The 72,089-nt window shown below is 33.8% G+C and overlaps 2 protein-coding genes across 2 annotated transcripts; both read right to left on the bottom strand.

The window, feature by feature from the left end:
- Window positions 1-36,706: 36,706 nt before the first annotated feature.
- Window positions 36,707-40,036, bottom strand: LOC124540755 (leukocyte surface antigen CD53-like). Its single transcript, XM_047118461.1, has one exon. The coding sequence runs from the start codon at window positions 39,974-39,976 to the stop codon at window positions 39,212-39,214; it is 765 nt and encodes a 254-aa protein (XP_046974417.1). The 5' UTR covers window positions 39,977-40,036; the 3' UTR covers window positions 36,707-39,211.
- A 1,047-nt stretch (window positions 40,037-41,083) lies between these two features.
- LOC124540782 (23 kDa integral membrane protein-like) lies at window positions 41,084-43,811 on the bottom strand. Its single transcript, XM_047118497.1, has one exon. The coding sequence runs from the start codon at window positions 43,751-43,753 to the stop codon at window positions 42,968-42,970; it is 786 nt and encodes a 261-aa protein (XP_046974453.1). The 5' UTR covers window positions 43,754-43,811; the 3' UTR covers window positions 41,084-42,967.
- Between the last annotated feature and the right edge of the window lie 28,278 nt (window positions 43,812-72,089).

Genomic DNA, 72,089 nt, shown 5'->3' with positions numbered 1-72,089 from the left:
GTCACTTCCGCTTAGGTGTTAATTATCAAATTATTAAGCGTACCTTATTTCAAATTTAAGTATTTCAATAGTTGATACATACAACTAATACTAATATTAGTATGTGCTTTAATGTTTTACTAGATTAAACTAAAACTTATTACTTAAATATATGAAGACGAGATGGTCCAATGTGTAGAATGTGTGAATCTTAACCGGTGGTAGCGGATTCAATCCCCAACAAGAACCACTGAATTTTCATGTGGTTTAATTTCTTTTTCTTTTCCTTCACCGACGAGCACGAGATGAATTTTAAACACTTATTCAAATGTGAAGGCAAATATCGTTAGAAAACCTGCATGTGCCTAATTTCAAAAACATTTTGCGACATTTGTATACACCATCCTGCGTTGGAGCAGTTTAGTGGGATGTTCTCCAAACCTTCTCCTGAAAAGTCCTTTGAAAAGGGCTAGGCAGTGAGATATATTACAATTTTGAGTACTATTATAAATATGTGGAAACAATAAGGCAACCTCCATTGAATTGTTTTTGTTTATATACTAATTTCTACACATAAATTTTCATTCCAAAGCTTTGGTTTTTTTATATAATAAATAATTAATTAAATTATTAATTTACAAAAATAAATATTTATTCTAATGACATAAGTGCAATGCTGTTTAACATGCATGCGTATTTGTAATAAACAGTAAGGGCTTACGTAGAGACGTACAATTATTGTATTAGAATTGATGCACACAAAACCTTCAATCTTTAGACATTTACAAACAAATACTCTTGCATTTATTATGTTACATATGAGTTTCTTTATTATTATTGTCTATACAATTATTTTAGACAAATTGAAAACTTATCTTCGTTTTAAGATCAATTTTTCACTCATCTATCTAAAGTTCGTTCGTTACGTTTTTTAAGCGCAAAGACAGACTAACAATATATATTAATATTTAAAAATATGTCTAAGAAAGCACTCAGACACGGTTCCGTGATAATTTTATTTTATGTAAAGATAATATCCGAAACGACAGCCATTTGATGTTCACGATCCATTTAATGCATACCAGCGACATTAGGGCAAAGCCATAAGTTGAATCTTCGTTGAAGCCCTCTCGAAGAGCCTATTATTGAACATGAAAAATGAATTGTTCTTAATTTAAAAATATACTTACGTAAAAACCAAACGTTTTTCCTTTTATTTTAAAACTTAACGTACCTTACTAGTTTATTTGTTATTTTGATTTCTTTATAATTAGTTTAGCAGTCCATGGTCCATATTTGTAACCCAAAAATGGACCATCTGAAGGTAAAACACCATCGCCCATAGACATATAAATTGATGATGTTATGCCTGTAGTTACGCTGACCCTTCAAACCGAAACACTGAGTAGTATTCTATGAATTGTATTATACTTGTATATTATTTGGTACCAAAGAAAGTAGCAGTCTCTTAATTTTACGAAGGGTATATTTGAAAAATAATTAAAAAGAGGTAAAAAGAAAATATATAGAGCTGAGTTGGCAAAGTGGTTAGAACGCGTGCATCTTAACCGATTATTGCGGGTTCAAACCCAGGCAAGCACCACTATATGAATGTGCTTAATTTGTGTTTATAATTCATCTCGTGCTCGGTGGTGAAAGAAAACTTCGTGAGGACACCTGCATGTGTCTAATTTCATCGAAATTCAGCCACATGTGCATTCCATCAACCCGCATTGGAACAGCGTAAACCCTCTCCTTAATGGATAGGAGGCCTTAGCTCAGCAGTGGGAAATTTACCAGGCTGTTACTTTACTTTAAAAATAAAATAATTATGCCAGCAATTATATTATATTGTATTATTATAATAACGACAATATATACTTCGATCGGTCCTTTATTTAAATTAGAAATTCCTTTGTATCATATCTAACGCGTCTATATAAATAAGAATATTAACAATAATTAAAAATAATATTTATATTTCTGTTTTGAAAAAGTAGCGACATGTAAAGTGCGCGACAACTTTTCGGGCGACTATTTGGCGACACGGATGCGACGGCGCGTGAATCGAACGGGGAGACTAAAATGTAGCATTTGAATATGTTACTTGCCACGAAATACATAATGTTACGAATATACGTGATTGTAGGCAATTTGCGTAATAAAAGAACAGTAACTTTCTATTGAATTTTATATATAGCTTATAAAAATAAAATTTAATGATGATAAGATCTTGACTGACACGCGAACAATCTTAAGGGTTCGGTCTACTACACGGGAAATATTTTAGTGCATGCTTAAACAAACTCTCTTTATTAATTTATTCTTATTAGTAGATGGGATGGAAAATCTCATACGACTGTTTCAGGCGTAAGACATTTGTCTCTATTTTACTTCACATGAAATCAGAAAATACGTCGAACACAATGATTGGTTTTGACGTATTTCCAAATTGCAGACTCCAGACTGTTACCGAGAAGTTTTCCACAGAAAAACCCAAGTACTTTTCATCGGCCCGAGTTGGGTTTTAAACCCAAGACCTACGCATTTGTAGCCTCTATCCTAGCCACCTCATCGACGATTTAGTCAATATTAATTACGCCAAGATATTTACTATCTCAAGCAATGCCAAGAAATACTTTCTGTAAATTATTTCATATAAAGAAATGCATTTTAAAAGGAAAGCAACATCTTAGCGTTCTCTGCATATGACTATTCGAAAAATCGGAAAAACTCGGTTGAATTTATGTTTTTAATACTCTTTTGCGCAATTCGGGATGAACTAGTTGCCAATTAAGATTGCATGCATATGCATGGGAAGATGGTAAAACCGTTGTTTATGTAACTGTTAACCGCATCTATGGTCATGGCTTTCATAAAATAGTAATGCATGTGATATTGGTTTTGCCAGAGCCAGTATCAGTTCCAAGGTTGGTGGCGCATTGGCGATGCAAGACAAATTCCAACGGGCATTGGTGAACACGTATCACCAATTGGCGCATTTGTTTAATTTTAATTACAGGATCTATATTTCGGTGATAGCTTTAGGTAAATTTGGTTTTGTAAAACTATATAAAAATTATAAGACTCTACATATTTTGATTTTAAAATTTTGTTTATAATAAAGTCTCATATACATTACTTACTGAACCTACTTACATAAGTTTAAATATTTTAGTAATTGAATCGATAATAAACAGAGTTTACGACTATATACAGTATTAATCATTATTATATTACACAAGACATTTACTATCGTAGTTATGTGTACATAATATTGCCTTTTATGCTTTGTACAAACACATCTTAAGTATATATTATACCCACACCCACACTAACATCAAACATACACACACACGCACACACACACACACATTCATCCTTATCCTTCATTGTTTTTATTTCTTTATGTATAATTTGGTTGAGTTCACATATGTATAATTTAGCGTTAAGAAGTAAATAATGGAAGAGCACACTGGTTCGTTGAGGCACTGGCTTTTGCTTATCACAAGCACCAGGAAACTCATTTTTATCTGTAAATTATTGTTTAGAAATAAAGCATATTATTATTATTAAAGCATATATATTGATAGTGTAAGCCGATTTTTTCCCAGTGATGGTGGGAAGCTGCACATAGGAATTCGGTTATGGTCTCATTTGAAGAGCCCTAGTAGTGTGTCCTAGATGTGAAGAAAAATATAGAGGATTCTTGATAGCAACTTACAGACTCATTGCGATTTAACAAATATTTAATATTAGAAAGCGGAAAAGTTACTGGTTAAAGAGCAGCTATCACATGACATCACATCATCAGCCCGTTTTTGTCCACTGCTTGACATAGGCCTCTCCAAGTGCACGCCACTGTGGTCTTTCTCCGGCTACTCGCATCCAGCTCCTGCCTACCGCCTTGCGTAAATCAACATAAGAGCAGCTATAAATAATTGTATTTTTATTATACTCCAATATTATATACATATGTAAGAGGCAAGGGCATTCCTTATAAACGCTTTGTGGTTACGAGTCGAGATGGCCCTGTGACAGAACATCTTTAGCGGTGATTGCGAGTTCAAACCCAGGCAAGCACCACTGGATTTTCATGAGATTAATTTGTGTTTATAATATATCTCGTGCTCGGCGATAAAGGAAAACATCGTAAAAAACCTGAATGTGTTTAATTTTAACGAAATTCTGCAACATGTGAATCCACCAACCCGCATTGGAGCATCGTGATGGATCATGATTCAAACCTTCACCTCAAATGGAGAGGAGGCCCAGCAGTGGAAAAAGAAGTTGTTTTATTATTGTTGGGTGATAAGTTCAATTTCTTCTGTCTCTCTCTGCTGTCATCGACTTAACGTTCGATATAAGGCGCGCCCTTAACTACTGACCCTAAGAATATTCGTTTACAAAAAAATAGGGATTGTGATATATGTAGTATCAGAAGTATTAAGTAGTAATTTTAGTAATAATCAAATTATGTCTATGTACTCTCATAAGGACATTAAGGTTTAATTTAGCTTTATACCGAATTTCATTGACCTCCAAATAAAATCGCAACTGACTGACTAGCAGACAGACGGAGTCACATTTATCATATTAATTATCTAATTAATATTATATCTATCTATATTAATAAATTACAAAAGAAATCGATCCTGCAATGTTAATTCTAATCACAAATCTCCCAATAGTAGTTATTATGAGATTGTCATTAAGCGATTTTCCCCATAACGCCGGTGAGTGCATTCCCCGCGGTCAGCCCTAATGACCGCAACGATGGGTCGTGATTTATTTTATTAGCCTGTCTTTCGCGGGGAATGAGCTGAAATAGCCATTCGTAGCTTCGGTACAGTATATTACTTATAATTTATTGGTAGGGCCCATACCTCAATACCCCATATAAACTGTCAACCATTGCTAAGTACAAAAATCCCATTCATTATTCATTCAGCAATCATTCATTCAATAGTCATAAACTTATTTAGTTTAAAAGATACATGAGTGTAATAGCAAAAGCCACATTTGAAAAAGCGCAGTGCAGAACACGATTGCGCGTTATTACGTGTTGCTCACTGTCGTAAACAATATATTCGATCACACGCGCGGATGCTCGAAAAAGCACAAGATTGCATGAGAAGGCAGTGCCTATGTTTGCACTAACACGTTCCTTGGCACGGTTTTTGCGCCTCAATCCGCTTTTAAAAAATTTATTCATAGTATATTTTTCATAGTATATTAGTATAGATCCTTTGAATTCCAGTCAATTTATTTCAAAATATCACTGAAATGAAATGATAATAGTTCGCAGTGGACTGTTTAAATTGAAAATAATTTTTAAAGCAACGTTTCTTAACATTATAAGAAATAATCGCTCATAAACAAAAACAATAAATTTTCCAATGCACATGAAAAATGTAAAATGATTCCAGCGACAATATATTTTATAGCAATCATATAAGTCATATCTTTAAATCATACAGATCTTATAAAATATTCAGTTTTCAATAACGTCGAATTGTTGTCGTAAAGAAAACGTGTCGTTCGCGCCAAAATTCGCGCGCCGAGCAATGGCCGACCGTAAAAGCAAATGGCGGAATGACAAAGGATGGACGGTACTTTATTTAACAAGGTAATCTAATACGCCCTGTCAGCGACTAAGTTATTTGTTTTCGTATCAAAATACCGATTTATTTTGAAAACTCTCGACTTTTGCAAGTTTAAATTATATTAAAACAGTGTATTTTACTTAGAAAGGAGTCTTTAGTTAAGTATCTATTACAGCTTTTTGTTATACTTAAACTATAATATTGTAAGAAATAATATCATTTTACAAGACACGTGTATTTAAATATTGATAATAGGTACGACGTTACGTTTGCGTTTTAATTTGCAATAAAGGGATATTATCTCTGTCTCACTAGGTAAGAATGATCACATAAAGAGGATTTTTATGAAATTAAAATGGATTTGGGCAGGACAAGTGGCCTAGTGGAGTAAATTATTGAAGCGAACAGTTATCAAGACTCGGGTCACCATTACTGAACCTGCATTTAACACCTGAAAGTTAAAGGCATAAAACTGTAAAGAATAGGAGAAACTAAATTTGTAACTAACATTGGTATTATTTGTTGGTAATCTTATATATTAATAGCGTAAGCCTTAATTTTATGTAGGACTATATCTGCACATAGAAAATCGATTATCGATTAGAAGAGGTCCAGCTTTTCATCTCCAGCAGTTAATTTCTCTAATTCAGCCTTAGTACTGCTTTCTAACCGGCCAGTAATTATTTTCCGCTGTCTGAAATTAATTCTTTGTTATATTGTAGCACGTTCAGTAAATTGCAAACACGAATCCTGTTTAATTTTTTGCGCCGAATGTTGACGAGTGACTTGCGATGTACAATGAAATGAAATATTGAATTGAATAACGTGAAATTTCGCGGTATACCCAGTAATAATGGAGAAAAGATTAATAAGCAATTAATTACCACCGGAAATTTTACGGAAACGAAGACGCTGTGAAAAATATAATTTAAACTCATCAAATACAAAATCTTCTACTAAATTACTATGACCAATCACAGCCTTAACCAAATATGGATTATTATGTAAGTTCAAAACTAATTTCGTGTAGCTAGCCAATCAAAAGACTTGGCAAGGCTCGATAAAAGTTTTTTGGGTTCCGTTAAATTATGTTTCGTACCCATGGGCTTAAGACATGAAGATAAGGATATCCTACCTAACGTTTTGTCAAATTTACTTAACTTTATGATACTACACGGATAGTTTCAAAAATAAAGATGAAATAAAATCAATACGCACTTGGTTTTGTGTATCCTATTTCAGAGGTCCCCGAGGAGGATGGCAATCGGGATGATCGAGCTGTCGACGCACTGGCGAGGGTTACAGGGGTTTGTTCCCCTTGAGGCAAATTCAAATGCACCACAATTGAAGAATTATAGAAGTGTTAATGTGTGAAATAACGAAATGACACTATGTGACAAAAACTAGCATATTTTTTTTACCCTGGATAAATATGGCGAAGTGCATAAATATATATCAAAATTATATTGGAAACTTGGAAGTTGTTTATCCAACTGCGGATATTCTCAGAAGAATCTTCATTCCGAACCGGTATTAGCATTGCATTTAATTTGGCACTTTTAAATGGCGATACAAAATTAATTTTATGAGCTTAGTTGATTAAAAAATATTTTGATTACCTTTATATACAATTAATTATTATATTGCCTACTCCTTAGTTCCCGTTTTAGGGATTTCTTGCCACGTATTAGGCAAAATAGTAGCCTATGTCCTTCATTGCAGTTCAAATTTACTTCATAACAATTTTCATAAAAACGGTTCATTGATTTGGTATTGAAAGAGTAACAGACGTATTACTTTTACATTTATAATATTAGCATTGATGACGGGCCCTTGTGTGGCTAAATGTGTTGACGCTATGGCCCCGTCTCATATGCGAGATACAATTTTTATAAATCCAAACTCAGCTCGATTAGATATAAATACATTTATTTAATATAATAGGTTCAATCGGCATAATTCCAGGTTGTACAATCAATCACCCGTAATTTTTAAGATAACCCTGTAATAACAACGCCCAACCTCCATCTAGTAGACAACCTCCATGGTCGAGTGGTGTGTACACCGGTTTTCATGGGTACGCCACTCTGAGGTCCCGGGTTCGATTCCCGGCCGAGTCAATGTAGATTACCATTAGTGTTCTATGTTGTCTTGGGTCTGGGTGTTTGTGGTACCGTCGTTACTTCTGCTTTCCATAACACAAGTGCTTCAGCTACTTACATTGGGATCAGAGTAACGTATGTGATGTTGTCTCATATTTATTTATTTTCCCAACCCCGTTCAAAATCAACCGCCTTTTGTTTTTCTCGTGCCAGTCGATACCAGTCGCCACACCACGCCGCGAGAGGAATTGGCGGGAGTCCCACTATACGGTGTCGATAACCGAATCAATAATCATACTAATAAATTATATTTCAATTAAAAAACGTATTTGGAAATGAAAACCGCACTAAATATTATTGTTTCAATTAAAATTATATAAGTATATTTAAAAAAAATCATGACACAATGTTAAGAAACAGTGCCGCTGCGTAAAAAGCTGAAGCAAAAAATGATCTAAATATTCGTCTCATATGTGAAATTACTTTTTTGTCCCATTTGCTGACGAAACACTTGGCTCTTAGAACAGTGGTGCAAAAATCTTCATTAAAAGTATAACACCTCGCTTCATTGCCTCCACTGGTGACAGGAGGGCTGGTTCGTTTTTTGCCCAGAGGATCCCAATGGCGATTCAACGGGGATATGCTGCTAGCATTTTTGGCACCATTCTACGTCATCATGATTTGTACAGTAACTATTTTCAATTCATATTTGTTTACATTTAAGCACTTAATGTTATTAACTATTATTAATATACACATTTTATAATATAAACAAAAAAAGGGGCCAAACTATTCATCGTAAAATGGAAATTTAATAGATACTTCACTTTAAATATAAATCAATGAACTAAATCTTCAATATAATTACAATAATATAACACAGTTTTCTTCATTCTAATTTACATAACATATTATATTATCTGTGATAACAATTGAGGCTTAAAATAAAATGTAAACACAGAATTTGTATATGAATTGAAGCTTTTCAAAATGTAAGCAAGCAGTTAAATGCTTTTTCAATTTAACACGATGTACAACAAAATGGCGGCGCGTTTCGCACGCGACGTCACTCTGACATTGACAGCCAGTCCGGAAACACGGTATTACGAAGCTTTTAAAGCAACAAATTTACAAAACTACCTAAGTGGTTTTATTCAAATTTATCAGTCTATTTTATCTAGTATATAATATTAATTTATATATCTAGAGTTTAAGTATATCGTTAGAATAATTACATATAACATAACTACGGCTTTGCTCGCGTTGGAAATCAAATCAAAATTAACTTTATTCAAGTAGGCTTTTATAAGCACTCTTGAATCGTCATTTTACAATAAAGTTAAGCTGGTGGTAGCTTCGGTTCGGAAAGTAGATTCTACCGAGAAGATCCGGCAAGAAACTCAGCAGTTACTCTTTTTCAACAATATTAATACAAATATATTAACAAATTAACATAAAATATTACATTGTCGTAAAATATCTTTGTTTACAACACTTTTTTCAATTAAAAAGTCTGAGAAAGGACATAGGCAGTCCTTTCTCAGGCTTTAGACTATTTGTGTAACAAATTTCATTTAAATCGCCCCAGTAATATTAGTATGGATTTGTGTACATTATAAGCTCGTTAGAATATGAACTGGATACTCATAATTTATTTTACCGTCAAAAAGCAATACCTAAAATTGCTATGTCTCAAATTGGAGGGTGAGTAAGCCAGTAATTAAAGATAAAAGGGACATGGCTCCATATTTCTCAAGGTCAGTGACTCATTGACAATGTAAGGGATGATTATATCTATGCATAACTATGGGGTTACCTAATTAGCCGTCTGCCTACCCATATTAAATAAAAAGAAAGTCTATGATTATCGGAAAACAGTTTATCTATTACTAGCGACCGGCCCAGGTGTCGCACGGTTGCAATACTGATATTAAAAGTACAACAGAATTTGTTAATTTACGGCATCACATTAGAAACTTCTAAAATTATCAGTGTTCCTTTATTGGATCATCCATGTATTATATACAAAAACCTGACTCTCGAATCACTCTATCTGTTAAAAAAACCGCATCAAAATCCGTTGCGTTGTTTTAAAGATCTAAGCATAGCAGACGGACAGCGTAAAGCGACTTTGTTTTATACAATGTAAAGAAGTCATTTTATATTTAGCATATATTTTCCCTGGTTGAGAATGCCAGCTGAGATAGCCCAGTGGTTAGAACACGTGCATCTCAACCGATCATTGCGGGTTCAAACCCAAGCAAACACCACTATATAATATATGTGCTTAATTTGTATTTATAATTTAATCTCGTGCTCGGCGGTGAAGGAAAACATCGTGAGGAAATTTGCATGTGTCTAATTTCATCAAAATTCTGCCACATGTTCATTCCACCAAGCCGCATTGGAACAGCGTGGTAGAATATATTCTAAACCCTCTCTTTAATGGAAGAGGAGGCCTTATCTCAGCAGTGGGAAATTTACAGGCTGTTACTTTACTCTTTTTTAGTAGTTGTGCAATACATCTATATTATTTTATTTAATACAGAAATTAATTAACGTCATATATAAAATTAAACTCCATATTTAAATAATTTGTATGTATCAATATTAACTTTGTTAATAATATCGTTTTGTATTGAAACTGATAAAATATTTGTCATTATAATTTCCAATATTATATTTTTGTATACGCTTTTCAATGTATACATTACATGAGTACATGAGATTAAGTCTTATTCCACTGTATTAAGGCACAATTTGGAACAATATAAATTTCAGACAAGTTTTTGATATGATCATTGAATTAATTAATTATTATAATTAAGGGCATGTAACTTAGTATCTAAACCCAACGCTGATATTATAATATCATAACTTCTTGATCTATACCAATATTATAAAGTAGCTACGTCTTTGTGAAGCAAACATGATCTACAAGAACATCTTTGCCTAACACATCATAACCATATCCTAAAATGCTAGTTAAGCCGCGGGCGACAACTAGTATGACATATATGGCCAACGAGCTCAACCGATTTACTGCCATCACCCATGGATATCTGCAATACCATGGGACTTGCAGGTTACCGTCTTCCCAGAAATGATTACGGTCTTTTCTTAACTTTCATCTCACCGGGTCTATCGTAAATCTTCGCGTTTTTTCAACAGATTTATACATATTTCGATACATATAACAGGTCAGCGCCACTCTACCAGGCCAGTAACATTTTTCCGCTCTTTAATATTAATTATTTATTAAATTGAAATAAACGGATGAATCTCTTAAAAATAATACCATAACTAATATTCTATATGCAACTATCGCCTTTTCATCACTGGGATAATAAGCTTACGCTATTAATATATAAAACTAGCGACCCGCCGTCTTCTCACGGTTGCAATCAAATCAAATAATGTAAAGATAAAAAAGATAATATCCATCTTAAAATCTCAAAAATAGTTATTCAATTTGGCTTACAAAAGTACCTCTGAATCGTCATGTTACATTATTGGTTCTAAATTTCGATTCAACGGAGAACAACGGGCAAGAAACTCAGTTACTTTCACCATTTTTATTACGGAGTTATGTCAAATTTATTTATATGTATATACCTCTTTTACTATGCATAAACTTTATCCAAATATATAATCATGGCAAGTACAAAAAAAAAACAATTGACTCAAATTATTCTGTGAGTCATATATGTGACTAAATCACACATATATTATATGTTTGTCATAGCAATGAAACCGCGATGAATCATGGGAAACTATTTTAACACAAACGGTAGCACGTAGCGCACCTTGAGACTCTTGAGTATATAAAAAACAATTTATCCGAGACCTGTGACTTCCGCTCTCATTGTTTACAACTTTGCATACATATAGACAATTTTTCATACCCAATTGATCACATAGCCTATATCTATATTAATATTATAAATGTGAAAGAAACTTTGTCTGTCTATCGTTCTTTAACTGCCAAATCAACAAATCGAATTTCTAAAAATTTGGTATGAAGGAAACTTGAATTACAGGGAAGGACATAAGCTACTTTTTTGCCCAGCACATGACTACCAACCTCTAAAATTCCGCGGGCAACAATTAGTAGTATATATTAGGCATGTACTTTATATCACCGTAACAATGTAAATACCGTTAGATTTTAATCTTGTGACATACAACGTGTTTTCTGATTGTAAATGGTAATTTAACTTTAAATGTTTTCAATTTTATGGTTTATAATCTTTCGGTTAGAGTTTGTATAATTTAACTAAATTCTTATGTTATAGGGTAAAACAAGCAGGAGGCTCACCTGATGGATAGTGATTACCTCCGCCCATGGACAAATGTAGCACCGGGGAGCTCTCAGGCGTCCAGACTTTTAGGAAGGACTACGCTCTTCTTGGAAGTTCCCAAGAAGTATCGGTTCGTAAAAACCGGCGGCGAAAGCTGGTCCCACAAAGTGGTTGTGCGAGGCAGAAAATATTTTTTTTGCAAATAGAATTGACAATTATACCTTTTGACGGTTTGCAATCTCGCAAAATAGAATATAATCAAAACATATTAAATTAACAAAGTATTTGTACATAAACAACACGTACGTTTATAAATGTATGTATAATTCTGACCAGATATATAATGCAATAAAACTTATAACCAATACAAATACCGATCGCAGCAAAGAAAACAAAAAAAAAAAGATTAAAATAATGTTTCAGTCAAGAAATACGGAAACCACTTTCAGCACACTTCACAGCCTTTCCAGTGTACTTAATTACACCTGATATTTATCTGATCATTTCCGAGTACCTTTAACTTACTTACATCACTACATATTATAAAACAAAGTCCCCCGACGACGTCTGTCTGAAAATCAAAAATTTACTGAACGGATTTTCATGCGGCTTTAACTAATAGACAGAGGGATACATAAGGAAGGTTTAGGTATATAGTTTATTAAGGTTTTGTGTAAATAAGTTGAAACAAAAGAACAAATGTATATACAAAATACATTTGTTCTTTTGTTGAACAAATGTATATATACATATAAGTAGTAAAAATATAAGAAACAACTTATCTATTCGGCTTGTATGCGGTATAATGTCTCCAGCGCAACCATCTTCTCTTGGGCTTTTTTATGGTATATGTTGGCGGACGAGCACATGGGCCATCCGGTGGTAAGTGGTCACCATGACCTATAGACAATGACGATGTAAGAAATATTAACTATTCCTTACATCGTCAATGTGCCACCAACCTTGGTAACTAGTGTTATGTCCCTTGTACCTGTTATTACACTGGCTCACTCACCCTTCAAACCGGAACACAACAATGCTGAGTACTGTTATTTGGCGGTAGAATAACTGATGAGTGGGTGTTACCTACCTAGACGGGCTTGCACAAAGCCCTACCACCAAGTAAATGCCTTGTTGTATTGGTTAGAAGATAATGGCCATCGAATAATATTCAAAACTTTAATATCAAAAGTGTCAACAAATTGACACAGTTAATTACTTAATAACCTTTTAATCTTAGAAATTCTCTCTTTAATTTAATTCACTCGTAACAAAGACAATTATATCATACGCGCGGACGTCACAATTACCTTACATTAGCGACTATGCTGATAATTGAATCTTCTCACTAACAGATACACTGAGGTTGTGTTAATGAGCGGAGCGGAGAGCGTCTTGCTTATGGAGTAATTTGTTATTTACTAGCTGTTACCCGCGTCTTTGTTCGCGTAGAAAATAGGCGTATATTTAAAAATTAACTTAAACTTAACATTTATGTAGACCTCTTTGTTTACACCACTTTTTTCAATTCAAAAGTAGTCTACTAGTAGTACTTTCTCAGGCTTTAGACTATCTGTGAACCAAATTTCATTTAAAATGGTCGAGTAATTTTGCGTGATAGCGATACAGACCGACAAACAGATTAACTTTCGCATTATTAGTATTGGTTTGGATATAATATATACGGATTCAATTCTGAACAGAGAAAATCTTACTTTATAGGAAATACTACAGAGTGCCCAAAAAAAGCTGCACTCTCTGCTCCCTGAATCTGATCTGATAATCGGACCTCACAGAATATAGTTGAAAAGAGTTTTGGTGACAATCGATTCACTCAAGGTTCGTTTGTCATCCAGAGAATCCAATCATCAGATTGAGGTCATGAGGACCTGTTTGAAAAGAGTTTTGGTGACACTCGATTCACTCAAGGTGAATTTATTTGTCACCCAGAGAATAAAGTCATAAAAATCATCCAATGGTCAATTCAATCTGTATGTATTTTATTGGGTCATGGTAATTCCTATAGAATTAACACATGTAATTATTTATCTTATACGGCGATGATTTAGTTGTTTCCGCACCCAAAATAAATTTATTTTTTAATTATTTTTAATATTCTTAATTCAACGTAAGAATCGTTAGAAGATAATCTCTTATAACTCTGTACCTATAGGTATAATTTTCTGTCCAAGTTTTTTACTTGCAAGCATAAATAATAAGCATAATAAAAGTGTAACAATCGCGAACGCCTGTAATGTAATCTCAACCCAAAACTTGATGATAATCTAAAATGTGTCTTATTTTAATAACAGTAAGGACTAAGCAATAACTGCACCTGTCAGGCCAAGGTTCAATACCCGGGTTACGAAATAGATGAAGCTTGATTAGGCATTTACAAAAGGTCACATACATTCGAAGTATTATAACCCTTTTTTTCATTGAGTTAAGAGCTATAATACTGTAAGGTTTTTTTGGGTCTTGGAAAGGGTTTGGGCAAATAGAATTATTTGATTACAGGTTATTTTTTGTATGTTATTTTTGCTCGGACTTCCCTGTAGTTAAATTAATTTGGAAAGTACTGTAGTAGTATTGAAGCCAGGAAAGTTTTGTTTATCTTTCCGTTCCGGGCGATCTCTAAAACTACAAATCAAATATTGGATACTATTTTATCCATAATGTCAGTTTCAGTCTGAAGTTTAAGATAAAAATGTTCGTTGAAGATACAAAGTGGATTAAGTTTGTTATTGTTTATGAAAGATTTTATTGAATACATATCTGCGGAATTTCTTTGCGGTTCCTCACAAGAGAATTAACTAGCGAAATCGATAGTTACATTTAGTTTAATATTTTTAAATATCGATTAAAAAACTGAGTGCTTGTCGCTTTAATATACATAGCTATAATAAAAATATAACAATGTATACTATGGAAATATATATATTTTTTTAATATTTTTTTACATAATTTTTGTTGCTTTTTTCCGTGTCATTCTATTTCAACTTATTTACAGCAAAACCTTGTTAAATTATATACCTACCCCTTACCTTATAAATTCTTCTGTTTATCAGTGTAAACCGCATGGAAATACAGCATACCGACACACAGAGAGTCGAGATGGCCCAGTGGTTAGAACGCGTGCATTTTAACCGATGATTGCGGATTCAAACCCAGGCAAGCACATCAATATTCATGTGCTTTAATTTGTGTTTATAAATTCAAAATATAAATATTCAAAATATTATAAAATCGTGAGTAAACCTCTATGTGTCTAATTTCATAAAAAATCTGCCACATGTATATTCCATAAAGCCGTATTGGAACAGCGTGGTGGAATATGTTCCAAAGGTTCCTCATAAAGGGACAGGAGGAGGAGAGGCTTTAGTGCAGCAGTGGGAAATTTACAGACTGCTTTTGTTGTTATTAACACGTGACAACCAAACATAAAAAAACGCAAGCGTCAAATACGTTTCCTTACAAATCAATAAGTGTCCAACTGTCCACCTATTGATTTGTATAAGCCTTAAAGAATTAAAGATTGAAGAATCAGAATGCTGTATATATTGTGATGAATCCAGAAAGCGATTTTGAAATGCCGATTGAATAGACTTTGTAGAGATTGAAACTTGGGGTCAGTATCACCTTACTCCTCGTGTCTATACGAGGTACATTGTTTGTTAGCAATTCTGTCAAAATTTATGTATAATATATACGTAAATATGATATAAAATTATTGTCGTTAATGTCGCATATTATATTTCGACATTATAATCGAAAAATATGTCGACTTTGGAGGCTATATCACAAGTTATTACCTGGTGAGCGACTGGTAACCAGAGGCCCCAAGTCCATCACAATCGCTTGCGTCACAGACGTAGATAATGAAATGACAAACCCGTAACACAACAAAACCACATCGTGGGCGTGACTCTGTCCTTTGTGTACATATTGAAATTAAAAATGTATGTCAAACCTTTACTGTAAGTAAAAGGTCGTAAGTGTAATTTAACTTTTCATACCAAGCTATTAAAAGTTCCATAATAATGTTTGTTGGTTGGTATGGTGTTTACTTGCAGGTAGTGCTTTGTGCAGTTTGTGTAGGCACAATCCACTCATAAGATATTCTACCAAACAAAAGTATAGTTGTGGTCCAGTTTGGATGGTGATAGGGCGAGTGTCACTACAAGTACAAGGAACAAAACTCTCTCTCAGTACCCAAGGCTGGTGGTGCGATGCCGATGTAAGGAATGGTTTAATATTTCTTGCAGGGCCATTGTGTTTTTTTATTATTATAGATATAGTGTAGGGTTTTCTTGGCTGACAACGTCTCCAAATATAACAATAACTATAACTACGTTATATAATCGTAAATCGACTATTAAGTAGTTTAATATTTTTAATTTCATTTTACTTAGGAGGACTCTAAAAATATGTTGAATACGCAATTATTTTTAGCGCATATTTATTTCTTTTAAAATAGTGTTTTGTTTGAAGTCGGGTTTTCTTTTTGTTTTTTTTAATTATTCATAGGAAGTTCTTAATCGGACGTTCAGATTCCTGACAAATGAGAGGTTGACTGAAATTAACAGCTCTTCCCTGTATTCACAATTTTCTGGTGCTTAATTATGTTAAATTAAACAGAAAACCTAATTTAATTGCCGAATCGTCAGCAAAATAAAGTAGTTTACATCAATAAATTCAATCAAATCCTGCATTATTACATATTTTCAAATCATTAAACATTAATAACTTGGTGATAGGGCTTTGTGCAAACCCGTCTGGGTAGGTACCACCCACTCATCAGTTATTCTACCGCCACCGGTTTGAAGGGTGAGTGAGCCAGTGTAACTACAGGCACAAGGGACATAACATCTTAGTTCCCAAGGTTAGTGGCACATTGACGATATAAGGAATAGTTAATATTTCTTACAGCGTCATTGTCTATGGGTGATGGTGACCACTTACCATCAGGTGGCCTATATGCTCGTCCGCCAACCTATACCATAAAAAAATGAATAACTACCTACTTAGTTTCTTATCGGTTCTTCTCTGTTTAATCTATATTACAAACCGGTGGTAGCTTCACTTAATATAACTTGTAAAATGATTATTCAAACATGCTTGTAGAAGTCTACTTGAATGAAGTATATTTTGATTATGATTGTAATTGCCCTAAGGTGGCCTATTTACACGCCTAATAAAACATGGCGCGTTTTAGATAAATAGGTATTTATCGACTGAGGATGATTCATAGGAAATCTAGAAAGGAAAGTAGGGTTTTATCGATAGTCGAACGTGTTTTTCTGTCGGGAAAGTTGATCTCTTTATAAGGTATCTTGTTGTTGAGAAAACATTATGAGTAACTTGTGACGAATGTTATTTCTTTGTTCCTTTAAGCAATTATTATAGTTAGAAACATTCTCGCTCCCTTATGTTTTAGAACTTAGTAGAAGTTCGTTAGGAGCTAAGATGGCCCAGTGGTTAGAACGTGGCATCTTAACTGATGATTGCGGGTTCAAACCTAGGCAAGCACCAATATATATATGTGCTTAATTTGTGTTTATAATTCATCCTGTGCTCGGTGGTGAAGCAAAACATCGTGAGTAAACCTGCATGTGTCTAATTCATCGAACTTCTGCCACGTATGCAAGCATTACACCAACCCGCATTGGAACATGGTGGTGGAATATGCTCCAAACCCTCTCCTTAATGGAAGAGGAGGCCTTATCCCAGCAGTGGGAAATTTACAGGCTGTTACTTTACTTTTTTTTTCTTTTTACTTTAGAAGTTCGTTAGGAGAAGTATTTTGAAGGTTAAATGTTTGATGTGCCTTATTCCTTGGTATTTTTTGTCTATACAAAAAATCATCTCGTACTCATCTTATCTTTAACCGACTTCAATAAAGGAGGTTACAGTTCGATTGTTTGTATTGTATGTAGGTATGTTTGTCCGCGATTATCTCGCGTTTGGCTAAAGCTATTTGGATGCGGTTTTCAGAAAAGTATTCATAAAAGTCTGTCACATGGGTATAACTAGCTACAAGCCTTCACCAAGCAAAGGGAGGTATTACCCTAGCAGTGGAACATTTACAAGCAGTAATATTACTTTTTTACTTTACTTTTACGACTACACTATACAACTGAATTTGATAAAATTTTGTGTTAAACATGTAATTTTTGCATGAACCTCAAGAAACGCTTCTATTTATTTTATCCCATACAAGAATTAATTGATTTATTCGCTGTTAATCTTCTATACATATATCTACAAATAAAATAAAATTGTAGTGTCTGTTTGTAATATTAAAATAACCACTTTTTAATAAATGCATATTATGTATGTATACACGGTTCATATACCAAAACAGTATGGATGCCAGTAGCTGGAGAAAGACCACAGTGGCGTGCACTTTGAGAGGCCTATGTCCAGCAGTGGACGGGTACGGGCTGACGATGATGACGATGATACCAAAACAGTGTTTTTTTTTTTAATTTTTATATGTCTGTCTGTCTGTTTGTTACTATCTGGAACAGCTGCACCGGTTTTAACGGGACTTTCACTGGCAGATAGCGGATGTTATAAGGAGTTATTTACTGTGAGTGCCTCCTACTATCGATTTAATACCACGAAAGCTGTAAAGTAAGAGTAAAGTAAAGTAGCCTGTACATTTCCCACTGCTGAGATAAGGCCTCCTCTTCCATTAAGGAGAGGGTTTGGAACATATTCCACGGTTGGTGAAATGCACATGTGGCAGAATTTCGATGAAATTAGACAAATGAAGGTTTCCTCGCGATATTTTTCTTCACTGCCGAGCACTAGATGAATTATAAACACAAATTAAGTACACATATATAGAGTGGTGCTTGTCTGGGCTTATGGAACTGGAACCCGCAATCATCGATTAAGATGCACGCGTTATAACCACTGGGCCATCTCAGCTCTTACGAAACCATGAAAGCTGCCTAATAGAAAAATAATAAGTTATAGTAATATCAGCTAACTGAACAGTAACTTCTTTGTTAAATTCGAAATCGAACAGAGTCGCGAGCACAGCTATATACAACGTAATAAGCTAATATATAGTCTTACAATTTAACATTATTTATGTCTAACTCAGCCATAAGCTCTTAAAGTCACTTGGACAAGGTTAGTAATTATGATCGCATCTGACCAATTTCAGCCTCGGAGGACATTGTCGCACTAATAATCAAATCGTAGATCCGATACAGCTGGAGATAAATCCATTGCTCTACTGGGTTAATGTACTTTCCGAGGCCTCATGCCAAAAATATTACCAAGCACCAAATTTTTAATGACTATATACTCTTTTAATAGTCACTAATCAAGCATAAAAGTATGTTTTTTTTTTTATCCAAAAGATATCCATAATTCTATTATAAATGTGAAAGTAACTTTGTCTGTCTGTTTGTCACTATTTTATGACCAAACCGCTGAACCGAATTTGCTGTAATTTGGTATAAAGCTAAGTTGAACACCAACAACGGACCACATGCCAATCAACGCCCTAAAACGCAAGCGAAGCCGCGGCGACTACTAGTAAAGATATACATATATATATAGACTGTTAACGTTGAAGAAACGACACCAGTCGATGGCGTTTAATCTGTATTTAATCTGTATTATATTTAATTAGTAAGTAAGTATAATGCCTCCACATTGAATAAAGGAATTTGAGTTTGAGTTTCAGTTTGATTACTGCCTTAGTTGTATTTTATGTCGTCGTAATGTTTATCCAGTTCAGTCCTACCTTAAGAAATAAACGAGTATATATAAATATCTGAGAGCAGATTCTAGTGAATACTTTTACGCCACGAGGAAATGTAAGTTACATTCTAAATTCCTTCCACATTTGGCTCCGAACCACATAGTGGTGACGCAACCTTCACCAGCCAACATTTATTTTTGTCGGTCAAGGAGGACTGCCGATTGCACGGATAAAGCTCCGGTTAGATAGACAGCGGTTTTATGAGCGCAAGCGATAGCGGGAAGACTACATCATTTATATATAATAAATGTTTCGTTCTGAATTTTTTTTTTTTTTGGAATCTGTCCAGGGTTCATAGTGACTCTATTACTAAGACTCCGCACGTCTATCTGTATATTTGTCTGTCACCGGGCTCTATCTCATGAACCGTGATAGAAAGTTTTTTGCCGTATTTGTAATTAATAGTACAGAACCCTTCGTGCATGATCGCGAAACGCGTATCGGTGATATTTTTTATGACAAAATTATTTTAGAGATACAGATTTATGATCTCATTGTAAATAAGTTTAAATATTTCGTTATTCCACATGTGTAGTTCGTCGTTTTCTTTATCAACGAGCAAGAGATGAATCATAAAGTACGTGAAAACTCTGCAATGCGTTTTCGTATTAAAACTCGCAATCTTCGATAAAGTAACCTTTGTAGTAAAGTTATTGGATGTAGATTGATGGTGATGACGTTGACCTCTGCGCTATATCGCCCTTAAAATATAAATATGCTTTTATCCTAAAAAGGATAAAGGCACACACACTAATATACTAGTATGAAGTTTGACGAGTGACGTCATCGAGCTGTCACGCTACGAAAAAAAAATTTTCGTTTATATAATAGTACAGTAACATCCTGTAAATTTCCCACTGCTGGGCCAAGAGCCTCCTCTCCCTTTGAGGAGGTTAGGAGCATATTCCACCAAACTGTTCCAATGGGGGTTGGTGGATTCACATGTGGCAATATTTTGTTGGAACTAGACACATGTAGGTTTCCTCACGATGTTTTCCTTCATCGCCGAGCTCGTGATGAATTGTAAATTTGCGTGGGCTTAAACCCGCAATCATCGGCTAAGATACGCGTTCATACCACTGGGCCATCTTGTTTATATTGCGACACTATTTACATATATAAATAATTTAAGGCTTTCCTTTACGATATAATAAGTAACTTTCGATTAATACGCTACTTGTTGGACGTTCAATTTATCTAATTTTAATAACGATTTATGGATGTTTATTTAAAAATGATTAAGATAACTCTCGAGTTGAAAACAATTTTTTTACTAATTAATTTTTAGGTAAAAAATCGATATTTATATATTTTATTCGATATTTTATTTAAGGATGTTTTTATATTCCATTACTCGATTACTGAATCTATGTTTTTAATAGAAGATTTTTTGAGAAGAGAAAATAGAAAATTGCGTACTTCTATAGATTGTATAGCCAATGTCGATTATGACTGGCTCTTACTAGCCAACTTAGGTGTAGATACTGGGATAAAAAATATGAATACTATTCTCTTGAGGAATTTTCACCGGACCCGGAGTCAGAAAAATAGTATTTTCACTCCTGTGCCTAATTTCATGCTCGACGGTGAAAGAAAATATAGTGATGATTGCCTGCATGTGTATCAATCCGATTTTGAGTGGCGTCGTAAATTCAAACCTTATCCTCAAAGGGCGAGGAGATCTTAGCCTAGCAGTGGGAAATCAACAGGCTGTTACTTACTTAATTTGACTCCCATGCCTCGCAATGATTGTGAACCATTACTTTATTTGAACTTTTTCTGCCTTGTCTGATTGGTCTTCCCTTCAAAATCTGATAATGACACAGAGAGTCAACTTACGTTTACATTTTTTTGAGAATCTTGTTTGAAAATTATTGGTAATTAATTTTCTTGATTACCAAATATTAAACTAAGAATCCTTTTTCAAAATTTCCTTAGTTACATTTGGATTAAGATCATGTGTTCAAACATGTTAATATATATGGACGGTCTTACACCCATGCAATGTATGCATGTATAAATCTTGTAGGAAACATGTTTACAAACTCTAGTTGATTTTCATCACACTTAACGTGGGAATTTGTTGCGCTCCATTAACACTTTAGTAATTACTATTAGATAGAAAATAGAAAAGCCTATCTCATCAAAATATTATACAAGTTTTATCAATATCGATACAATCTTTTTAAAATGATTTACACAATACAAACTAGATCATCATCATCATCATCAACAGCCTGTACCCGTCCACTGCTGGACATAGGCCTCTCATAGTGCACGCCACTGTGGTCTTTCTCCGGCTACTCGCATCCAACTCCTGCCTGCCGCCTTGCGTAAATCACTCCACCGTGCCTGAGGACGTCCTACACTACGTTTGCCGAGACGTGGTCTCCACTCTAGAACAAACTAGATATTTTGTCATATTATAGAATTATTATTATGTTACGGCTTGTGAATTGATTACACCAAAAAGAACCAAACCGGTCCAATTTTCAATTGTGCTAATTTACAATCATGAATATATATTCCTGGTCCTATTCCGAACCAACCCTATCCAAACCACAACTGGATCATTAGAACAGAAAAACGCAAATGCTTGCGTTAAGATTGAATTGCGATAAAACGTAGTAGTGTTGGCCCCAAAAAGAAACTCAGTAGTGACTCATATTTTAAATACATGCTCAACTATGCGATCTCACATCGTAAGTTGGTCAAGTTGTACATAATGACAAAATATTATCGTCACGTAATCACCGTGTATCATGGTACTTTGAGTATTAGTACCTACAGCTAGCGACATATTATGTAAGGTTTTGTAAACATTTCACACGAAAACAGCACTTTGACCTTGAAAATTTCTGAACACAGTGAATACTGATAATACAAATTTTAAAAAAAGTTGCTCTACCATGCTATATTTACGCGTAATAGAATTTTTTAATTATCAGATTAGTTTTAAAAAGGCTTTAATACCAGTGTAGAACAGGCACGAGAAACATAACATCTTAATTCCCAAGGTTAATGGCGCATTGGTAATGTAAGGAATGGTTAGAACGTCTAATAGCGTCAATATCTATGGGTGGTGACCACTTACCACCAGGTGGCTTATTAGAACGTCTACGTCCCTACATCCTTAAAAACATCTGATTACTTATTTTCTGAGAAATTACTAACTATAATGTTTATTATTAAATTAAATGTTATGTTAAACGTAACACTATAAAAATCTATCTATCTATCTCTTTATATTGAGTTACGACAAGTTCTAATAAACTAGACTAACGGAAGGCTGGCAGAGTTAGCTGAATAAACGCGATGGAATAAAATTAAAAAAAAATAACTACAACAGTTTTCCGAGAAAAAAGCAAAAGAGGTGAGAACAAAATGCCTTTTTTTGTTAAAGTTTTCAAAGAATTGAAGTTACACGGAAAGCATGAATGTTTAAAGGTGTTTTATGATGATAGTTTCGGAAGGTCAATTATTCTTCAGGAGTTTGTGTTAAGGAGAATGGGGTTTAATTATATTATATAAATAGGTAAACAGACTGATAAATGATTATCAGATAGCATCATAGCATCATATATCAGATAGTAATAGCATCCATCACATATACGCCGTATACCATAGGTAATAAAATGTTATATCCCTTGCAATTTCAGTTATACTGGCTCACTCACCCTGAAACGCAACGGAACGCAATAATAAAATAAATAACTATATTTTATTTTTTGAGTTAGAATGAACCACTTAGATGGCCTTGCACATAGCCCAGCCAGGTCCATCGTAAATCCTTGCCTTACATGTAGGAAACGTATAAGGCAAGGATTTACATATCAGGTATGTGGGACTCGATGATGTCCAAGAAGCCTAGCCTCAACAGTAACCTCTCCATCTCGTCGGCAGGAAACAAAACTAACTCGCCTTTTCTATGGGGGACTCCAGGAGTTCTGAGAACCCCTCTAGTACCTGCGGCATATTACCTTCAAACTCCTTTTAAAATGGAACACAGCCATTAAAATTATTTCTCTTTGTTTCATGAATTATTATTGAAGTTACAATGGAGCTTATTTCCGAGACTTTGTTATTATAAAAATTGAAACATTCTTATTTAGAAACTTTATCATTCAATTATATACAAAAACAAATATAAATAAGAAATGAAGTTTGCAACACGGGCCAGCGTACCGACCAATGAACAGCCTATAATAATTGTGTAAAATCATACACTGAGAATAATCGTGGGAACTTTTGTTAAACAATCACTTACAAAGATGATTGTCTGGAAAATTATCGAAAAAACATCTCTTAACCTCATTTACGTATATTTAAGTACATAATGTTGAGGTTAATCTTTCATTACTAATGTGTTAAAATATGCCAAGTAATTAGAAATCATCCGCTTTGTCGACGGTTATTCTTTATCTTACTTGTAATAGTTTTTTCAAATATAGTAGTATATTTGATTAAAGCATTTTTAATATAAATATGAGACAACATCACATACATTACTCTGATCCCAATGTAAGTAGCTAAAGCACTTGTGTTATGGAAAATCAGAAGTAACGACGGTACCACAAACACCCAGACCCAAGACAACATAGAGAACTAATGGTAATCTACATCGACTCGGCCGGGAATCGAACCCGGGACCTCGGAGTGGCGTACCCGTGAAAACCGGTGTACACACCACTCGACCACGGAGGTCGTCAGTTTGTAATATTTTGCCGCCGGTTTTTCTGACCCTAAAGTCCGTTAGAACACTTTTACATTAAAAATAACATTTTCAAGGCCAACATTTCCTAAGTCATACGTATGTAATATGTATGTGTATATATCACTGCTCTACTTTTGATGATACGCCTTGGAACTTGTTCCATGCTCCTTCGATATTTGTTACATAAATACACGTGTATGTATATATGTACGACACATAAAGTTTCAACATTATTTTTTTTATGTAGGACGGTCAACTGGGCTTCAAAAGGTAATTGGTTATCACCGCACCAAAACAAGCGCTGAAAGAAATATTTACCATTCTTTACATTAACAACACGTTGCTAAACTTGGGAACTAAGATATCATATCTGTTGTGCCTGTAGTTACACTGGCTCACTCGCCCTACAAAACGAAACATAACAACGCTGAATGTACCATAGGCTCTAGCTCATGGGCCCATGTGACTCCATAATTCAATAACCACAACCTCTTCTAGATAGCAGCAGCATATGATATATATGGGCAAATGCCCATCAGCATTGGAACTGTATTTTGGCTTATACTCGATATGTTTCTTATCTGTTTTCGGAGTATTAATAATATTTATACTTCCCTATCAATTGAAGTGCAGTCGGAAAAGATCATGCCAAGAGGTTTATATACCAGACCATTGAGGCTCCGGTAATTAATTGAGAAAGAAAAAACTGATCCCAAATATAATGCCATTTGATTGAATCTCCTGGATCTAAACCCGTTTTCTTTATTTTTATATTTCCGTATTCCATCAACGGGACCATATGTATATGTTTCTTAATATTACATAGATAAATCTAATTGTCAGAACTTATTGATATAATACATAATTCAGCTAAAAATTTAAATTATAGCATAGATATTGTTATAGTATTATGAATAGAATATACAAAGGAGTTCCTATTTCTTTGTATTGCCTTTTTTTCATGGGATAGGTTGGCTGACGATCGTATGGGCCACCTGATGGCAAATGGTCACCATCACCCATAGACAATGACGCGGGAAGAAATATTAACTATTCCTAACATCGTCAATGCACCACCAACCTTGGGAACTAAGATGTCCCTTGTACCTGTAGTTACACTGGCTCACTCACCCTTCACACCGGAACACAACAATACTGCGTACTGTTGTTTAGCGGTAGTATATCTGATGAGTGGGTGGTACCTACCCAGGCGGGCTTGCACAAAGACCTACCACCAAATATAGTATAGAAGAATGAAAAAGCGAAATTCTCTATATTGAAATAGAAACTATCAACAAACAGACTACATTCCTGTTTATTCGATATTCATATATACAAACAACAGACCTTGCTACCACTTACAAAAGCGATTTACTCGATGACACCAGATGTGCGGCCCTCGCACACGATTAACGCCCTTAATTGAAAGCTATTAGACCTATAATGGTTTGTAATTATTCGTCGTTTATATATCGAAACGTCGAAAGGAAAAATAGTAGGAAATTATTTCATTTATAAACCATTTCTTTTTGCCATTAGTTTGATGAATTAATATAAGTGACAGTGCACAATGCAATGTTATTCCTGTGCTTTACCTATACTACTATTTGACACAACTCTTCGTATCGCTATGACATAGATGTCATCGTTGATGACATATTATATTTTTGGCAGAAGATTTATCGGACAGGCAAACGGTAATCTACAAGTAATAACCTGATGATAAGTATTTACTACCATTGTTATTGATACTATGAAAATTAACCACTAGGAGTCCCCGCGTCTTCTCTCGCGTTTTCAGGTATTGGTTGTCATATTTCAGGCAAGAAAAGTAGCCTATGTCCTTTCTTGGAGCTCAAGTTTGCTTCATACTGAATTTCGTCAAATCAACACCAAGTAAGCTCCTTAAAAAGTAATTGTAGTAATTACTCCTTTAACTATCAGTTACATACACAAACATGTATAAAATAAAAAATCACTTATGGACCATTTACTATACATATTTTATCATTTATATATAAGAATTAATAACATTAAATACTTAAATATATACAAATATGAACTAAACCTAGTTACTGTATACATCTTGACCGCGGGGAATGGTGGCAAGAATGCTAGCAGCATTTCCCTGTAGAAGCGCAATTCGGATCCTCTGGGCAAAAAACGAACCAGCCCTCCTGTCACCAGTGGAGGCAACGAGGCGGGGTGTTATACTTTTGATGAAGCTTTTTGCACCACTACTCCAAGGGCCAAGAGTTTCGACAGCAAATGGAACAAAAAAAGTAATTAGATATAATACACGAATATTTAGTTCTCTTTGCTATATCTTCATTTATTTCTGACGTCACATGAAAAAAAGTGGTGACCATAACTGACCTCTTTGTTGTCTGTCAAGGCTCTCTTACTCAAACGACCTTAGCAATCCGTCTAAAACTAATATCGCATAAAAAGAATCATAAGTTCATACTAAAAAATCGTATTCTTAACTGAACGCAATAAAAAGTTCGGCCTTTACAGTTAAATTTCTATACAAGTACGTTTCTTGACTCAACAAACAACGGACTCAACACTGCTGTATCTAGCCTGTGAGTTCTTAGCGATAATTCTGTATATCCTGTAATGTTTTGTATGTACGGTATATAAATGATTTTATGAGAAAATGTTGTTCTCATAAAATTGGCACAAGGAACAAACACAATCTTGTTACTCCTGTTACTCGACTGCATAGAGTCAGTAACTCTTTTGCAAGGCAATGTATGCTTCTACAACAGCATCCCATAAAGCGTCCAAAATGCTTCTGTTGCCAAATTAATGAAGTCGGTAGTGTTTAATTTGAGCCTCAATAAGCAAGTGTAATCAAAATCTAATCAAAATCAAAATAAACTTCATTCAAGTACGCTTTTACAAGCACTTTTGAATCGTCATTTTACAATTAAGTGAAGCTACCACCGTTCGGAAAGTGCTCTGTTCAGTAATGAATTTGAGTTTGACCTTGTCATAATACGTGATGGTACCACAAAGTACCCACCCAGATGGGCATTTCCCACTACAGTATTAATAATTAACCCATTTTTTCTTAAATAGTTAATTTTATGATAAAATAAATTTATTAATCATATTTAGATTAATCGCGAAGAAAATAATATTATCGGCTCAAGCCAATATTCCCATAATTATATTAAAGCATCCGCCATTTTGAGCCGTAAACTGCTTACTGTAAAAAAAAACGTGAATAAAAAATGTTAGAGGATCAACACTTAAACAAAAGGCTTATAAAAAGCCAATAACAAAATGTTATTTTATTTTATTTTATATATATTTATATAAAATTCCTTTGGATATTGACTTGTACCATCTAATATGGGTACCACGTGGACCTGTATAACAATATTGTAAGTGTCTTTTCTCTTCAAAAGAAATTAAACAATAATTAGAGTATAATAATTTACTGACATAAGAATTAATAACATTAAATGCTTAAATATATACAAATATGAACTAAAACTAGATACTGTATAAATCTTGACTGCGTGGAATGGTGGCAAGAATGCTAGCCGCATTTCCCCGTTAAATCGCAATTCCGATCCTCTGGGCCAATAAACGAACCAGCCCTCCTGTCACCAGTGGAGGCAATGAGGCGAGGTGTTATACTTTTGATGAAGCTCCACTACTCCAAGGGCCAAGAGTTTCGACAGCAAACGGAACAAAAAAAAGTAATTTGATATAATACACGGATATTTTGTTCTTTTTTTGCATGCAGGTTTCACGATTTTTTCCTTCACCGCCGAGCACGAGATGAATTATAAACACAAAATAAGCACATGTATATAGTGGTGCTTGCCTGGGTTTGAACTCTCAATCATTGGTTAAGATGCACGCGTTCTAACCACTGGGCCATCTCAGCTCCATATTACTTATTATAGACATATATGTACTTTAAAAAACTATTTTTTGATTTTTATTTGTTCAGGTATTTAATACATGCTGTTTAAGTTAACCTATCATAGTGTATTGGGTTCCATATATTTTAATACGTGTTCAGCAAAACCAGTTATAACCATCGCTAAAAAAATATTTTCATGAAACTTTTAATTAAAAAATAACTCAAAAGAAGCGCGAATTGTATCACGCAACCAATTCGTTATCAAGGACCAGTAACTAAGAGCCCCTTTGAAATTATTTACAGTTCACAAGACCTTAATAAATATAATTAGCAACGTAATTAAGTTCTTCCTTTACACCTCAATTAGCACGCGGCGCTACGTCTGTGTAACGATGCTGTAAGTACAAAGGTTGGGTCATATATTTTTTTAATTGACTCGTCTCGAACTGGTGAAGCTTCAAATCAGCTCCTGAGTCTTATAAACTTATTTAAATTATCTGTCAAGGAATTCGAAAGAAGTAATTGGATGAGCGCGTGAAGCCGCGTTGTTCTTGCGTCTGAACCTTCTATGGTCCGGTTGGATACTGTTTTATTTAATGATAAGTTAGGATATGAGAGCTAACTCATTTGCGCACAGATTTCTGCACTATATTCTCTTACCAATTGTGTAATCTGTTGGCAAAAGTGGGCCAGGTAGATTATCATTTGGAAATTGTGTTCAAAATTTAAGCCGCATATCATTCGTGTATCTGTAAAAGTCAACCTTAAAATTCTTTATTTAATATAGAAGCGATACAGATCTGCTATCGTTACGGAAATAAGCTCATTGAATTTTTCTTCGTCATCCTAATTTTACTTTGGGTTGGCGCAGCATGTCTTCTCCTTCCATACTTCTCTGTCGGACGTCCCTTCACAAGACGTCTTTCACACAATCCATCCATCGTTTCTTTGATCGTCCCCTACCTCTGTATCCATTCAATGGTTTTTTTCTTCATAACAATAAATATAATTTCGACATTTGAAACAGCCTGGACATAATCATAACATTCCCAAGCCGTGCAATCAACTAAGAAGTCATTAGTGATGTAATATCCTTTAGCACACAAACGCTCTTTAATGATTACTTTAAATTTTACTATTGTTGCTTTAAAAGTTTTCTGGAATATTTTTGTAAAAACGTACCTATACTATACTACCTATACCTATACTATATATACTATATATACATATATATAACTCTTATGAGTTAATAACGCTATGTAATCAGGTACTTGAAATAAGAAGTTTATGCTTGTTCCTAGTATGAATCTATACTTAATATTATTAATGTGAAAGTTACTCTATCTGTCTGTCACTCTTTCATTATCAAACCAATAAACCAAATTTGTTGAAATTTGGTATGAAGCAAACTTCATTTTTTTGCCTAAAACATGACAACCAACCCCAACAAATGGAGCGAAGCCGCGGGCTACAACTAGTAATATTTATGTCACAATTCACCGAAAAAACCGTCTATATTTTTGCGTACATATACATAAAATTAGTAAAAACAATGTGAGAAACGACAGTCATTATTTTAATATCTTCAACGTCTTATTCGTACATAAGTTGTCATAAAAAGCAAATAAAATTGTATACAGCACTAACAAAATACAAACAATGAATATATAATACTTATATTTTAACATTTCAATATACCATTTTCAAAATAAAACACACATTTCAACGGCTTCAAAATAATTACTATTGAAACTATTACCCGATCCGCAGATAATTAAAGAACCTCTGTAATTTAATTACACATAGTTCCTAAAGTTGGACCGATGTAATTGGAATTTTCCAAACTAGATTATAATACCATTTGAATATAACAAACCGATTAAATATTTAGAAGTATTTGATTTAATCTTGGCAACATTTTAATTAATATTTTATGTGTAATGCTGATACTAAATCTATAATATTACAGAATTTGTTTATTTATGACATCACATCTCTTGGTGGTAGGGCTTTGTGCAAGTCCGTGGGTAGGTACCATCCACTCATCAGTTATTCTACCGCCAAATAACAGTACTCAGTATTATTGTGTTCCTGTTTAAAGGGTGAGTGAGCCAGTGTAACTACAGGCACAAGAGATATAACATCTTAGTTCCCAAGGTTCGTAGCACATTGACGATGTAAGGAATAGTTAATATTTATTACAGCTTCATTGTCTATGTGTGATGGTGACCACTTACCATCAGGTAGGCCATATGCTCGTCCGCAAACCTATACCATAAAAAATATTAGAAACTTCTAAAGTTATCAGTGTTTATCTACTATAATGTACATATATGTATTATATACAAAAGCCTTCCTCTTAAATCACTCTATCTATTTAAAAAATCGCAGAAAAATCTGTTGCGTAATTTTAAAGATCTAAGCAAACATAGGGACATACAGCGGTGAGCGACTTTGTTTTATACTATGTAATAATGATTACTATTTTATGATATTGCCAGGCTGACTGGCAAGTGGTCACCACCACCTCTAGACAATGATGCGATAGAAAGATTAAACAATCCTCACATCGGCAATGCGCCACCAACTTTGGGAACTAATAGCTTATGTCCCTTGGGTCTATAGAGACACTGGTTCACTCGTTTCTAGAGTACTGCAGTTTAGCGGTAGAATATCTGATGAGTGGTACATATTCTGACGGTCTACCAAAAGGTACATATATGTTAAAGATACCGCATTGACAATGTAAGGAATTCTTAATATTTAATTCTGATATACCTGAAGCTTCAGATGGCCCAGTGGTAAGAACTCGTGCTTCTGAACCGATGACTTCGGATTCAAACCCAGGCAAGCACCACTGTATATATATGTGTTTAATTGTGTTTATAATTCATCTCGTGCTCGGCGGTGAAGGAAAATATCTTGAGGAAACCTGCATGTGTCTAATTTCCATGACATTCTGCCACATGTGCATTCCACCAAACCGCATTGGAACAGCGTGGTGGAATATGTTCCAAACCCTCTCCTTGTGTGTGGAGTGGGAGAGGAGGCCTTAGCCCAGCACTGGGAAATTTACAGGCTGTTAATTTACTTAATTACTTTATATGTACTTGAAGCCGCATTATAAGTTTTCAGACACAGTACCAATACTTCTTTACCCTTAACATATTGTTATTTAAAATTAGACATAACTCGCAAGTCGTAACGAAGGTTCGCCTGTCGTAAGACACGTGCTAAGTACAATACGTAATATTTTGTTTATTTATCAGCGTTTACAAACGACATAAGTCCAACGATGTAGGTCACAACATGGAACTAAGCGCAGTGGAAGAGCTTTACACAAACGTATTTAAAGTTATTATTTTTTTTCTGATTCTTTTAATGTACTTTATTTAAAAAATAAAATATTTTAGACTAGAAGTCGCCCGCGGCTTCGCTCGCTTTTGAGGTTATTGGTTGTCGTGTGAGAGGCAAAAAAAGTAGCCTATATCCTTTCTTAGAGTTCTAGTTTGCTTCATACCTGGTTGAGCGATTTGGTCGTGAAAGAGCGACAGATAGACAGACAGACAGACAGAGTTACTTTCTCATTTGTAGAAACAAAATAAATAGTTTATTAATCGATTACTTCTAATTTATGGTAGTATATTCACCTCGTAATTAATAACATACAATAATTCATTCAATATTTCAACAATAACCACACATTGTTTACAAATATTCAATTTTATAATACACTTAACATAATTATAACGTTTTTATAGTTATATGACCTCTTACATGAGATTGTTTTAAAGAGTGTGCCTTAAATAGGTCAGGCAACTAATTATTTAATATTCATATTATTGTATTAATTAAATGAAAATTAATAATAGTTTCTCAATAGTTAATCATTAATTGCATTCCACAATTAGTACTTAAGAGGTAAGCTTGTAATAATGAGATCAATATGTACCCTGTCAGGCACAAATAGGTATGTAGTAGCAACATAGTACGAAAGAGAAAAGTGTGTTACGTTACGTATATGACATTTCAAATGTACTTTTATACTGTACATATATACTACTCGAATAAAGAATATTTTGATTTTGTAATTATTTGAATAAAAGTGTCTCTATAATATTCCATATAAAAAAAAGAGGTGACGGTTTTTGTTGGTACATATTACTAACATAAATAACTAGTAACATACATAAAACTTTTAACAATGGTGCAGTGCGATTTGGGACAAAATAAGTAACACGCTTAGTAGAGTCATCTGGATTCAACCCATTTCTCAAAACAATGTTTTAGGAAGAGGCAGATTCTTTGTTTTGCTTCTTGATTATTCTTATATATAGGATCCGACATTGACAGCTAACGTCTACTCCCCCATCGACTACGTTCTCAGTCCAGATGTGATCTCATAGAAAACAGGACGAAGACCACTTGGACCCGAGGTGGCTCTAATATAAGAGCTAAGTCTAATACTTGCCTCCACGCCTGGTGACGCCTGTGAAGGCCAGTACAACAGCAAAATGGTAGAAGGGCATATAAGAAATCCTAGTGGTAATAAGTGTCAATTACAACTACAGCAGAGGTTTATTGCATCGTAAGATCCTATTGACATAACAATCGTAAATCATATGTTTTTACCATTTAATATATACCAGTTATATTTATTCTGAGGAATTGCGATACAACAAGAAAATAATATTGGAAGCCACCATTTTTTTTATGGAATAGGTTGGCGGACGAGCATATGGGACACCTGATGGTAAATGGTCACTATCTGCCATAGAAAATGACGCTGTAAGAAATAGTTAATATTTCTCGTCAATGTGCCACCAACCTTAGGAATTAAGGTGTTTGGTCCCTTGTGCCTGTAGTTACACTGGCTCACTCACCCTTCAAACCGGAACGCATCAATCGAAGTACTGTTATTTGGCGGTAAAATAACTGATGAGCGGGTGGTACCTACCCAGGCGGGCTTGCAAAAAGCCCTGCCACCAAGTATACTAGTATATATAGTATAAGTATCATTACACGCGTACGATTTCTATCCCCGAATCTAATAATTCTTAAGACCTATTAAATATTACCTTCCTATAGCTATGTTTAATTTAATTAAACAGTGAATTACCATCATTACAGACACAATAAATAAATAGTAATAGCTACCTATTATGTAAGTATTACGACCGGTAACGCATTGACCAGATATGACTCATACTTCTTTGTATACTAATAACACTTACAATGAACTTAATTGTCTTATCATATATTTTTATATACATACCGAACATATTTCATACCATTTATATGTCCCCAAGGTATCGCTCGCGTTTTAAATATTAGTTTGAGTTCAAGCTAGCTATGTAACAAATTTCATAGAATTCGGTTCAGTGGTGCGGCCGGTAAAGAGAAACAAACATACAGAGTTACTTTCCGATTGGTGTATATGGGTATTACTATATTAGTATATATAATAAACTTAATAAGAGTATTCTAAGCAGTTTCTAGGGAACTGTTTTTGCTATAATTTAGTAGTGTAAAATGTTGATAGAAGTCGATCAAAATATCTTTAACTATGTTAGTCTTGTGTGTAAATAAATGTTTAAAAATAAACCTTCAACCCTTATATATCTTTCGTAAATATCTAGCATGTAAAATCAAATATTCACGGTTATATCCAGTGTAAGTAGATCCTTGTAACCATTTAAGATTCCGTAGTGACCTCCTACGTAAACCGTTTCTCCTGGTTTTTTCACTATTTTACTACTTTTTATATGTTTATTTAGTCCCGTTTGTGTAGTAAAGTAGCTCTGGTTCTCTTTTTATGCGCCATTTTGTGGAAAAATAAAGATTTTCGGTTGCCTTTTCTAGTTAAAGTTTTTGGTTCCGTGATATATTCGTCTTATCTTTGCGTTTTGTTGCCGTTTTGTTTATCGACATGTAGTTTAAATAACTTTCTAAGTAATACTGATTATGGAAAATTCTTGAAAAATGTGAAAACGATTATGAATTTTTTTTCTTTAAACATTTAATTTTATATAAAAATACATTCAAGTTTCAAATAATGTATATATTCTACCTCGAGTCATCAGTACTCTGTATTGTTGTGTTCCGTTTTGAAGAGTGAGCTACTATAACTACAGGCACAAGGGACATAACATCTGACTTACCAAAGTTGGTGGCACGTTGCTGATTTGAGGAATGATTAATATTTCTTACCGCACCAGAGTTAATGGTCAGTGGTGACCACTTACAGTCTGTTCTGTTTATCAGTGCGCTCACCTAAACGAAATTTCGAAAAGAACTTCTCTGCAACTTCAAAGGGGTTTGAAGATTATTTTATATCCTTTAATACTATAAGGTTATTTTAAACAAAAATGTTTATATAATTTTTAAAATTAATTTATTTTTCCAAATGAATAATTAACAAGTAATATTTTCAACCGACTTCCAAAAGGAGGAGGTTATCAATTCGTCTGTATTTTTTTTTTTTTTATGTTTGTTACCTCATAACTTTTCACTGGGTGGACCGATTTTGATAATTTTTTTTTGTTTGAAAGGTAGTGCTTCCCGTGGGGTCCCATTTTTTTTATTTTTTTTCCGATGATGGTATCCATGTGAAAACGACATAAGTCTTAAATTTGCATTATGTATATGCGCGACAAATAGGTGAATAACTGAAAATCACGTTAACCAATTCTGATAATTCTTTTTTTATTATAAAATATATACTTCAAGGGTAATTTGGTGAAAGTTTGGTAAGGTTCTGAGCACAGGATCCATGACAAAGTAACGGAACGGAAGGGAACGGAACAATTCTGAGGAGCACGTTAGCGATACTCAGTCGAATCTTTTATTTATAGGTTATTTGGATATTTGAGTCATCTTCCGTAATGTGGTTATGTTTATGTAATTATCATAGTCGAATATTATAATCAACTAGCTACCCACCCCGGCTTCGCACGGGTGCAATACTGATACTAAATATACTACAGAATTTGTTTATTTACGACATCACATCGCAAACTTCTAAAATTATCAGTGTTTCTTTACTATATTGTTCATGTATTATATACACAAACCTTCCCCTTGAATCACACTATCTTTTAAAAAATACCGCATCAAAATCCGTTGCGTAGATTTAAAGATAAAGGGATAGAAAAAGCGACTTTGTTTTATACTGTGTAGTGATGGAACTCCTATACGGCTCGCAGTTAGGGTGCGATATGGGGCAGAATTTCTTACTATCTTTAATCAAATTTTGTGTATGTGATGTGATGTCATATGATGTCCGAAATATAGTTGGTCTTTTTCAAAGTTTTTTTGCTGAGTTCGATTACAGCTCTTTCGAGGGATCCTTGTAGTTTACGCCGCGTGACGTATTAAATCCGCATTTTCGAAAGTCTATTTTTGCTTTATTCGCAAGTTTCCTTTGAAATTGTCCTCGAAGTAGTTTCTGACTCATATAAACGGAAAGCTTAATCTATCCATATTAAAAAAAATAGTTAGTCAACATCAGCTTCACTTAAAATCAAAAAAAAAAAAAATATTTTAACAAAAAGAAAAACCGACTTCAAACAAAACACTATTTTAAAACAAATGAATATGCACAAAAAAGTAATAAAAATAATTGCGTATTCAACATATTTTTTAGAGTCTTCCTAAGTTAAATGAAATGAAAAATATTAGACTACTTAAAAGTCGATTAACGATTATATCATGTAGTTATAATTATTGTTATATTTGGAGTCGGTGTCAGCCAATAAAACCCTACAGTATATCTATCAAAAAACAATACGAGAATACTTTAACAAATATGTTTTTTACAAATTACCTTTTACACAATAATATACTGGATCAATCAAGGGGCTCGTATCGCTTCTTTCTTTTGATTGTTGGGGCAAGGGCACCGTGGCTGACACCGGCTCCAAATATACCAATAATTATAACTACATGATATAATCGTTAATTGACTTTTAAGTAGTCTAATATTTTTCATTTCATTTAACTTAGGAAGACTCTAAAAAATATGTTGAATACGCAATTATTTTTATTACTTTTTCGTGCATATTCATTTGTTTTAAAATAGTGTTTTGTTTGAAGTCGGTTTTTCTTTTTATTAAAATATTTATTTATTATACATAAAAAAACAATTTTAGTATTATTTATTCTGTACTTATGACATTGTTTTATTAACGTTATATTGTACTTTAATATTATAATAATTAATTTTATATGATTTTTATGAGCGCTTAAGTGGTTCATGGATGTTTTAAATTGATGAGGTAGCGCTTAAATCGAGTTTCAAAACTCATAAACGAATATATTCAGAAAATAAAAAATACCATAGAGATTCAAACATATATTTCAGTTATAATATTTATATGAATGTCTTAAGACTAGTTCCGACTTAATTTAAATATATTACTGTATAAAAATATCTTATAACTTAATATAATTCAGTGGTTCGATATCTTAACTGTTACATTTATTTATTTCATGCAATGAACTTATTCATTTATTTCCATTTCATATATTTTGATTTAAAATGTATGCGAACATTTGTACACATTTCTTTGGCATGTGAATAAACAGTTACATATAAAAAAAATATTGTATTTACTATGTGACGTATAAAGGACGGAAGCAGATTATATATACATAATGATATAAATTTAGACGGACTGATTGGCAATGTAATTACTTATATATTTTAATAGCAATTTCTTTAAATATAAAAATTGTGTCGCAATACGAGTTTTCAATAAGATGGCACCATTAATATTAGATTCAAACGATTTCGCAAATAATATATAATAAGCACACCTGTGTTGGTCACGACCTACTTTTTTTCCATAGTTACGAAACATGTGTCGTAAGCCATCTATAGCTTCGATGGACCTTAAAAAGACCTTACACAATACTATGTCGAAACGTAAACAAACAAGCCCATACATACTAAGTAAAGAGGTTCGTACGTACATACTAATTATATTAAAAATATTCCAAATACATGTAACACTTTCGAAAATAAATGTTACATTTAAAAATTGGAATAAATAATTCATTAAAAAAATAAAATTTAAAATAATGATGTACATACTTTTTTATTGTGATTCGAATTTCGAATTATGAAATTTAAAAACCAAAAAAAAAAATTATATTGTAAGTAGTATAAGTTCCATTGGAAATTAAACAAAGTCAAATCATAAGCTTAGCTAACATCTCTCAAGTACCAAATTAGAGGCAACTCGCTAAGCGAGACGAGGTCAAATTTTTCTCATACCCCACTACAAGACGAAAATCCAAGCACGCAGCATACAATGATATTTGCACCTAATCGCTCTTGCGACATAATATTAAAATATACAACCGTTATATACTCCAAAATAAAATTAACATCAACAACAACTACTCTTAAACTGAACTACAAATAAATAAACTACGTTATATATATATTTGAAATTTATATGTATATAATAAATTATCTTACGTAATATAATATATGTATATTGTTTGTATGATAGATATGTATGTACGTTTTTTGTTTCTCATAATAGTATTTGCTTCACATGTTGTGCAATAAAATATAAATAAATAAATATTCTAATAAGGTCGCTATAAGGCTTAACACTAAAACCATACATTAGAAGGTCACTGATGTACTCTGCTAACTTGCATAACTAAGCATTTGTTACAAGCTGTCGTGGGGCATCGAGGTCATATACCGAGTTATGAGTCAAAACAAGTGATTCATGACTTAAGGAGGAAATTAATGATTAAATAAGGCGTCGAATGAACTTTGAACTAGGTGTGGCCCTTATCGAGATTATAAACATAATTAAGAGCGAAAAGATTCAAGATCTAATTAGATTCAATGAGATAAGATCAGCGGTGAAAGCAAGAGTTTGAGGCTATGTTACTGATTCGATTCTTGTTCGTGAGATTGGGTTATATAATGTAATTATAGCTTGTATTACAAACATAGCTGCGATCAAAGTTAAAATATACAAGTAAAACTTACAAAATACTGATATTTCGTATTTAATAATCTTAATTTATTACGATGATAATATAAAATTTCTTACATCGAAAAAATTTACAAACTATATCGTAGTTAAATTACAATAATATATTATAAAATAGAGTCACTTATATGACAGAAATGGTAACGTAAGAGCAGAAGTCAGTTCGGAAACTAGCGACGAATAAAAATTCTCACACTTCCTTACTAAGGAAACGAATTTTATTCTAAAAAAAAATAATAAAATCTTGGAAGAAAAACTTTCAAAAGAAAATCGCCCAGATTTCGACTCGACTCGTCGAATTCGGCTCGGAATGCAGGGAATTATGGACGTTATACTAAAGACATTAAAGAACAGACTTGCGTTTACGGTAGGCCATACACAATCGGTGGTAAAATTTGGCTAAGGGTAACACTCGTATCAGATATTGTGACCATGGCCTCTAACTCGAGAAACAATTATGCTAGAAACTAGTTATATCAGGAATTCATGCAATTAACATGAGCAATATTTTCCTCAACATTTATAATCACGGCGCTTATATCCGCCATCTTGAATTTTCAAATGACGTCATCCTTAATTATGGAAATTAAAAAATATCCACTTAATATACAACACGCTTCTTTGCTTGACAAAGTTCCATGAATCGTATTTAGCGTATATGTGTAAATATATGTTATATACTTGTAACATATTCAAAACTACAATAGATTCGCACCTGAACCATTCAAGCGTGTCATCGGCCCGGTCACAATACCCGATACAATCAATAAGCTATGTTTTGTAAAACCAAATACACAATCATTACAATTATAACATTACCTCGACTAACATTCCGTTTCACCCTCCTTTCGTTCTGTGATGTAGTGTTCGACTTCTCTGAGGGTGTTGAAGAGCTTCCAGGCGAGGATGACTCCCGTGATCTCGACCAGAGATATCAGCAGAGACGCACCGGCGACTGATGAACTGATGATCTTAGTGTACACGGCCGCCACTTTAGCACAACCTAATCTCTCATTGGCCTCCTTGTCGGTGAAGTCGCACGTGGCTCTGTAGTAGCTGTCCTGGCAGCAGGTCAATGGCAGGTCATTCCTCCAGCTCCTGTAATCTCTGGCGTCGTTCGCGCCGCAGCACCTCAGCTTCCTTTCGATCCTTCCGAACGCCTTGAACACATCGGGGTTGGACTGCGAGTTGTAATATCCATCGTACACCGTATCCTTTATAAATCTGTCCGTGTCTTCCCCATCGACGTATACGAAGATCAATGTGGCTGCGATCACTTGTCCGAGGATGATGAGAATGAGGAATAGTCCATAGATACCGAGCAGGCCCCTACTCTCCCGGTTGGCACCACACCATCCACAGAAGGCCACCATCATGACGAAAAGTCCCAAAAGTATGAAGAACCATGGTGCCACCTGCGGCCAATACACTCTATAGTCCAAGAGATAATGGTTGCTGTTCCTCAAGGCCACGAATTCTGACAGTTGCACAAAGAACCAGATGCCAGTCGCGGCTGTCACGAGCCCGAACACGGCGTATATCACATTCAACACATACAGAACACCCTTGATCATTTCTTCTTTCGCCATCTTTACAAACGTCCGACCCGAATGATAGCTGGCAGTGGTATGAGAAATGTTGCAACACAGCGACTGGTTTTATAAACTCATGCGCAGCGTAGTCAATAGTTAAGATACGTTGATTTACACTCGACGATGCGATAGCGCCGCTCGAGAGAGAGGTGTGACTAAGATATTTAACAAACCGCTTCCGTTTGCTAATTTTAATTACCACTTAATTTAGTTAAAGATGTAACATTAAATACTGTTATACCTAATTTATGTAATTGTATTTATTTATTATTATATAATGAAACGTGTCAAATGAAACATAAACGATAATAACAGAATGAAAACCGTAAAACCTCTCTTTACACCGCAAATATATCGTGTCGTGTGTAAGTCGTGTCGTGTCGTATCCGTCCCGTGCGATAAAATCAACGTTCTACGTGATTTAACTAACATCTAAGCCGGTTCTCGATGACATAGTTTGTTTTCAATACTTTAGCTGATGCGATCGCGATGTCTATTACGCAAAACAACACGTACTTTGCATACTTTCCGTGGCCTTCGAGACAGACGCTTTCCTTTTATTTAAAATAAAACGTTAATTTTGCGAATGTATACTACACATACGTGTATTGAATGTGTGATGTTATTTCGAAGTAACGATAGTGAAACAAAAGCCTCCACTCGTAGAGACCGTTTAATTCCAACGTGTAGTAAAACAAGAGAATCCATTTGAGATTAATTCCGCTAATCTTGATGATCATATGACAGATTATAATCCGTCAACAGTCAAGTCCTTCAAAGCCTGTATTGAAAAAGTCTTACTTGTCTGGATTCTAACCTGTAACTTTCAGTATTCTCACGCGATCTGACCATATCGGTTTAATTGTTTATAGGAAAAAAAAAAAAACATCACATTCAAATTTACGGCGGGAAAAGGCTATCTAATGAAGATACTTATTCAATAAATAATAGTCATAATGAAGCCTTGAAAAGGGCTAGATGTCTAGATTTATTGTTACTTATTCATCCATTAGTGTTTTTATAGAATAAACTTTAAAAGTCCGAAATTACTTATTATATAATATTAGTGTTACAAAAAAAGCATGTTAAAATAATAGATCTCAATACTTTGGCATGTACATATATTAAACACAATACTATAAGTTCTAAAATAAAAATTAATCGTAGAATGTATTTAAAATCACATTAATTAAAACAGTTATCGACATAATTAACTATCACAAAAGTAATTAAAAATCAATTTCATCTGTAGCTACAGTTGATAAATATATGATACATTAAATTACAAATCTTAAAACTTAGATGTATTAAAAAAAATAACAATAAAAAAATGGCGCCATTTTTTTAAACATAAAAAAAATACATAATATTGCTTAAAGCATAACACCTTTGCAAAATGCAATTTTGAACTTCAAACTGTATTAATTATTAATAATATACCTAAGTTTTTACAATACGTAATTATTCCCAATCAACCACAATACAAGATACATAGATAACTGTCTATTATACACAATTAACTTACACAAAAATAGATAGATAGAATAACTTCAAATATATAACTGTACAAATAATTTGACTCTTGTAGACATTCATTATATTTGCAGACTTACTTAAAGTCTTTATCCACACGTATTATTAATAAAACTACCATAGTTACAAGGTACTGTATCTGTCTCGCTCTGACTTAAAGATATTATGAGTTGGAAAGGGACAACTAAACCCATAACGACCTACTTTCTAATAAATCGATTATATTATAAGCTATTGTATTTCTAAGATTACTTATTGTCTATTGAATTAAAAACTATTAAATAAATAATTAAAAAACTAATTTTCTTAATTAAACATGCATGTTTTATGATTATTTACATGTGAATTAATATTTAAAAATGTATCTTACTTTTTAAATCGAACTAAATTAACAGTCTTTAAGACAATAAAATATTTTGTAATACTATTATTAAAAAATCATACCCCACATATTGAGTTTGTTTAAGCTTAGAGGTTGCTAGAAACAAACTGTTAAAACGACACGTCAACCAATGACTCATGTAATTAATTAATTATTCTAAAACGCACACTGTTAAATAAAAACATAATTATTATTGTTCCCAATGAGTGTATAATAGTGTATAATGTATGTATGTATAGTTAACGATGAAACTCATTGCCACAACGTATAAAGTTATAAAAACATTTTTTTTGGCTTTTTCTTGTGCCAAAAAGACACAGATTATTTCGTCAATGTCACGTGCGAACTAACAACATTTAATTTAAGCAATATTTCGCATTGACAATGTCAAAAAGGTTTATGATAGCTAGAGGTACAAAATGGTCTATTAAATCGTTGGTATTCAATAATTAAATATGCGTTATTAATATATTAATAATAAATTAGGTAATACCAGTCATTATTGAGATTACATAAATATATACAAATCAACCTTTTGAAATGTTAAAATGTCAATCATAACAAACGCGAGTGGCAATAATATGTGTGCATCGTTCGCTAGCTTTAATATTGTAAGCGTGTCGTTTTAATAGTATGTATCTATCTTTATGATATTTTTTCACGTAAGCGCGTGATATTAGCTCCGTCATATTGTATGTTGAATGTTTGTTCGTTGAATTAACGCCTTCATATATTGAAGTTACTTGTTTTCTCAGACGAGAAAAGAAAAACTTCAACACAGAAATTTCATCCATTCTTGTTATATGTACGTAATGCAATAATCGTTTGTCTGAACAAGTTTCACAAATATTGTAAGAGCTGCTTTGAACATTTTTAGTTATGTATGTCATGGGGAAAACAGCGTTTTGTTACGAAACGAGGCGTTCAATATGTTTCTTTTGAGACAAAAAAATATTTTAAATGATATAAACATTACTTTAAACATTTTCAAATCTTGGAATATTTAAAATAATACATTACAATGTTTGATTTACAACGTAATCAAATCACATAGAAACACTTACGTCATTAGTCTACAGTAAAACCTTTTTGCTCTCGGACTCATGCTGGACTGGTGGGCGATTTCTCTTCTCCAGCGCTCTTGATAACATAACAGCAGCCACCACACTCATTATACTAATAAACGCGGTGAATATAGACGCAGCAGACAAAACCTTGATGGCAATCCTCGCGTACTGAGCGGCGACAGTGGAACAGCCGTGCCTCTCATTGGCCAGTTTATTCGTGAATTCGCAATCAATGGTGTAAGGCTCCAACCAGCCGTGGTAATACACGTCACAGCACGACATAGGGAACTCAGATTTCCAGTTCTTGTAGTCTCTCGGGCTATCAGCGCCGCAGCAGTGCAGCTTCCTCTCGATAACGCCAAACGACTCGGCTACTCCCGTGTCGATCTTCGCCTGGAAATACACATCCCATACCGTATCCTTGACGAAGTCGTCCGTTGATTTGTTGTCAGCAAAAACCAAGGAGAGAACGGCAGCGGCAACCAAACACAGAATCACTATCGCCGACATCGTAATATACACAGTCAACAGGCCCCGACTCTTCTTGCGGGCGCCGGCGAAACCGCACGCCGAAACTCCGATCACGAACAGCGCCACGAAGAAAAACAGCCATGGTATGGCCTGAGGCCAGTACACGGTGTAGTCGAGCAAGTAATGGTTACTGTTCCTCAATCTAGTGAACTCATTGACTTGACAGAAGAACCATATCGACGCAGAGGCGATCGCGAGTCCGATTATTAAACTAATTGCGTTTAGAATGTGAAGGGCAACTTTAGAACCGGTGCTCGCCATGATAGCAGCGCGTGCGTCTCGTTCGAGGTTTCACAATTGAATGGCGTGTGGGGACGATAGATCTTGTTTATAAAACTTCGTGAACGCTTCCTAGTGATTCATAAGGATCAATGGAAATTATTTAATGCGTTCTGTTATTTGTATTGACGCACTGCTCTGATGATTTTTCATCGTTTATACGGTCGATTTTCGCGTAAACTTTTGTTGATCTTGGGACGTTTTGGACGCGAAACAGGAATGGGAGTCATCTTAATACTACGATGATAATGTTAATTATAAATTTGTCAATTGAATGATGCAAGCGTAGTAGCAAACGACGGAACAATTACTCAATATAATCTTCCGTATGCGGTTTTCTTGCGTGGGTTTCAATTTTAGCAGAATATTTACGTGTTTATGTATAATATAAGAGTCGATATGGCCCAGTGGTTAGAACGCGTGCATCTTATCCGATGATTGCGTGTTCAAACCCAGACAAGCACCACTGAATATTCATGTGCTTAATTTGTGTTTATAAGTCATCTCATGCTTGTCTCATTTCATAGAAATTCTGCCACATGTGTATTCCACCAACCCGCATTGGAACAGCGTGGTGGAATACGTTCCGAACATTCTCCTCAAAGGGAGAGGAGGCCTAGGCCCAGCAGTGGGAAATTTACAGACTGTTGTTGTTGTATAACATAATCAAAATAATATGTAATAACTTTAAGCCTTTGCTTTAATACCCATTTATTTAATTTGTTATGTATTGTTTATGCGTTTATGATATTGTTTATTAACTTAAGCAAAAAATTGAAATCCAACACGAGTCGTGTAAATATAACTGTGGATATAAAACATTTATTAAATGAAATAAATATTTTGTAATATGAAGTTGTACTTTCATGGAATTCAATATATTTTTTCACAAATAATAAAATATTTGTAAGTTACCTCATATTGGTGATTACTAAGAAAATAAATACGCATAGAATAAGGTAAATAGGACGTAGAACTTTAATAATGTTGAATCATATTATATCGTATATATATTATGTAGGGTTTGGTGAAAATGTAGAAGATCAATATTTGGTGATTTAATCTATTTTTTTATGATTAGTCTGACTGCCAAATGCCACCTAATGGTGGGTGGTTCACATTCGCTATTTTATAATATATCCTACATTTTATATTTTTTACATGTAATTACAGTGCTGTAAATGCCTGTAGTGGCGTATCACACTGCACTGGTCCGTGTACTTTTATTACATAAGTGTTTCTGTGAATATGCCGATGGTGTTTCAAATAAATAAATAAATAAATAAATTACACAGAAGTGAAGACTAAGGATCATTACATGTAGGAAAAAACTAACACTTGGAAAATTTGAAAATCGAAGATGTCTGTAAGAGTAACACAAGAGATTTCCTGGTTAATTTAATGGCTGATGAGTCGTTTTGCACGTGAACTTGCTCATACTATAAATTGTATATATAACATACATACATATTATTGCTTTCGTTGCATCATACGGTCAGGAAAATCCCTATTATATGAAATGATCAATTTCATAATTTATTACGTGTATCATGTAAGTCGTACATAATGCAAAATAATTAAGTAGCTATCCGGTTTTTAACTTAATTTAAATATTCAATACTGAAAATAGTATTCATATGAGTTTCTATAACATCGATGAGAACCTCAAATCAAATCTAAATAAACTTAATTCGTGTCGTTAGTCGAAAACAACTTCCAACATTAAATACATTTTAATGTTAATATGCAATATTCAAATACCATTTTAATTTTCTGGGCATTTACTTTAAAAAGGCATCTAATAAACGATAACTGAGCATGGAGCACGAAATCTTGTAAACGAAAAAAATGGATTAATATTATTTTAAATGAAAATAATGAAAAACTTCATTCAAAGGGATATGTTTTTCAATACATGTATTTGAAAAAATCATGAATATAGGCATACATTTTTTAGTGTACCAAAAAATATTGTGTTCACGTATAGGTCAAAATTCGACTTAAAACATGGTTATAAACTGTTGGAAACCGTGACTCTACCCTTGGCTCTGCTTTCATCTCATATACAATCCCCTCAAGAGTTGAAGTAAAACAAAAGTATTCCAGGTCAACCCTTGAAACTTCACCAAAATCAATTCTGAAGCTTAGCCTTAAAGCTTAACAGACAAGCAAAGATACTTTCGAATTTCTAACGTTACAATTTATTTGGAGAAACGAAAATATAGAGTACTAACATTGTTTCAAACAACTTTTTTCTGCTATTATTTTCGTCCTCTTCAAAAAAATCGTTTGACAAATAGAGCAAAAAAGAGGTAAACTATTTTATCTTTATCTTTTTAAAACGCATATATATGTTAAAAAATTGCACTAAATATTAATTGATTTTTATACAAGATATATAAATTCATCATATTTAATTAATTAAACAGAATTATATTATTTAAGTGTTTCTTGCTGGTTCGTTATAGAATCTACGTTCTATACAGTAGCTGTATGTCATTTGCATCAAAATCATAATTTATAAGTACTTGAATACAAAAACCCCAGAGATTATTAACAAAAAATCGAATGACTCAAAAATGTAATAAAATAATTCGAAACCGGAAGATTTCCTCAAAACATTTCTTGAGCAGGTTCATACCCTTTATCTCGTCAAGGTCAGAGAATTTTAAATCAACCATACGATCATGTTTACTACAAAACATAGTACGACCGATGTTTCATTCATAACTAAATCGAAAATAACGCATTCGATAAACAATCTTATAACCTTGTAATAAGGTATAAATTTATATGAACACACATATTAAAATATCAAACAACATTACAATATTATTATATTAAATTAAACCTTAATTCGACGTGTTAAGGTATAGATTTATTTAAACCCGTCAATGACCGGTTGGCCTTTGGTGTGGATATTTGTTTGGTATATGAGTCACGAATATTCGCGGTATGTTACGAGTTTTACTGAGAACACAGATACAATCAAGATCATTAGACGGTTCGTCATTTCGTGACGTCATTGATATATCAATAAATCTCCTTTTAAGTACAATTTTATTGACTTTTAAAAGTATATAACAGAACTAGCTGTGGCTGCGACTATGTACTCGTTTGAATTAAAAAAAATATATTGTAGCATACCTTACTCCCTATTATATCAGATATCGGCCCGTGAAAGTCCCGTCAAAATCGGTCTAGCCGTTCCAGAGATTTGCCGGAACAGACAGACAGACCGATAAATATTGTAAAAAATGTTATTTAGTATATGTACCATGTATACATATGCATTGAGTAAAAAAAAGGGTTATTTTAATACTACAAACAGACAGACCATTTTTATTATATGTACTGGTGAATATCCTTAGACTTAGTTAAGATTTCTCCTTATAAAGAGAAGCTTAGGAGTAAATTCCACCACGCTGATCTGATTCTGGTTGGTGGATAAATATGTAACATGTTATTCGACAATAGGAGTTTTCAAACCTTTGGGTCACTATGCCTTAATCCCAATTCTTTTTTTTTTAATATATATGTTAGTTATTACGTCACTGGTTATTATTACTTTGGCCTTGTTTCAGAGCAATAAACCATATTATGTAGGGTATTTTTTTAGGGGAGGAAGTTGGGGTGAATTTGATATGACCGTATCATGCTATTTAAATATCTCTGTTTAAAAGTCATTAAAGAAATACTATTTATTTTTATTACTTAATAGTTTTAAAATACATATAGTTTTGTAATACGTGTTTTATATGTTTTGATACAAATTTATCTATATTAATTAAATTATTTCCTTCTTCAGGATGTTAATAAATTAAAATCAAAATATACTTCATAGGTTACCTCTTACCAGTACTTTCGAATAGTAATTTATCAGAATGTCATTAAATAAACATCAATTTGGAATGTAGAGTAAGAAACTGAACTAGAAACTCTATCTATATCTATATATATATACCTAATTTTTTGGTCAATTTAATTATAAATATTCGTTTAATAATTGACTGAAATCAGCTGTACCACTTTTGAAATTTTTGTCTATATGTCTGTCTGTATGTCCCGCTATAACTGAAGACGGCTAAACCGATCTTTATAAAAAGCGGTATACGATAAGTACAAGTAAGTGATTATGATAGTCTATTTAAATATACAAAAAAGTATGTGTTTGTGTATCTGCCATTTATAGACTCAGAAACTATTTGACCGATCATTATGAAAATTGTTATGCATATGTGTTTTTTCACGGAGAAGGCTTGTATGCTATCCCTATTGTTGTAACTCACCAGCAGCGTCGCGATCTATTGATTTCTATATCGTACAATCAAGTGTCCTGAAAATTAGTATATACATGTATTTTTTATGGAGAAAATGATCCTGCTATCCCCATTGATGTAACTCGCCACCAGATGTGGCTTATACAGACTAGTGCATCGTTAAACCGACTCTCATGAAAGTGAGTACATACATGTATATTTTTATGGAGAAAGTGATAATTCCACCAGTATCATTAAAAATCACCATCAGATGGCTCTTACATGTATCACAAAGCAAAACAAGTAAGTTAATTTCCGTCATTTGTCAATAAACATAAAATAATAACAACAATTATAATCATCATTTTAAATCAAGGTAATTATAAATAGATAACTTATACGAGAGGAAGTGATTAGCTATGTTGATTATAAGAAAGTAAAATAATTAGTACTAGTTATTTACATATATGTTTTCAATATCGATAATTTATATTCATTGTGTGGACTATATAGAAGTATGTGCATTGTTTTGTATTGTCAAATACCTATTAGCGACTTCAGGGTTTTCTTTTTAACTTAAAGGTTGACTGGCAGATAATGCCTTCAGGCATTGAGTCCGCCTTTTATCTATTTACTTGATGGTGGTCAATAAAATATTGAAATAAATATATAGAGTCATTTATAATAGACATAATTTAGACACGAATTGAGAAAGATGCACAAGAGGAGGCCTTATCGCTAAATTAGCCATATCTTCCAGGCAACCTTAAGGTAGGTAAGAGAAACAGATATAGAAAGAGGTAGAGGTGTACAAAACAGATATAATCGTAATAAATAAATACAGAGATGTATTTAAAAATAAAATAAATCTTTTATTATTTCGAATTGTTCGTAAGACAAAGAGAGTGGGCGAGCAGTCTGTGTTTGCGCACAAACGCCTACACACACATCTGCGCAGTTATCTCGTTATATGATTAACTGCTGTAACGGTAAACACAGTTAGGCAGCCATTATCGCAGAGACCCACCGTCAGCTCATTTGAAGTCTGTGACTATCTAAACTACGTAACAAATTTTAATACGATTTCCACTAATTAACTGATTCATAATGACGGTTTAATACTAACCATTTAATAACCAACCGGTTTGCGCCGAGATGGCCCAGTGGTTATAACAACAACAACAACAGCCTGAAAATTCCCACTCCTGGGCTAAAGCCCTCCTCTCCCTTTGAGGAGAAGGTAACCGAAATCATCGGTTAAGATGCACGCGTTCTAATGTGGTTATAACGCGTTCATCTTAACCGATGATTGCGGGTTCAAACCCAGGCAAGCATCACTGTACATTCATGTGCTTAACTTGGGCTTATTATTCATCTCGTGAAGGTAAACATCGTGAGGAAATCAGCATGTGCCAAATTTCACTGAAATGTTGCCACATGTTTATTCCACCAACCAAAACCTCCCCAAAGGGAGAACTTAGCCCAGCAGTGGGAAATTTACAGGCTGATTTTTTGTGCTGAATTAACCAATATACTTTACATTTGTTGTTAGATGTTATTAATTATAATTTTAGCAAATAATGTATCACCTAAGTAAGGTAAGTAAGTAACTTGTTACGGATTTATTCTACAAAGTCTACGTGTAGATAATAATTGTAACTGTTTTCCTGTGTGTGTTAGTTGGATGATCGCTCGCAGTCGATGAGTCCAAGGTTGTCTTCATTGCACTTATTGTTACGACGTCGATTTTCATTTAAACTTAATTCTTCTATCGTTTACAGCGTTCGTGTCATTCTATATGCGACTGACGGACATGTGTATATATTTATTTGTTCAAATCAAATCAAATCAAAATGAAATCAAATTTATTCAAGTAAACTTCACAATGAAGCGTTTTTGAATGGTAAATAATTAAATACTACCACCGTTTCGGAAAGCAGCTTCTAGCGAGAAAAAACGACAAGAAACTCGCATTGTTGCTTTTTTCATATAAACAGATTTTCAATGCTATTATTTACAGTAATTAGTTTCCTATGATTGAAACCGAGTCTTCCTGAATAGTACTCTTTTAATTAATAATATATGATTTATTTATTAATTTTGTTACTATAAAAACGGATAATTAAATGCCAATATATCCCTTAGTTTATTGTTTAATAAGCTTGTATACGAAATATTAAATAAGGGTACTTGATGGTGAGTTGAGGAAATTTTAGCCAAATGGTGACATGCACTACATCGTCTAAGTACCACTGATATTGTAAAGTAAGATGTGATGTTACAGACTGACTCGCCCCTAGAAACTTACCACTATAACATTAAGTATTGCTTCTAGGCAGAATCTGATGTAACAACTCATCAGATACCTATCTAGAGGAACTTTCACAAAACCATATGAAAGTAAGATCCATAAACGTTTAAATGCTTACAAATCAAAGACTAGAAACAAGAGACATAAAAAAGTTGAAATCAATTATTTTTAATAAATTTTATTATTAAGTACACACACATGCAAGTAAATAATATTGTATTCAATAGCATTGTTTATTTACGGAACCTGCCTTAATGGGAACAATAATTGTGTCACGTGACATGAATGCAAGTCGCTCGATCGTTACGGAATAACTCGGAAACCTTGGGAGTGTGTGTGAAGAGACAGCATTCCTTTTCCCATGCGATTTATACACGTTTTATGACTGTGCGTTATATATAATAAATAAATAGATATCTATGCTTCAAATAATACATGCTTTCAGTTTAACGCGGAGAAATAAGAAGAATAAGAAATTGTGCGTGCCCGTCTTAGTAGGTATTACCAACTAATTAGATATTCTCTCGCCAAACAGCAATACTTGGTCTTGTATCCCGATTTCAGTGAGCCAGTGTAACTACAGGCAGAAGGGACTTAACACCTTCGCTCAGAGGATTTGTCGCACATTGGTCATGTAATAAGTAGTTATTATTTCTTACAGCGCCACTGTCTATTACACAGGACTGTGGTGACCACTTACCACCATGTAAACCGCAATGTTTTTATTCTTTAATAAATAAATAATGCTTACGTATGCAATGACGTAAGTTACAGGAGTAACTTTATTAATATTATAAATGCGAATATCAGTTTGTTTCTTTGTTACGCTTTAACATTTAACTAATCAATGAATCATTATGAATCCTTCCCAACCGGGTGAACCCGCGGTATTAAATTCGTGTGTTGTTATACTTACAACTTTATTATCATTACGTAATATAAAACGAAGTCGCATGCCGCTGTCCGTATGTGTGCCTAGATATTGAAAATTGTGCAAACGATTTTAATGCGGTTTTTTTAATAGATAGAGCGATTGGAGAGGATGGTTTTTGTATATAATACATTTTTCAAACCGGAACACAACAATACTGAGTATTGTTTGTTATTTGGCGGTAGAATAACTGATGAGTGGGTGGTACCTACCCAGACGGGCTTGCACAAAGCCCTACCACCAAGTAAAATGGATGGATTGACATGGATAATATAGTAAAGAAACGCTAATAATATTAGAAGTTCCTAATGTAATGTCGTAAGTAAATAAATTCTGTATACTTTGGTATCTGTTATTGCACACGTGCGAAGTCGATGCGTTTCACTAGTATCTAGTAATTAGATATTTATTAATCCAATTAGAACTAAGGCGAGCTATACAATCGAAGCGTACACTTATACATACGTATAACATTTCGATTAGTTAAAAGACAATGCTTGCGTGTTCCGCACCGAGGTAACCCTTCAGAGCCACCCCTTTTAATATATTTAATCATTACATCAGTGCAATGAAACACGCAATGGAAAAACCTATGTACAAAGTAGAATTTTAATCAATATCTAATATGTATGATTAAAATTATACGACCTAATTTTGTTATTTCTATTTTCCCTGGCTGTGATACGGGTTCATGTAGTATATTTATTTATAAAGGCATCTCAATAATTTTCAACAATTTTGAATGGTCAAATGAAAGAGTTTATTTTTTTTAATATTTTTTTTAACCATTAATTAAACGTTAATTGGTAATAATATAAAGAGCTGAGATGGCCCAGTGGTTAGAACGCGTGCATCATAATCAATAATTTCGGTTTCAAACCCAGGCAAGCACTATATATATGTCCTTAATTTGTGTTTATAATTCATCTCGTACCCGACGTTGAAGGAAAACATCACGAGGATACATGCATGTGTCTAATTTCATCAACCCGCAATGGAACAGCGTGGTGGAATATGTTCCAAATCCTCTCCTTAATGGGAGAGGAGGCCCAGTTAGCCCAGCAGTGGGTAATTTACAGGCTGTTACTTTACTTTTTTTTACTGTGAAGTAAAGCAAAAGATCTTTATGTATGCAAGACTATGCGAATTTTTTACAGTTTCTTCACGTTAAAAGACGCTTTCCGAATCGGTGGTAGATTCGATATATTGACGACTCGAAATTTTAATTCATTGTAAAGTTTACTTGAATAAAATACATTTCATCTGATTTTCTTATAAAAAAAACTCCACTTATTTCTTTAGGGTCTGAAGTGTTTCTTTCCGAACCGTGTTAGATTTTTTTTTCTTGTCAATCAATATTTTTTTATATTTTTTCAATGTAAAAAGATTTTTCAACTTAACGTTTTAAATATTGCGAGAAATTTATAATAAAGAGGATGTACTTATAGTTACTTCACAGTATGTTTACAAAAATATTATAAAGAATTGGCAACAACAGGTAAAATAATAACACCTCTTATCCAACTCCGCAAAGTCAATGATATCTTCCTGGGTATATTCATATATGAAAGGGTCCAAAGATATTTTGTACTAGGCCTCCTAATTAATTTAGAACATCCATGATAAAATAGTGTGGACTTAAAATAATTGATTCCCAGATAAGATTAATTATACTTTACTGATATATTCTGTAATTAAAATAGTGGCAAATGCTAACTACTGAGTTTCTTACCGGTTTGTCGGTATAATCTACTTACCGAATCAGTCCTAACTTTACATTTAGTTCAATACTGAAACATAGCGTTTCGGAAAATGCTTGTTAAATTAAGAATATTTTGATTTTGAAACGAACTTATGACAATGATATAGTAAATGCAAATATAGTTACAGAAACACTTAATAATTATTTTGATTTGAACTGGCACTTGTTACTAATGACAATTGCGCAATCACGGCTGCTTAAAAATAAAAAATAAATCTAATTAATTGAACTGCACTAGTCATCTAGTCCCAAAAAGGGTTCCACTTAACTCAATTAAATCGAGCTTACTATAATCTACTGTACGGGGGTGGGACGGTAGCGAGGGGGGGAGAAGGGATGCGTCCTAATCTGGCGGATTTATGATGATTTATACGGAGCACTGTCCTCGGGTGCGCGGGTTTGTTGTTTATGGTGATATGATAATGTCGACGGATTTGAATTAAAATGCGCTGCGGACGACGCGACTTTATCACGCTACACCTTACAGCATGTTATAATACGACACAACTTAGATGTAACATCGGCAAACTCAATAAAACCGATGTAAGTAGCTCTCCATCGCGCCATTTGATGCTTTTCGTCGCTTCAGATTCTCGCGTCAGTTCAACAAAACACCAAGTGCGTGTAAATCGACGTGTCAAATTGACGAATATATGTATTAGGTCATATGATATTACAAGTTATTATGTTTGTGTAAAGATAATATTCACATAATGAATAAATATTGATAATTTGTGATAGCATATGCAATCCGGATGTGATAGGTTTTACGAATTTTGCCGATGCTACATCTAAGTTGTGACGTACTACACGCTATTTTTATTTAATCGATGGTAATAAATTTGGATACCTGACCTAATACAAAAAGTTGGAATGAGATTTCTTTCCGAGTATATTACTTGTGCTATACTGTCTATGGGCGGTGGTGACCACTAAACATCAGATTGCTAATTGCTCGTCCGCCTATCTATATGATAAAAGAAAAAAAGAAAGAGACGTAAACTATCTAAATTAACAAAGTTGGAAAATAATTAAAAAACAAGAGATAAAATAGTTATTAAAAAATCCATATTAATCTAAAGAATAATAAAAAGGACTTACAATTGTATGAAAGAGACGGAGATAATGAGAAAGGGAGAGAAAGAATAGGAGCAAGGGGCGAAGGCTTAACGCTTTTTCATTACGTGGCGATTGCTACAAGCTCACTGTAGTATAGATCGCGTTACAGAAGATCTTTGCAATATTAATAAAACAATAATTATTCATAAAATATTAAAAAAAAAATGTGAAAGAAATCTTGTCTGTTTGTTGCTCTTTCACGACTAAACCGCTGAACCGAATTTGATAAAATTTGGTATGAAGCAAACTTGAACTACAACCAAGGACCAAAGGACTTTTGACATCATCAAACATCCTAAGACGAGAGAAGCCTTGAGCGACTACTAGTAATTTATATAAGAGAGATTAATAATATCGTCTATGAAACAATTACATTGGTATTACAATTCCTATTAAATTGTGGATATACATTCATATGTTCCAAGCCGTGAGAATATCAAAGCAATATGATATAACGATACTATAACAACTAATCAGCGCAGCTTTGTCTGTTGAAATGAGAACACAACAGCTAACATATTATTGAAATCCGAACGTAAATAATATTACAAATAACATATTTAATCAAAATATTCTATATATATTATAGATCTTTATGTAACTTTCCAATTATAATTTTAATAATTATGTATTACTTAATTATTATATTATTGTTTATCATATTAATTCATATATTTAATGTTTTCTTCAAACTTACTGAAATTTGTATATAATTGTTAATTGTCTTTTTGTGTTGTTTTTAAGTAATATTATTCATTCCGTACATTACCAACTATTACTATTTAATAACTACGATTTTATGCCTGTAAATAAGTAATAATAATAAGGATAAAGTATTTCTGTTTGGCGGTGCTGTGTATACCTACCCAGATTGGCTTGCATATAGTCTGAATAAGAAACAAACTTTAAATAATCTATTTCAAAACGTATGTACAGATATAATTATAGGGCATTGTTATACAATACTGTTGTAATAACTTCCGCATAGCAGCAAAATATATAAACGATTACGATATAGAAATAAAGACACGTTTTCATTATATAAAGATGTTATGATATATTATATAGTTGAGATACATGACAGCTAATGGTATCTGACGTCACTCATTCTCCGGATTGCATCTTTGTTTTTATACAGAAATTTGTAAAAAAAATTTGCAACATAATATCTCCCGCACAGTTAGCTAGTCTCTTTTTGAGATTGAGCACCGTGTCCGAAGTCAGCCAGGGGAACCTACATCAACAATATTTCGATCAAACCAAAATTTGAACCTAGAATCTCGGACATTCCAACTCGTCACTAGACTAATAAAGCTATAACTTAGTCGCGCACATAATGATAAAATTTAAAAAGGTTCGAAATTCAAAAGAGAATGTATTTTTAAATAGATATTAAATATAAGGTTTTTGGTTTTTAATTAATTATAATTAAACGAATCTGAGTAAGAAATATATTCTCAATAACCAATGAAAATAAAGTATTAAAAAAAATTTCAATGTGTTTTACACGAGTTGCAAAATCATCGAATAAAAATTACATTATAGATCAATTCGATGATCGAAATTGATCTTCATGAAATTATCTTTAATTTATGCCAACTATTTTTTCCCTTGAACAACCCTAGACATGTCACATGGTGAAAATGGAGACACATGAGCGCTTAGTGCAACAAAGTCCTAAAGGCACCCGTTTGCTGCGATAACGCATTTCAATTTAGAACCATGTCAAATGCATTTAATGTAAACAGGTGCGCTCATCAAGTCAATCAACGAAACGTCACAAGTCGAGTTTCCGGTGAAACAGTGCGAATAGAACATCGAGTCCGCTAAGGAAGCGCCAGCTATTGTGATCGCCTTACTCAGTCAGGGCATGTTTACGTCGCTTAAATCTGTCTGCCATATTTCCTCTGTATACAAACTGGCCTTAACAATTTTTTTAGATATTGGTTGGCTGACGAGCACATGGGCCACCTGATGGTAAGTGGTCACCACCGCCCTAACAATGGCGCTGTAAGAAAGATTAACCATTCCTTTCATCGTCAAAGCGCCACCGACATTGGGAACTAAGACGCTATGTCCCAATGTCTAGTACACTGGCTCACCTTCAAACCGGAATACAACAATACCAAGCACTGTTAAGAGTCGAGATGGCCCAGTGGTTAGAATGCGTGCATCTTAACCGATGATTGCGGGTTCCAACCCAGGCAAGCACCGCTGTTTCATGTGCTTAATTTGTCTTTATAATTCATCTCGTGCTCAGCGGTGAAGGAAAACATGTGAGGAAACCTGCATGTGACAAATTTCATAGAAATTCTGCTACATGTGTATTCCACCAACCGGCATTGGAACAGCGTGGTAGAATATGTTTCAAACCTTCTCCTCAACGGGAGAGGAGGCCTTTAGTCCAGCCGTGGGAATTTACAGTCTGTAAATTTGTTGTATTGTTTGTTGTAAGTACACTTGTTTGGCGGTAGAATATCTGATGAGTGGATCTGCCACAGATTATTTAATTTAATTTATTTTAAACAAAGGATAAACCTAGATGACTGTGTAATAACTTAAATATGAATGTTATATTACAAGGAAGTTCTAAATCGGTAAGCAATCTCGTGCTACCGACTGCGAAGGCGAGTACTGCCTCCGATGATTCACCGCTCGTTGCATTTGTATTTGTATCACGATTTAGTTTTCGCTCAACGCGGACCTACTCGATCTAGATGTGACATATGTCTATATAATAAAAACAAAAACATATGTTTTTAGCACGCACAAAAAATTACATATTACATACTTTGTCCAAAAATAATAGTTTAAAGTTTATTTTAAGTTTATTTTTAATTATTTATTTTTATACCCGTGTAATGGAGGTGGATTTTAAACAGCCAGTCCGCCATCTTGGAGAGGCCGCCATGTTGGATTTGTAATGACGTTTCTTAGCTAGTCATGAATTGTCATCAGATAATCCCGAAGAGCGGGAAGTGGGTCAAACTAAGATTCCAAGATTTCCTTACATACATAGTTATAAGTTAAGCTAATAAATAAAAAAAGAAAAACCGACTTCAAACAAAACAGTATTTTAAAACAAATTAAAATGCACTAAAAATTAATAAAAATAATTGCATATTTAACATATTTTTGAGAGTCCTCCTAGGTAAAATGGAATGAAAAATATTAGACTACTTAAAAGTCGATTTACGATTATATAACGTAGTTATAGTTATTGTTATATTTGGAGCCGGTGTCAGCCACAGGCACACGCTTCAACAATTTGTCGGCCATGATAGAAAAGAATATTTTATGAATTATGCAAACATTACAATGAATGTTTTTGAGGTATGACATATGGGACACCAAATAATATAATAACTTTATATTTACTAATATATAATGCTAAAGTAAATTTGTGTCTGTCTGTGTTACGTTTTCATGAAAATTTTTGTTAATTATTATAATCGCAAAGGATGGCGCAGGTGACAAATACAATATGTTATTTAATAAGCCTTATTATTATTTCATTTAATAAAAAGCAATATAAGAGATATCTTTGGAATTTTATCATAGAAACGTCGCCAGAGGATGTATTGACGCGCATTCAGAAACTTGCTGTTATAAATTTACCTTTGGTTCTCATGTTTTAACAATGATTCTACAAAAATGATACATATATACTATGAATATAGATAATATTACACACAAGCTCTTGTTTTGAACTATTCTTTAAAAACTTATTTCGAACACAGAAATATCAGAAACCGACTAACAGTGATACGCTATTTACAACTTTAATTGTTATAACTATTATGATCAATGTCGCAAAACGCTTACCGAAACTACTAACCTTTTTTGATATATTGAGGCTTATTCATATTTAAGAACTCTTCAAGTGCTTGTAAGAACCAGAAATCATGTGTAATAAGGTACAAGCGACCCGCCCCGGCTTCGCACGGGTGCAATACTGATACTAAATATTCTAAAGAACTTGCTTATTTACGAAATAAAATCAGCAACTTCTAAAGTTATCAGTGTTTCTTTACTTTATTGTCCATGTATTATATACAAAAACCTCCCTCTCGAAACACTCTATCTATTAAAGGAAACCGCATTAAAATCTGTTTCGTAATTTTAAAGATCTAAGCATACATAGAGACAGACAGCGGTAAGCAAGTAGCTTAGTGTTTTATACTTACTATGTAATCATTATTTAATATTTAAAGCATGTGGAATCTGTTCCTGATTATATTTGTCACTGTATGACGTAAATATTTGTACGCGGGTGTCATTTTTACCTTTACACTCGAATTATGTAATTACATATTGCTGTTAAGGGGAAAGTAAAATTTTTGGTAAAATTGAGACTTGTATTAAACCCCTTACCACAAATAATAACATTATCAAACACGTGACGAATTGAGGGGTGAGTCCGGTGCGGTTTCAACCCTAGCAATGTATTTTTATCATTTGGTGACGTATTAATTGCGTAGTATTTGTAACCCTGAGGATAATGAATCACAGGGCTGCAATTTGGGTCAATATTGATTTTTATCATCGTGCCCTTAATATGAGCAAATAGGTCATTTGATGGTAAGTGGTCACCACCATCCATAAACAACAGAACTGAAAGAAATATTAACCATTGCTAACATCACTTTGTACCTTGGGTACTAAGATGCTATATCTCTTGTGCCTATAGCTACATTGGCTCACTCACCCTTCAAACAGGAACATAACAACAATGTTGTTTGGCGGTAGGATATACAAAAATCAAAATCAAAATAAACTTTATTCAAGTAGGCTTTTACAAGCACTTTTGAATCGTCATTTTACAATTAAGTGAAGCTACCGCCGTTTCGGAAAGTAGATTCCACCGAGAAGAACCAGCAAGAAATTCAGTAGTTACTCTTTCTCGACATTTAAAAAAATACAGTCATGTTTGTTAAATACAATTCTATATGTATGTAATATATCCTGCCTGGAAGTCAACATATATTAACTCCATGAATAATATGCCTTTTGTTAGGAGTATGGAGGACGCATACACAAATTAAATATTAAACCTTTTTATGTATTAAATACTTGTCAACTATGTTCTCTCGTCTGACGTCTATATATATTGTGCACTGTCATTACTTACACATAAAATAAATTGTTACAATTAAATAATCGCCTTTACTTTTATTTCATCAGGTTATGGGCCCAGTCAAGCCCGCCGTTTTGTGTTATTTTCAAGTTTTACTTCAGTACTAACAAAATTAATGTAAAAGTAAAATCTGACGAGTATAACTTCACTTTTAGTTACCGGCTCGCGACTGATTACTTTTTTCAGCTATTTTCAGATAAACATTATATAATAATGTTATAAATATGGCTGGAACTAACGCTATGATGTCAATTGAGAAGTTGAAGGGTCGCGACAATTGGGCAGATTGGAGTTTTGCAGTCAAGGCATACTTACAACTTGAAGATTTGTATAGCTGTATTTTGAAAGCACCAGATGCTTCCGACCTTAACGCAGTTAAACAAGACACCAAAGCAAAATCCAAGTTAATATTGTTGGTTGACCCAATTTTATATGTGCACATACAGGATGCACAGAATGCAAAACAGGTGTGGGACTATTTGACAAAGGCATTTGAAGACCAAGGACTGACACGGAAGGTTGGCTTATTAAAAGAATTAATTAATACTAATTTAGAAAGCAGTTTGTCAGTGGAAGACTATGTAAATAAGATAATGACAGCCGCGCACAAATTAAGAAATATAAATTTTCACGTGGACGATGAGTGGTTGGGCACATTAATGCTGGCAGGGCTACCAGAAATGTATAAGCCCATGATTATGGGCTTGGAAAGTTCCGGTATGAAGATTAGTGCTGACTTAGTAAAAAATAAATTACTACAGGAAGTGAAAATGTCAGACACTACCGCACTTTATACAAACACAAGAAAACATATGCCCAAAAGTGACAAAAAAGGTCCTAGATGTTTTAATTGTAATAAGTACGGACATCTCAGCAAAAATTGTTGGTATAAAAAGAAAAACAACAATAAGAAAACAGATAAAGACACAGGCTATGTTCAGCTTTTTCAGCATCCACAGCAAATGATTCCAATTCTTGGCATGTTGACTCAGGAGCATCCATGCATATGACGATGCACCGGGACTGGCTCACTGATATCACCGCTTCACCTGTACCGAGCATAAGGATTGCTAACAACAAAGAATTAAAAGTTGAATGCTGCGGGAATGTATGCATTCAGGTAACGGCACGTGATGATGGCACCAATTCAATACAGGTGAGGAATGTTTTACTTGTACCAGAATTGAAAACAAATTTGTTATCAGTTAGCAAAATAATTCAAAATGGATGCAAAGTAATATTTAATGAATCTGGCTGTCAAATTTACAATCCTAGTAACAAATTAGTAGCAGAGGCTAGATTAATTAATGCAACATATCTGTTAAATACTTACCAAGAAATGCAAGTCATGACGGCCAAGGCTGATGATGATACTTATTTGTGGCACCAGAGGATGGGACATTTAAATTTTACAAGCCTTAATACCTTACTGTACAGAAGGAGTTAAGTTATCGACAGGAATGGAAAATTCCATCTGTATTACCTGTCTCGAAGGCAAACAAACGAGAAAACCGTTTCCTGCTGAAGGTTCCCGAGCAACCAGTTTGCTAGAACTTATCCACAGTGATGTGTGTGGACCGATGCAGCAGATATCAATAGGAGGAGCGAGGTATTTTGTAACCTTTATTGATGAGTTTTCTCGCCGCGTATACATTTATCCGATGAAAAACAAGAGTGAAGTATTTGAAAAATTTGTTGAATATAAGAATAGAGTGGAGAATGAATTAAATAAAAAAATAAAAATTCTTAGATCTGATAACGGAACTGAATATACAAACAATAATCTTGAGACTTACCTGAAAAATAATGGAATTTTGCACCAGACATCTAATCCGTACACACCTGAACAAAATGGGTTAAGCGAACGAATGAACCGTACCCTTATTGAGCGTGCTAAATGTATGTTATTAAACTCTGGTTTACAGAAAGATTTTTGGGCTGAAGCCGTTACTACAGCAGCTTACGTAGTGAACCGTTCTCCCACTCGCAGCTTATCAGATGCAACGCCATATGAGGTATGGACTGGAAAAAACCGAATTTGAGCCATATGAGAATATTCGGATGTCCTGCGATGGTGCATATTCCAAAAGAAAACAGAAGTAAGTTGGATGTAAAGTCGCGAAAATTAATATTTGTTGGCTACAGCGACGGTACAAAAGGCTACAAATTCATAGATCCTGAAACAAAAAAAGGAATTGTTAGTAGAGATGTAGTGTTTCTCGAAGCTGCAATTAAAAGAAATAAAGTAGATGAAGTACCTAAAAAAGAAAAAGAAATTATTAAAAATAACATGGATATAGAGGAAAATAAAGCTGAAAATACACATGAACTTAGTAGAATGAGTAATGAACAAGAAAAGGGGAAAACTGTATACTTACCTCTGTGTGATGAACCTGAATAACCTATGGAAAGAAACATTAACGATGAGACACAAGAAAGAGACGAAATACAGAATGTATCTCAAAGTATTTGTATTTCAGATGAATCTGATCAATTTGAGGATATTAATGATGAAACATACATACCTGATAATACGATAAACTCTTCACCGTTATTCAATATGACTTTGAGACCGCTGCAACATAGAATAAGGTCAGAAAATAATGACGCTTATCAGAACCCGTCTTCACTAATGTGTCAAAATGTTAAATCAAAAATGAATTTACTGAATAGTGATCCACAGAGTCTTGAAGAAGCTTTAAACAGTAATAAGGCTGATTAATCTTTCAAAAAATGCAGTCTATCATGCGCGCAGCAAGCACATAGACGTACGATACCACTTTGTGCGAGAGAAGATTGCCAATAAAGAAATCCTGGTTAAATACAGATGCACTGGAGAGATGGTCGCCGACATATTGACGAAAGGGCTCCCTCGACCGAAGCATGAAAACTTTACCGCATCTATGGGACTACACTTAAAGCGTCTGCGTCCAGGAGAGGATGTTAGGAGTATGGAGGACGCATACACAAATTAAATATTAAACCTTTTTATGTATTAAATACTTGTCAACTATGTTCTCTCGTCTGACGTCTATATATATTATGCACTGTCATTACTTACACATAAAATAAATTGTTACAATTAAATAATCGCCTTTACTTTTATTTCATCACCTTTTTTACCAATGTGTTTTTTACAAACGATTTGAATTTACGAAACAGCAAAGTTAAATATGTCTGCAGAATTTTGTTATGGAAACGGAAACCTTGCGCCAAGAAGGATTTATTGACTTTATGGAGTCGGTAATACGATTTGGTGGTGCCAGATATGGTGGTAACTTGCTTGCACAATGCCCTATCACTAAATAAAACTAATAAATATATAAATGAACTCGCGTGAATTATGCCGCATAAATATTGACTGAATCAAAACGTTTTCTATTGCTAAAGAGATAGGTTCGTGGTTTCGCTGGGTATTTTATATTAATTGGGACATTATTATAGTATTATATCATTAGACTTTTAAACTAATAGTGCATAAACCTTTATTAAATGTAAAGTCGTCGTTGCCTCCACTTGTGACAGGGGCGTGGATTTATTTTTTGCAAAAATTCCACGCATTCATTTTGTGTACCGTAAATATTTGAACCTTTAGGTAAATAATTCTTATGTAAATAAAAAAGGAGAGCAGTATAATATGTTGGAATACATTTTTAGTTCAAATGTAACAATTCACTCGTGGCATATAAAACATACTAACATTTTAATTGTCAAACATTAATAATTATAAAAACACTAGTGATCCAGCCCGGCTTCGGTCGGGTGCAATACTGACACTTAATATACTACAGAATGTCAAATTACACAAACAAAATTCATAACTTTGTGTCATTAGACAAAACAATCCGCTATAGATACATTACTTTGATGTATCTTGTAGGATTTGAAACTTCTAAAATTATCAGTGTTTCTGTTCTATATTGTCTATGTATTATATACAAAAAACTTCCTCTCGAATCACTCTATCTATTAAATAAAACCGCATCAAAATCCGTTTCGTAATTTTTAATATCTAATCATACATAGGAACGAGCACTGGTAAGTGACTTTGTTTTATACTGTGTAATGATAATGATATAAACTTTATATAATAAAGTTACTTACTTGCAGATATTTTCTATGAATATTCAACTGCTCTATCTGAGGCATCTCATATTACACATCATTAAAAATCAAAGAACAATGAAAATGCTCAAAACACGTTATACAGCGGTGTATAAGAGTCAACAGGAAAATTAATGTCATTTAAGCACGCGGCTCTGCCATCGAAGCCACGTAGTAACGACACGTGCGCGTGACTCACAAGCCTTAGCGCACCTCGCGCATAAAACGACACCAAAACAATAATATTATGCACTTTTGATAACATTAAATTTCGATGTCAGGTGTTCTGTTAGAACTTTTGTTATATAATACGCGATTTCGCTAATCGGAATACTTTTACGATGACTCATATTAATATATTATGACTGTGAGAAAAAATGACTCATTACGCTATGATTCTGCGAATGTATTTGATTTTGTATTTACGACATATATTTTGCTAATCAATCGATGATGTCACGGTCCTTTTGTTACCTAATAAGTACCTATTTACACGGAATTAAACATTACGCGCGACCAGCCCCGTCTTCACACGGGTGCAATTATAAATTTTTAAACAACTTTATAAACAACGTTCACAGCTAATTCTGTCAGTTCAGACCCATACTGATATATATTAAATGTACAATGAATTTAAGCTACTTAACTGGATAAAGATTAATAATGTATTGCTTAAAATCGCTTCGAAAATAAGCCCTATTGGTCGTTAGAAGTAAAGAATAAAAATGCTTATTGTGTGTTATCCCAAAGACATTAACATATACTAAAGCGGATATTCTTTTAAGATGTACAATACTGTCATATATTTACAGCAAGCGTTTGCACTGTAAGCGCAATAATGTATTGATTTACAATATCACATTTGAAACCTCTAAAATTATCAGTGTTTTTACGTTAATATATTGTACAACCTTCCTTTTGAATTACTTTATCTATTACTAATAACTGCATCAAAATCCGTTATGTACTCCTAAAGATTTATCCATAAATAGGGACGAATAGACAGTAAGTAGCGACTTTGCAATATACTATGTATGTAATTCAGGTATCTTTCAAAAGATTGTCATTTTTGTAATATTAAAAAAAACGTCAAAGAACCTTCCTGTATAAAAAATATATAATATAGTATTGTAGGTGAAAATAAGACGAGATGAAAATTAAATAACTATGATAGTAAAAGTAATAATCCCATTATTTCTTGTCAGGCCTTAGGATTAAATACAATCACTGAATTTTAAAACGAGATACATATATATTCTAATAGCTAGTCAACATATATTTAGCAAGGTTTCATTTAACTTGCAAACTTTGTTGGTGTGCTTAGAACCGTTCTTGCTTGAAATAAAACAACTTCATCTTATTGTACGCAGCTTAAAGTTTAACTTCAGTTTAGTTCCGATGACTGTGCATTTTTATCATGACCTGATAAAAATTAAATAAATAAAGTTCCTTCGTCTGCAGCCAATCCTAGGTGTAGACCTAGGATTGGCTGCAGACGAAGGAATTCCTCAAAGTAATCGTGCAGCACAGGCACAAAATATTCTACAAAAAAATAGCGTTACATTATTGAAGATTTGACGACCTCCGTGATCAAGTAGTGTGTACACCAGTTTTCGTGGGCACGCCACTCCGAGGCCCTGGGTCTGATTCCTGACGGAGTCGATGTAGAAAAAGTTCATTATTTTTTATGTCGTCTTGGTTATTTGTGGTACCGTCGTTAGTTCTGATTTTCCATATCACAAGTGCTTCAAGTACTTACATTGAGATCAGAGTACTGTATGTGTTGTCCAATATTTATATATTTTTACTCTTGCGTCTCCTAAGCGATGATTACTCTCAAGACATCTATATTACCATCTATTTACTAATGTTGTTACCTAAGTATCTGCAGGGCACTGACCTCAAAAGTTTGTGGGAAAAACTTTGAATAACGTTCGTTTTTTCGTTTGTAACTTGTGTAACTATAGCGAAACGATTCACTTAAAATAACATTTAATAGCGTATAACGAAACACACGAATTAAATAATCATATAGTCGATTGCAAATTCCATTAAATAATCCATAATTATATCATAAACGTAAAAGTACCTCTGTCTGTATGCTAGTTGCATTTTCACAACCAAATGACCAGAGTTTGATGAAAATTTTACTCCAAGAAAGGACATAGGCTTTTTCGCCTGGCACATGACAACCAACCAACTAAAACGCGAGCGAAGCCGCGGGCAACTACTAGTTTTATACAACAACAACAACAACAACAGTCTGTAAATTCCAACTGCTGGGCTAAAGGCCTCCTCTCCCTTTGAGGAGAAGGTTTGGAACATATTTCACCACGCTGTTCCAATACGGATTGGTGGAATACACATGTGGCAGAATTTCTATGAAATTTATTACATGCAGATTTCCTCACGATGTTTTCCTTCACCGCTGAGCACGAGATGAATTATAAAGACAAATTAAGCACATGAATCAGCGGTGCTTGCCTGGGTTTGAACCCGCAATCATCGGTTAAGATGCACGCGTTCGAACCACTGGGCCATCTCGACTCGACTAGTTTTATAATAATTCCAATTCACGTGACCTCCTCCTCACATTGTACGGATTGGATCGTGACGCGTCAGGCGCACAGCAAATCGCTTAATAGACAGCTCTCCTCGACACATATACCTGAGGTTCAAGCTCACGATTATCATTAATTACCTTAATACTTCTTACGAGCTTTAATTCGACTTGTATGGCTATGAATTTCATAATAATTTTATATGTTAATTTATTAAATACTAGTAGCCGCCCGCGGCTTCGTATTTTAGGCTGATGGTTGTCAAGTGTTAGACAAAAAAGTAGCGATTGTCCTTTCTTGGAGTTTAAGTTTACTTCATACCAAATTTCATCAAATTCAATTCAGCGAGTCGAGAAAGAGCGACAGACAGATATAGTTACTTACACGTATATAATATTTATATAGATAGTATAGATGACAATAGTATTATTAAATATGATAATAGTAGATAAAGTAAATATAAATCGTTGATTTTATTTCCATCGTTGTTTTTTATGGCATTAGCAAAGGTCCTCCAACGGTAAGTTGTCGACGAAAACAATTTTTATCCATTCTACACATCGCTAATGTGCCGTCGACCTTGAGAACTAAGATGTTAGGTATTTTTTGCCTTTCACACGCCTTTCAAATAATATAACAATACTGATTACTGCTGCTTGATGGTAGAATATTTAATGAGTTTGTGGTAAACTAGACTGGCTTCAGGTCTGAGGGGTTTCTTTCCAAGCCAGTCGTTGATTTTAGACAAAAAAGAAATATAGAACTCCTATTTTGAATAATCACTTTAATTCTAAATAATGATTGAATAACTACAATTAATAGACATTAATTTACTTGGTGGTAGGACTTTGTGCAAGCCCGCCTGGGTAGGTACCACCCACTCATTAGATATTCTACCGCTAAACAACAGTACGCAGTATTGTTCCGTTTTAAAGTTTTGAAGGGTGAGTGAGCCAGTGTAGCTACAGGCACAAGGGACATAGCATCCCAAGTTTCTTAGTTCCCAAGGTTGGTAGCGCATTAACGATGTAAGGAATAGTTAATATTTCTTACAGCGTCATTATCTATGGGTGATGGTGAACACTTACCATCAGGTGGCCCTTATGATAGTCCGCAAACCTTTTCCAGAAAAAAAATATATGATATTTAGTTTTATAAACTATCTTATAATTGAAGATGAAGTTCCTCTTATAATATTTTCCTCCCGCACACGTCATCGCTCAGGTACTTCACACCAATACCCAACAATTGGTCAATCGGTACAGTTCATTGTGGTCTTGCGGTCAAACAGTTTACCTAAGTACATGAAGGTATAAAACACACATGCCATCATCATGCCTTAAACTTCCTTGACAGCTTCTATGGTCTCGTGGCGAGAAAGAAAGATTGATCAAAACAATGTGGGTTCAATGTATATGGCGAACAAAACTGACTGGCTTTTTACATCTAAACATCCATAAGTTGGAGGTATATATGTTCATTTACGTGCCTCGGAAAATATGTAAAGTCTACCTCGGGACTTATACCCGAGCTCTTTTCGATCGTGTCGAATTTTGACAACAAATTTGATAATTGGATGCATCTTTGTTGGTACACACATATATTTTGGTTATTTACAACATCACATTAGAAACCAATAAAATTATATGTGTTTCTCCACTATATTATACATGTATTATATATGAAAACCTTTCTCTGAAATCACTTACAACAACAACAACAGCCTGTAAATTCCCACAGCTAGGCTAAAGGCCTCCTCTCCCTCCTCAATGCGGGTTGGTGGAATACACATGTGGCAGAATTTCTATGAAATTTGTCACATGCAGGTTTCCTTACGATATTTTGCATCACCGCTTTATAAAGACAAATTAAGCACATGAATCAGCGGTGCTTGCCTGGGTTTGAACCCGCAATCATCGGTTAAGATGCACGCGTCCTAACTACTGGGCCATCTCGACTCTCGAAATCACTTTATCTATCAAAAAACCAAATCAAAACACTTTGCGTAGTTTCAAAGATTTAAGCGTACACAGGCACAGACAGACAGCGGGAAGCGATTTTGTTTTACATTATGTAAAAACCTTACCCTTCGCAGATTCTACCCTCTTAGTTTTAGTTTTGAACGTATCGCTCTTGTTGTTCGTAATATAACCGATACTAATATATTTGAACAATAAGGATTAGTAATTAATTATGTAATTATACAATAATTAATCCGCTCAGTTAATCCGTTGTAATTTTCCGATGGTCCATTGGAAGACGTGAATTTCAAACGAAGATTGCGGTTTGAAATGAATTTTCATGAGTTGATCTTATGTTTATAATATGTCATCATCATTCAAGTTAAATAAACTCAAAAAGACTATTATTTTACGAAATGGGAAGTTTTTATGTAAATAAAAAGTACTGTAAATCATTATTTTGTTCAAAATTCGTTATTATTGATTGAATTTGTTATTATTGAGACATATATTAGGTATAAGATATTACAGGTAGCGGGTAGCGGGTAGCGTTTTTTGTAAATAAAATAAAAATAAACTTTATTATACTAGGACTTTAGAATTCTATTAAATGTAGAAGAACCGGCAAGAAACTCAGTATTTAATTTCCAATATAATTTATAATATTTTATCACATTAATAATATAACGCTAATTTTAATTGAATTATTGTTCCTTTCCAACCTTGAGAGGCTTAAATACAATTTTCCAAGAATTTTTTCTCATAATTTATGAATCAACAGTTTTTACGACGTTTTCCTACATAGACGTCGGAAATTAAACGATTATATTTATATAATGTTTTCTAAGCATAAACTGTAGTGTGCTGTTGTCTGTACGAGGTTTTTATTCGCATTGTCTGTTGATTTATCCTAAATGTCTTTGCCAGTGACACCGTCTGTATAACTGTGTATTAAAAATGGCTAATTTCACTCAATACATATTATTAGTAAAGTAACAGCCTGTAAATTTCCCACTGCTGGGCTAAGGCCTACTCTCCCATTGAGGAGAAGGTTTGGAACATATCCACCGCTGTTCTAATGCCGGTTGGTGGAATGCACTTGTGGAAGGAATTTCTATGAAATTAGACTCGTGCAGATTTCCTCACGATGTTTTCCTTCACCACCGAGCACGAGATGAATTATAAACACAAATTAAGCACATATTATATATAGTGGTGCTTGCCTGGGTTTGAACCCGAAATCATCAGTTAAGATGCACGCGTTCTAACCACTGGGCCATCTCCGCACATATTATTGATAACAGAATATAATTCATTGGTGCTAGGAGTGGTAAGAATACAGAGATTACAATATTTATGAAATTTATTTTTTATACTTTTTGACTTTTTACGACCTGTTGAGTTCGTTGAACTTTTTTGGGTTGCAAAAGTATAAGTAATTATTTTCAGCAGTTGTAGTTGTTTGTGTAGTATATAAAATTTCATACACTTTAGTTAATTGTCTAACAACCCAAGCTCGAGATTATTACGATATTGGATTTATTTTCATGTTTTTTCATATTGCAACGAAAGTGATGAATTATCACGAATCTTTCCTTCACTGCGCCACACGAGATCAAATGTCTATCTGTATCCAGCAATACAGGCACAAGAAACGTAACATCTTAGTTTCTCAGCCCAGTTTATTATTTGGGAGACTATTTGACCGTCAGATTGCCTTAAAAATTGCTTGCGTTGCAAACGCTTGCTAAATCTTCGAGATGGACAGAAATAATATACAAGTATTGTACACCTTAGGTCTACAAAAAGTCTGCGATGATCTATGTTTATCTCTTGGGAATAACTCACAATAACCACTTTTCTCCTTTAGTTTTTAAGATAAATAATGGCTAATTTACGAAGCGATTTTAAACAATACATCGTCAATCCTTATCCAATAAGTACCATAAATATATTGTGTATTTGACATAGATCAATATTACCCTTTACACCATGGAAATTAAATGAATGGTTTGAAGATATTACAGATTTAAAATGCAAGATATAGCGATTTGTATAGTCTAATAACAAAACGCTGTGAACGTTGTATATAAAGACATTCTGTAATGTATGTAACATAAGCATTTTACCTGCGCAAAGCCAAAATAGTATATATCCTAGAATATCTAGTAGTCACCCGTGGCTTCGCTTGCGTTATAGGGTTTTAGTTGTCATGTGTTAGGCAAAAAAGTAGCCCATGTCATTCTTGGAGTTCATTTTGCTTCATATTAAATTTAATCAGATTCGGTTCAATGGTTTGGTCTTGAAAGAGCGACAAACACACAGACACACAGAGTTACTTTCACATTTATAATATCAATATAGATATTTTATACTAAAACGTAAAGAAAGGTATTACAAAATAACGTAGACTTATTAATTACAATTGAGCGATCGATTTCACTTATCTCAGCGAAAATGCGGAAGAAAGCATAATAAATTGCAAATTAGAATGTAAAAAATCTAACGATCATGACCTCCGTTACGAGATGAAATATTTATGAATCACTGTTATACTCGGTAATGACTGACTCACCGGCTGAGTGACAACCTGTTGATGACGTCATCGCCTAATTAGCTTATCATAGGCAAGACGCTGATGTTAACGGCCGGCCGTTACACTTTGTGCTCTAATAAAAATATCAAATGTTGCTTCGCGCCATTTATCTGCTTAAGCCTTTATGTGTAAAAGATGTTAAATGTTCATTAGTAGAAAAACTAGCACTGGTTCTGCTGAATTTCTCCTACACAAATACTTTCTTGCTAGTCAGGCTTTGTGCAGGCCTATCTAACCGCATAATTTACTGCCCAAAAGCAATATTCAGTACCGATATATTCAGGTTTGATGAGTAAGTATGCCAATCTCACCTTGAACTTCTATTAAGGTACATAACATCGTAGATCCAAACGTTGGTGGCACATTGGTGATAAGATATTAATTAATATTTTTCAAAGGACCAATGTTTGTGGCCAATACTGTTGTGATTCCTTTTTCGAAAATTGTTTAAAATAAAAAGTCCTCAAAGGTTTTCTCGTTGCAAATAACATAATAATAATTAGGAACGTTCAGACGCGGTCCCGTTATACTATACATAGATGTATAAAGATAATGAAACTCTTTGTTCCGTGTTAACGACATTCGTTTGACCGAAGCGACAAAAAACAAGTTCCGTCGTTTGTTGTTTTTTATTAATTCAAAGTTAATTCCCATTGTCAAGGCGTCGGTTGAAACAGTGGCTTTGTTACAAAGTATGGCTTTATAAGTAAGGAAAACACGAGCAAAAACTACCAATTATTCTATGATATGTTACACGAGCTTCGAAAATATATTTTCCAAATAAAATATACTAGTTTACTGGACACAGTAAAAGGAAAATGCTCGCGTTCTAACCACTGAGCCATCTTGACTCAAAGATACCTATTCGCGCTTTCCTACAAGATACCTATTCGCTGTCCTTGAAGGCGGTGGAGATACGAAGGTCGAGAGGATGTTTCGAAATTAGCAGTACGATCTTATGAACTTACAGATCTCATATTTTAATCCGAAGTAAATTTAAACGCATGTTCAACATTTCCAGCTTCACATAGACGATGACATAAAAGGGACAGCTTTACCCTTATGAATGGCAATTACTTCCAAGATTCTTATAAAAGAATACGATTATTTAAAAGAAAATTCAAATAACTTTTAAATTTTTTATAACAGACTGACTTTGTTCAATTATGTTAATACTTTGAAAGTTGAGATTAAGTTTTATAATGGACTCACAGCTTCGTCTTGATTCTGTATTAACCGAAAATAGTGTAATGAGATTTTTCTTCTCAGAATATATAATACAAGTCTTACGATGGTATTAATTTATTCATAATTCATAGTTTATTCTTTCACCTGCACCATTTTATGACCAAAACCAGTTACTCAAGAACCTTCAAGAAAAGAATGTCGCATTTCTGACAATCCGTCAACGCACCTTTCCTAGCTTTGCAGATACCCATGGGTGGTTCTTGTAACGTTTCATCGGGTGAGCCTCCTAATCATTTGCCACATATAGGATTAAATAGAACTGTTTAATATATCCGTATTCCAGTTCCATGGCTGAATGACATTTCCAAATTCAAACACAATGCATGAAA

This window comes from Vanessa cardui, chromosome 26, assembly GCF_905220365.1.
Source record: "Vanessa cardui chromosome 26, ilVanCard2.1, whole genome shotgun sequence".
In the NCBI taxonomy this organism is placed as follows: domain Eukaryota; kingdom Metazoa; phylum Arthropoda; class Insecta; order Lepidoptera; family Nymphalidae; genus Vanessa; species Vanessa cardui.
The sequence above is the reverse complement of the archived record's forward strand: the minus strand, read 5'-3'. Positions and strand labels throughout refer to the sequence as shown.

Excerpts from the sequence above, each read along its gene's own strand:
- LOC124540782 (XM_047118497.1), bottom strand. The coding sequence starts at position 43,753 with ATGGCGAGCACCGGTTCTAAAGTTGCCCTTCACATTCTAAACGCAATT.
- LOC124540755 (XM_047118461.1), bottom strand. The coding sequence starts at position 39,976 with ATGGCGAAAGAAGAAATGATCAAGGGTGTTCTGTATGTGTTGAATGTG.